General features: G+C 37.4%; 3 protein-coding genes across 3 annotated transcripts; all 3 read right to left on the bottom strand.

Moving 5' to 3' along the window:
- Positions 1 to 6,195: 6,195 nt before the first annotated feature.
- On the bottom strand, positions 6,196 to 19,240 carry LOC145776129 (broad substrate specificity ATP-binding cassette transporter ABCG2-like). The gene is made up of 15 exons (XM_082587532.1): positions 19,071 to 19,240; positions 18,094 to 18,153; positions 17,692 to 17,809; positions 16,746 to 16,901; positions 15,791 to 15,948; positions 14,869 to 15,020; positions 14,513 to 14,614; positions 12,695 to 12,828; positions 12,183 to 12,281; positions 11,090 to 11,241; positions 10,590 to 10,679; positions 9,416 to 9,540; positions 7,761 to 8,005; positions 7,036 to 7,154; positions 6,196 to 6,720 (listed from the first exon to the last, which is right to left on the bottom strand). Exons 1-15 carry the CDS (start codon positions 19,238 to 19,240, stop codon positions 6,573 to 6,575), a joined length of 2,028 nt encoding a protein of 675 aa, XP_082443658.1. The 3' UTR covers positions 6,196 to 6,572.
- A 19,649-nt stretch (positions 19,241 to 38,889) lies between these two features.
- On the bottom strand, positions 38,890 to 54,706 carry LOC145775743 (heme-binding protein 2-like). The gene is made up of 4 exons (XM_082587104.1): positions 54,567 to 54,706; positions 53,387 to 53,519; positions 52,687 to 52,867; positions 38,890 to 39,340 (listed from the first exon to the last, which is right to left on the bottom strand). Exons 1-4 carry the CDS (start codon positions 54,675 to 54,677, stop codon positions 39,115 to 39,117), a joined length of 651 nt encoding a protein of 216 aa, XP_082443230.1. The 5' UTR covers positions 54,678 to 54,706; the 3' UTR covers positions 38,890 to 39,114.
- Positions 54,707 to 59,574: 4,868 nt separating this feature from the next.
- Positions 59,575 to 66,624, bottom strand: LOC145775155 (phosphoribosyl pyrophosphate synthase-associated protein 2-like). The gene is made up of 10 exons (XM_082586388.1): positions 66,495 to 66,624; positions 65,460 to 65,579; positions 63,941 to 64,113; positions 63,365 to 63,480; positions 62,316 to 62,541; positions 61,993 to 62,070; positions 61,496 to 61,566; positions 61,341 to 61,412; positions 61,015 to 61,089; positions 59,575 to 60,780 (listed from the first exon to the last, which is right to left on the bottom strand). The coding sequence occupies exons 1-10, from the start codon at positions 66,575 to 66,577 to the stop codon at positions 60,622 to 60,624; spliced, it is 1,173 nt and encodes a 390-aa protein (XP_082442514.1). The 5' UTR covers positions 66,578 to 66,624; the 3' UTR covers positions 59,575 to 60,621.
- Between the last annotated feature and the right edge of the window lie 5,465 nt (positions 66,625 to 72,089).

Below are 72,089 nucleotides of genomic sequence, written 5' to 3'. Positions count from 1 at the left end.
TTGCAAAAACCTTGGTGACGTGCTCCACTGCTTGTAATTAGATCCAGGCTTAGTTGTTCACTCTGGTTGTCATAAAACGCACCAAGGTTAGTAAAAAAGCAATCTAGATGTAAGTGCAGAAATTGCAACTGTGAAGATATGGGACATCTCATCTCATAAGAACATGCAAGTACGTTTGCAATTCTTTTCTTAAATAAAAGTGACATTTTATTGCCCAAAACGTGTGGACGCAACCAATCAAAGCTTCCAAACACGCTGTTTGAGTGCAATTAGCGCACGCTCAATATTTTAACCCTTAACCTATTAGCACAGGAATTTTAGGTAAATCAATCGGCACACCTGTTGACAAATTGTCAACATGGAATTGCCTTGTATTTTTCGATACAAATACGTTGCTCACAAAGTGAAGCTGTCCTTTAGATGATTTGATGTTGATGAGAGTTTATCAAAACAATCATAAACCCCTATCTGGAGGTCTGATTCCTTTAACTTACTAGCTCTCAGACGAAGCATAAAAAAGTATAACAAGCTCAAAAACGCAGAAACATATGGAACAACAAGAAAAAAATTGTTCAGCATTCCAAGCAATACAGGTATTGGTTCTTTTGAAGTTTTCTGTGGCTTAGGCAAACCGTCTGCTGCAAGTGGTACATACAGATCGAGTTTGCTTTCCACATCTGTAGCCTCCTTCCTTTTCTGATATCTTGAACTGTGTAATTCAAAGTAGCTTCGATAAACTCTAACTTTTCGGCAAGTAGGCTAGTTTAGTTTCTCCTGTCAATTTTCTTTTGTTGACATACGGTTGAGCAAGCTGAAAGATAAGCTTTTTGATAAAATTTGTTTTTTGTTACTTTTCCTATTGCGTTTCGTTGTGATAAATAAATGCATTGTTGCTAGCAACATTTATCAAATTGTAATTGATAATATCGTTGGCCAATGATTTGTTTTCCTCAAGCATTTAAATATCTCACAATTTTTATCAAGAGTGTCAACTCCGCCTTTATGTTTGTTGAAATTCATGTTAACTGAAGGTTTCTTATGACAATCAGCTATCGAAACAGGAGTGTGAAGAAAACATCATAAGGACATTCCTGTTTCATTTTGGTACATCAGAATGTTGTTCAAACGGTCATACAATGCTTCAATACTTTCTACCTCTCTTCCCCTTGCAGATTTGAGCTACGATGGTATAGCCTACTTCACTGTCGATTAGCCATTAGCCTACTGTTCATACCAATTTAAGGTTTTGAACTAAAAGATTGCAATCAATGTCAAATAAATGATTGAAATTGAAAGGGAATCCATAAAAGTATTCTTCTTCTGAGGTAGAGTACAAGAACTGGCTATATAACTCCCTTCAAAAGAAAGGCTATTCACTGAATGCACGTGCAACTTTCCTACAAGCTGCCGGCTGTGAATATGGGATAGCTATTACGTAGTGATTTCAAATTCCAAACTGCCTATTTTCAAGACTATCTCCAATTATTTTTGATTTTGTCAACAAATGTGTCGATTAAGGTAAAACGCAAATAACTGATTGTGGAAACAATTCAACGCTTTGAAGTCGCTACAGCAACAAGGGACTCAGAAGCCCCCTTTCCTCACCTAATGTTGCTAAGGTTGTTCAGAACACGGGGCGAGAGCATTTTCACCCACAAAATCAACGTCGACAAAATGTCAATGCATGTACTGATAAGGGTTTTAATGCTTTAAACGTTTTGGATTAAAGAGTTGATTGGTGGGACAAAACTTTAAAATTGCTAGTAGAATGTTGCTCATGGAGCTTGAAGCTGCACGTTTTGTCTGACTTTTCAGGAGCTATGATCAGAATAAAATAAGTGTAAAAGTGATGGCAAAATTTACGTACTTTTAGGCTTATTATATTCTGACGATAGCTCCTAAAGAGAGGCAGACGAAAACCTGCTGCTTCGAGCTACCATGAGCAATATTCTACACGCAAGTTTCGGATTAAGGAAAATGTAAACATATTGTATTTTTTCTAAAGCGTTGTAGCCTTCCCTGCGATAAAATCAAAGGCATCATCTTATCCCTGAACACTAAGCTGTTGACTTGTATTCTAATCACGCAAATTAATAAAATTAACCCGTAAATTAATCGCAAAATTAACCGTTGCATAGCTCACCAAGTTGTGCATGGAAAAGATTGTGTTAAACTATCAAATCTTAAATTACACCGTCTCAAAAACCTGCTGTACTACAACGTTTATAGATGCTACTGCCTGAAGATTTAATCCATGTACTCGTGACAAGAATTCAGAATAAAAGAATGAAAGAACCTTAAAAAAATTCAGAATACAGTAGCCTACTGCTGTTCAACTACCTGCTGCCACTGATAACCATCACCATTTTATTTTTATACTAAAATAGCTTTATTAGCTTCCTGTATTGAATGTCATCCTTTTAAAAGGCTATCCTTGTGTGCTAAATTAGCTTGGTTTAGGCCTACTACCTATTACGCTGCTTACCCTTTTTTTAGAGTGACAGCACTTTGAAATCTCAACAAACAGAAGTCTAAATTGTCATCATGGAAAACTCAATATACTAATCGCAGCAGCTTCCCAGCTGTTGCTGCTAGCTGTAAAATTTTGCCATGTTTGTTCGAATATAAAGGAAATAGAAAATTCAAAAGAACTCAAAAGTCGCTTGAAAACATCTGCTTCATTGATCATTTGTCTAATTGTCTAATGCACGACAATTCGAAAGGAAAGCTTATAATCATACATGTAGCCTACTGTAAGGCATACTTCGATGAAATGCATCCTGAACAAGTGTAGGCTACATTGCATATGGAATATCTTGGTAAAATATCTGCACTTGAAACCTTTAAAGAATTTTGAATCTTTTTCTTGTGCGAATACTTTATCAATGTGTTTGAGGGTCAGGAAAAAATTATATAGCTTTATCGAATTATTATTTTTCCAAATTTGCAAGGGTAAAATTTTTAGTTTAATTTTTATTTTTGTAATTGTATTTTTCACTTCAACCTATTAACAACTTTTATATCTTTAATCTTGTCAAATGAGGTCTGTCAGTGGAAAAGCGGTAATTTTGCATGATGATCATAATAAATTATTGTGACCATTTAGCTTTATTAAACTTAAAACTCGAATTTGCAAAATAAACGACCGCACTATAATAATATTCAAAGTTAACACCAAACCAGCTACACCAACATCTTCACTACCGTACATCACAATGTAAATGCTAACGACCTATTTTAGCCTGGTGCTGCGAGTTTGCTGTGGTGGTAGCGGTTGCACTTAGCTTTCGGAACACAGTTCCCGGCCTAGACGACGACGTCATATAGCCTAGCACACGACTAGGAACTGTGTTCCTAAAGCTAGTGCAAACCGCTACCACCACAGCGAACTCGCAGCATCTAGCATCAGGCTAAAATAGGTCGTTATAGCATCTACATTATGAAGTAAATAACGATCATGCTGTTAAAAGCGAAACTCAATCTATTGCATGTTTACTACACAACCTGCATAAACTGAAGCTGCGAACAGAAACGTAATTTCACCAACATTGAACAATGAAATCGACACGTCGGCTTCAGGCCATGGGGTTAAAAGCATCAAAGCACTTGCTCAATTGCACCTCATTCTCCTCCCACACAAGTTGAACAATACAATAAAGTTGAACAACAAAGAGAACGGTTGGAAATTAAAATTACAATTGAACGTAGACCGTTATTACAACATCTAGTATTGCAAGTGCCGTAAAATGAAGTTGAACAACACAAAATTACCATCAAACGTAAGGTACAGCAGCACCGTAGTATTCGAAAGGTTTGCGTCTCTGTTCAGAGCAGCGCTGCTTTAACGCTGTTGTCATGTTTCGCTTATTCCAGTGGTTCTCAATCTTTTAGTGATTGCGTACCACTTAGCAACTTTTACTAGCGCTGCGTACCACCTAGTAGCGTAGCCAGTAATTTGAAAGAGGGGGGGGGGGATTGACGGCCGGCGGGCGAAACCCGACGGCGTTTTTGCTGGGGGCAACACACAACGGCGGGGGGTCTGGGGGGCCTCCCCCAAAAAATTTTGAAAAAGTTACTTTGAATTTGGTGCCTTCTGAGAGCATTTTCAACAAAAATGTGGCATAGCAAAGTACCACTAGGAAAGCTCCCGCGTACCACTAGTGGTACGCGTACCACAGATTGAGAACCACTGGCTTATTCCATCATCAGGCTGCGTCGTTTCTGAAAACAAAGCTCTGAGGTAGTAACTTAGTTTCTCGAGGTACAATGGTCAATGCTGGATATAGATTCTGTAGTAGTCGCATCAGGTTCAGTAAAAAATTCGTTTTCAGAATTACACGTACGATTCATAACAGCTTCGTCAGCGTTTCTCAAACTTTTTTTTCTTGGAACGCTTTTAAGAAAGTTCGTTGGACTTGCAACGCACCCAGCGATGAAATTTCTGTCATTTTTATTTATTGTTTGTGTCTCCAGCCTTCATTTGTCTCGTGGCGAAATGAATTAAAATTGCGCCATGTCAATGGTGGGCAAACTGCGGCTTCCCGACATATTTTGTGGCCGAACAGTAATATTCCAAATTGGTGTTTGCAATACTGTTGTTTTTGCTGTCAATGTGCGGTAAGTTATTTGTAAACTTGCTGATGAAAGATAATTGACGTGCTCGGCGTCAGAGATTGATGCTGGGAATGAAAACGTGCAATAAGTATTGGTTGAAAATGGCATAAAAATGAATGTTTTGTTTTTGAACCGTGCATTTTTAGGAATATAGACTTCATCTGTCGAAGTTGCAGTTAAAACTTTGAAGCCGGTCACTGATGTCAGCAGTTAGCAAGCGCCTGCAATACTGCAGAAATTTGACTATGAGAGCAACATATCTAAAACATTATATCTGGATGTGTATGCCTATCTTAATTTTGATATTACCTCATTGGCATAGATATTATACAATGGAGAATTAATTAAAGCACTTGAATGCATACTCAATGAGGTGTTTTAACACAAATGATTTGCATTATTATTCTTTATAGTAAAGTGGTAAATTTCAGTGCATATTTCTTTTGATCAATGTTTACTAATTTCATGGCCACACCTTATGTTTTTGCACTGCTGTCTGAGGTCCATCACACTAGTTGGAGGATTATTTATGTGTGTACTGAGTAGCGGTCTATAAAATATATTCAAAAATTGTACAATTAATCATCAGCAAGATAGTCAGTCTCTTTGTGTCTCAAGGCCGTTGCCTTTAGCATCACGCAAGGGTTGCTCTGTTGTTGAACTTGGCCAAGTCTCAAGCCGAGCACTCTGCTTTCAGACTGTGGTTTCATTCAAAAAGATGCTTAGTTAGGGTAAGACATCCTAGAATCTAAAGTATAATGTGCAACCTTGGGTTTTATTATATTATTATGAGTGCATTTATATCGTCCAATTACAAATATACTCAATTTCAAAATTTCATTTCATAGAATGCTGGGTGTAACTGTAATATTAGAAAATTAGGTGGGTATATTTTCTTGCCTGTAATTCTCATTAAAGGATGCTTGTATGTAGGCTATTCCTGCAGTAAATTGGCTACAAACAACAATACAGTACATTTTGGTAAATACTAATATATTTCCTGTTGCTGATTTTCCTGATATGATTTGTGCAATCATGTAACTGCAGACAGGCTCCATTGTTTCAACTTCAAGGTGTATCAATCAGTGCACTTGGTCTATATAGGTCTAATTTTAACCAGTAGCCTACCTTATACTTTTTATACAGAACATTTAAGTGGGGTTGTTTTTTATTTGTGGTGTGTAAAACAATATTTGTTACTCCTATACCTACCATGCCAAAGTGCAGAAGCATCGAGCAATGCACAAACAAGGTATATTCAAAGATGAATTCAGTTGTTCTATCTTGATCACTTTGATAAGAAATTCTAGCTAGCTGGTGATCTTGTTATGTTAGTTAGTTTTTCACTGTTATCATGCACCGCATACATTATATTTGGGCAATTTCTATAAAAGCGTGCAGATTTGGGCAAATTTATGTTCTGCTCCCCCAAAATGGTTTGGTCTCATACGGCTATGCGGCAAGATATATCTGTTTTGAATTGGACGACAACACAATACAATGGCTACAACGATGCTTGCATTGGCATCAAGTGCAAGTAAGTATACTCAGCAAAATGTCCACAGAGTTTGTTGTATTTAATTGATCTCAACTCGACTAAATTGAGCATAGGCAGTAAATGTTTATAACAGCAAACAAAAAGTGGGGTCAAAGCATTTTCATTATCTTTCCATAATTGTTTCAAAATTGGAGACGTACGAAAACAATGTTTTATTTTGTTTACAACAACCCAGACAGTCACTTAAGATAAAGTGGTTGTCTGGGAAGTAAATATATGGAAATCTTTGGCTACGCTTTATGTTAGCCAACCAAATCAAAAACGTTACCAAAAAAAAAATATATATATATATATAGGCTACTTGAAAAAAGAGTATTTTTGCTCATAATTGCATATTGTTCACCTTTAATTTCAAATAAAAACATATTTTTATGCTGTCCGAGACAGACTAGAGCAACAACTATTTGAATTTGTTCATTCTTCTCAACTGAATGTATGCAAGTCCAAGAAAACTAAACGATATTCCACACAATGCAACAACATTCTGCCACAGGCCCCATACGCCGTACTCTATATCTTGCTTGTCCATGTACATTTCTCCTGTTACACTAGACACAAAAAACATATAGCAGTTGAAATATGGCAAGCCTATAAGATTATTTTATAAGTTACCTAAAAATGAACAAATCGATTTAGAATACAAAAATAACAACTTCATTTATATTATAAATAAGTTGCCAATATTTTCTCACACAAAAAAATTTAGCAAGGCTGCCAAAAAGACGTTTACGCGTAATTTTTGCATCACTACCGAATACTTCAAGAAATTTGAAGATTTTTTTCCCTCTCAACACCAGAATAGAATTTATTTGCCCAGCCGTGCATTTTAGTGTAACTTTGTGAAAACTGCAACTCAAGCTTACCAATCTGGTATCAATATAAACTTGTTGGTTAAGCAAGGCATAGCAGATGATCTATTGAACCCTGGATACGAAGGATCGTCAATGAATACCAAACCAGTTAGTTCATTCACCGAAAGTGCCTGAAACGCAGCATTGTAACATAATATCAACATATGCTTAGTAAGTGGTTAAAAACTTGCAAGGTAACCCGTAGCTGGCAGACCGATAGGCTATAAGCTACTTAGACAGCCACTTTATCTAGTCCAGACATTCACCAGATCAGACATTAAATTCAATATCAATCAAAAACTTCTGTCTTTTTGAAACAACCCAAAGAAATTTTGGCTAACATTATACAGATTGTTCACGTATCATCATCACTTTCTGCCACAAAAAAAAAAACTGTCATCTCGTGCCATATTACTGAAACCCCTAGCAGACTCCTAGCTGAGGTCTAGCCGACACACTTGTGAACATGAGTCAACTTTTGTTCATTCCAGAAACTGAAACAATAAAAATGACCAAAGAAAAGTAGTTTTACAACTATTAAAATACTATGTTTGCGGCTGTATACTATGTTTCGGTTGTAGCTGTTTATAGCTAGCTGTTTATAACTTAATACTTGATTAAATTTTGTTTATCCTCATTTTGTTGCACATGTGACGATGAAAGCAGCAATGCGACGCTCACCGCCTATGTTAAAATGAAAACGTTTGCGCCTCAACTGAAACACGCAACATACTCACATTCAAGCCATATCTGAAAATGCTAAAGTATTTGATCCATTCTAACCAACTGAGCAAGGATCCAACGTTTACCAGGAAGCCGCTGAATAACATCATGAGAATGTAAGGTAGAGCAACAAGTATGTGCGCCACAGCAAATATCCTGACAGATGCGCTGATAAAAAATGCAAGCGAGGAAGCGCTGACCGCCGCAAGTACAAGAATAAGAAAGAAAATAAAAAATTTCCCAACTTGAGGTTGAAAACCTGGAAAAAAAAATTCACATGTTAGTTTTTCAACGTTTTATTTTTGCATCCCAATATACAAAATAAGAAATATAATTAGATTGAGCACATTTTTTTTCTAACAAAAAATTCAATACAATAAACCTGCCCCCGCTCTGCGTGTAGGCTGCACATTTAGACAACCCACCTTGTTCTAAGAGTCAAAATCCCATCACTTCGCAAAAACACTCTCTTCCAAACGTAGTTCATTTAGCTATTGTAGCTAGCTAGTTAATCAATTTCATAATTTATTTACTTTTTTAAATTACTCAAACTAATTTCTGCCTCCAAGAAAATCATATTTCCAAACAACCATCGGGTGCTCCTACCCCAAAAATTAAAATTTGAGTGCCTTTTGTGGGGTGGCAAAAAGAAAGCAAAGAACTCATTTTTAAAGCGCTTCTGCTCAGTTGGCCTCAAGCTTATTGGAAGGCGATGCTCCCTTTAGAAAAGGAAAAACAGCGGAAGATGTTGTCTTTTTGTAGGCGAAAACGCTAGCGAATATAGCCTACTGATGTGATTAAAATAATGAAGTCGATATACTGTTTGTCCTATGACAAATAGGCAACCGCGTTGTTTCTTGTATTTATCTGCTTAGTATTGTATGTCTGTGGTGCAACAAAGTAAACTCTCCAGTAAAGCTCTACTTTGATTTTACTCAAAACGTAGAAATTCCATCAGGCTACACACATATCTGCAAATGCTGATAATTGGCTACTGTGCAGTGGTTAGCGGATATGTTCACATGTTCATTGAAAAATAGAAGGATCAGGACAGGATAGTTTAAATTTCCTAAACCATCGGATCAGGACAGGACCGGATCATGTACTTGTCGGATCATGACTGGATCAGGATCTTGGAAAAAGTAGATCCGAACATCTCAGGTGGTTAGTAGTTGAAAATGCACACTATTTCATTTAGTTAAGCATAGTATCGTTTAGAGTTAGTACTGTTTTAAACTGAGAGCAATTAAAAGTGAACCATTTACATTTTAAGCCAGTGTACGCGGAACAAACACATATACAAAATTAAAGTACCTTGCGTTCTTCTGGTGACTATTTACTAGGTTACCTTCTGATGTTAAAGATGATAACTAGCTTTTTGTATTTCCGACGTTTCGTCAGTCAGCACGACTGACTTTATCAAGGTGGCTAAAACAGGTTAACACAACCTAGCCATCGTTGCTGAACAGGTTGTGTTAACCTGTTTTAGCCACCTTGATAAAGTCAGTCGTGCTGACTGACGAAACGTCGGAAATATAAAAAGCTAGTTATCATCTTTAACATCAGAAGTTAACCTAGTAAATAGTCACCAGAAGAACGCAAGTTACTTGAATTATCAAATGCCTGGTGAACAGTCTCACTCTGTTTTTACATAATATACAAAACTTACCGCTCATGTAGTAAACAATGGTGCAGAAAATAAAATTGGGCACTACTCTGTTGGGAATGATGTCAGCGATCAACTGTGCGATGAAATAGACAGAGACTCGATAATATCCACTAGCAGCTTCATGTCTGAAATATGCGGTTCCTTTTACAAACTTATTGTTTTAATCAAGTTGGCATAGAGATGTGAGTCGTTTTTTGTATTTGTTTTTATTTAAAAAAAACATGTTTTCTTTAAAAAGAAAACAAAAATAAAAAAACTATCGTTTTTTTGCTCCAACAATCTGTCTAAATTTTAAATATTGAAACAAAATTTGTACTTTTTTCTTCTCTGAAACATTTGTTCTGAAATAATTAAGACATCTATAAGTCACCAAATACAACTTTGTCATTAAACTGTTCAATAAAATTTTCTTTTGACTTCACCAATGGTCCAAAAGAATGCGTGGTGTGATAAAATATTTAAAAAAAGTATAGAGAATCACACTAAAATTGGCAAATGTAAGTTTATTAGAAATTGAAACAACTTGAATTTATCAATTTAGTGTGGTACTGCCTACTTTTTTTTATCGATAAATTAACCTGTATCAGTCGACCAGACTGCAAATTCACCAATTAGACTTTAAAAAACATCATAATACTCCATACAATACTCATTCATTATATAATAGGCTATGCGAACGATGCAATGAAAGAAATGACAGGAATGAAAGAAATAAACAAACTAATAAAAGAAATCAGCAGCTATAATTCAACACCTGCTTTTGCAGTCAAGAAAATGAAGTATCTTCTGACAGGTGTCAAACCCAGAACAATGCTTGATATGAACAACTCGGTTAGGCTACATGTTTTGTAATGCAAAGATATTTATTTTCACACGAGTCAGTTCAATCATATATAGCTAAAAATCGATTTTGATCAGTTAGAAGCTAGATCATCTTCAGCTAAGCTTAGTTTTTCCATCAATTCTTTGACGTAGCTAGAGTAAAACGTTTTTTCATTCCTTTGCACTTTCATCATTTGATTTTTGTGCTGTTTGCTTTTCAGTCCGAGGATAAAGATTCACCCTACCAACTTGAACATTTGCGGTTCATAATCACTTAGCACCTTTTTTGCAGCATATGTCAATCTTGAAGTAGTGTGAAATAGCCCAACTTTTGTTGTTGGAATATACTTACATAAAATGGCGTCGGTTTCTGATAAATAGATCCAGTGCGGACATGTTTGACATTATTTGAGTTGTCATAAGAAAGAAAAAGCAACCAACCCTGAAATACGAAAATACACTTCAGATGCACTCTAATGCTTTGTTATTCATGTTCTAAATTTGCTAACCGAAAATGTTGAAAAACCTGAGATTTTTGGATTGTACGGTGATTATATTTTCATTGCTTCGCTTGTGGAGTATCCTACGAAGATACTTGACCAGGGCACCATTACTTGATTAATACACCCATAAACCTTTTTGACAACAGCTTGTTTTGTGTGAAAAATACACTTTTCCACTTTCGGAAAAATATAGCCTACAGGCCTACAGCTGTTTGATGTTTTTCCAAAATATTAGATTCGTTCATTCTTCGCACTTTAAAAAAAATCCAGCATGCCTCAATTTTCTTTTGATGCAGTTACAAAAAAACAACTCTTTTTATTGTTAGGCTACAGCACTGTACCAACATACCTGTTTTGTATTCCACTCTTGTACGAAGTATCGCTTTGGAAGTAGATTAGCCCAATAAGGACACCAAACAAGAGCATGACGATAGACTGAAGAGCTGCAGTTACTGGGTTGCGGACGACATTCAGCGAAGTGCGCCTCAAGACCGTAACGAGCTAACATTTAAAATATGATTACATGCCTGGGGACCAACCATTAATTGATGTTGTTGATCCAATGATTGTCAGTTCAAAAATAAAATAAACAACATAAATTTTACTAGTCACGCACTATTGATGCAACATTAACTATGATAAAAATTACGCAACGGTAATGTTAATGGAAACAACAAACGTTATTGCATTTGAAACATTTATGGGTCATTGTCGTTTGAGTCTATGGAGCTGAAAAGATCTATCCTTTTAACACCCTAAGTAGCAATGTTTTTCCGATAACAGTTTTGGATACCGGGTCGAATGTAGCCTACATGAATGTCTTGGTGGGAAGTCAATCAAACTGGTTTTTGTATAGCGCAAATATTGCTCAAATTTTGTTGGTTTTGCCAATAACTTTCATTGCAATTAAACCTTTATAAAATCGGCCGCAGGTGGCATTGTGGTACCAAATTCTGCGGTAGGCACTTTAACATAGGGCAGTTTTCTTTGCGAATCAACTGGTTTCAGTCATGTGACTCAGCACGTGATATTCTGAGAGTTCTTTTAGAAAGATTTCTGATACAAATTAAATTAAATGAATGTGTCTCCACTAGCAGCGTGGACTAATGGGTTAGGGTAAGGGCAAGGAAATAGTCATTTCAATGGGGGGTTAATTTTCAACCTTTGTCAAAATCTTTTTTTCTTCTGTAACTGAATTAAGTGCAAAATGGATTGCAATGACTGCAATCAGTTGAGGTAATAAACTCTCACTTTTCTTAAACAATTGCGCCGCGGCGCAATGGTGACAGTTGGTTCGTGCGAAAAACTGTCCTACTGTTATAGGCCTACGTTAAAGTGTCTACCAAATTCTGCATCTGCAGCCTTAAACACTGCTATAGCTTTCCCATATACCAATACAAAAACAAAATTAAACTTTCAAAACGTTTTTGCAGAACAATTACCTGAGTCCAAAACCCGTTGGCATATTGAGTTTCTGGAATCGCAGATATCAGGTCGTCATCATCATCAGTTTTCTCACTCTCATAGCGGCTTTGTATTGACTACAGAACCATCACAACTCAAAAACGGTAATATTCAGCCATTTAATTACAAAATTTACTAATTTAAGCCTAAACTTAAAAACAAAAAATAAATTTAAACTATGCTTTGCAGTGTTTGTTGAAGTGGTGCAAAAAATAAAATGGTTCAAGTTGAGCGTCTCACTCAAAGAACCACAAAACAGAAAAGCAATGCAAATATTACCGGTAGATTGAAAGCACACTAAAATATCTGAAAAAAAAAAGAGAAACAAAAGAGATGTGAGTTGAAAACAGAAAAAATAGCCTATGCATATGTCCTTTAAAGAAACATTTTTAAAACAAAGTAAATTTTCATAGAGTAGCCTAAACCAAACGTTTCAAGCAAAAAAGTCTGAAATTAAAGCACCAAAAATGAACGAAATCAGGGGATCTACCTTCAATTCCTTAGATTCTGCAAAAACAGAAGAAGATGCTGCAAAAGCCTCCAGCAAATGCTCAGTATTGTCTACAGCTTCATCGTCTTTTAACGCCACAGTTATTCGATCTTGAGTGTCTGTTGCTTCCCCTCCTTAAGAATTTTTTTGTGGTGTTATAGAAATTCAAGAAACGATATAACGAATTTCTGACAGCTGTCCAATCCACAACAGTGCTTGATATAGGCTTAGTTACTATGTATTAAAACATGAATAAATTTTTACAAAGTAGCCTACTTTAATGCTATTCGTAGCCTATGCAGTTAGAAATCGATTTTAATCTAGCAGAGTAGGCCTACTTTCAGTTAAGCTTTGTTAAAACTAGATTATTCAGATTCTATTTGAATCAGCTATCTAAAGATCTAATAAGTCGAAATCGACTTTTAAGCTATTGTAAACCTACATAGAATTAAATTAACTCAAGTGAAAGTAAATTTATTTGTATTCATGAACTTCTACAGTATTAACTTGAACTATGTACAGCGTATGTACAGTACATGTAGCAACAATAACAATATTAAAAACCCGGCAAGGTTTGAACAATGCATAAACTTTTGTTCGGATACCGAAGACATGTTTAAAGCAAGCAGGACCCTTTGAAAAAAGGTATTGTTTACCTTTCAACAAAAAATCTTCAAACATAGCCTACTAAAATCTAAATTCTACCTTAATTGAAATCGAAACAACTGTTAAGTGAAAGGTCGAGTTGCAATCTCATGGATTTTACATCAAAATAAGACTAATTCGTAATTATGCATTTTTTGTTTATTTGCAAGCGTTATCCATACAAATACACAAAAGAAGCTTGGGACTACGTGAAATCATGAAAATAATGTGCACTGCAAAAATTCAACCTTTACGCTCCAAAATACTGTAAATGATGACACGGCAACAGATACTGTAACATACTGTTTTGCAAAAACAGATATTTAGGACAAACTAACTTTTGCAAAGCGGTTAACGATTGTGCAATTTTTCGGAACCGATTATTTCCTATTGGTGAAGACAACGGCTGTTTGGATGAAGAAGTTTGACCAATCACCAAACGAAACAGCCTGTGGTGCAAATTGAAAAACTCAAACCAGACTCGTGATTCGCTGCAGGAGGGAATTTTTAAGATACAAACAAAATAAAAAATTGTAAGCGAAACTGAACAATAATGCTACAAGTTGAGCTCCGAAGCAAATAACTCGGTGATAGGGAGGCTGGGGGACAAACTCTCATTATCGTTGTTTTGTGAATGTTGCGTTCCTCATCAAGTTTTATTTCGTTTTTTCTTCTTTTTGTTTCTCCACATTTATGCTATTTAACATTATCCTACTTTTCTTTCAGTTTTACAAATGTCAGCAAGATACAATATTATTGATTTGTCATGTGAACGTATATCTGCTTTTCACAAATAAGCGAATTGAAAGTTGCAGTCCGTGTTGATTAGATGCGTAAAAGTGTGCGAACTGTGTGAAAACAAACTGTGAAGAATCGCAAAGCGTGAAGTTACCATCCGATGTCGAATTAATGAGCCGAGTGGGCAAAAAAATAAAAGCGTTTTGCCGAGAACATAGAAAAAAAGTGTCGAGTTAAGCAAATCGTCGATTTAGGTGGATTCTACATAAATCAAACTGAGGCTGGGCCTGATGACAATGTTTCGATGTCCTGTCGTTACACTCAATATTCAGAAAGTCAGCAAAGATGCACTGAGTTCAAGATAGGTGCTAGAGCGAACTCTATTTCACGATGGCTTTGGAATTTGCATTTTTTTAATACAATCCTAGATACAACCTGACATATTCATCCGCCCAATCAGCTCCGCTGTGTTGACGTCACCACCAACAATATCGAGAAAGAAATCAGCCGGATTGTGAAATTTAGGACAGCGGTAACCTATAAAAATAGAAAGTCGTACGTAATTAAATCGTAGTCTACCCAATTTCCAATCATAGTTGGCATTTATTGATTAGAGTGGTAGACTATACAATGCATCCAGTACCGTACAAGAAGCTATCATTACAGCCTGCAAGCCCACAAAAAACTGAATAGACTGGACAGATTGAACAGAATCAAGAGAAATAACCGGCCACTCTCATATTAGCTGCCATGCCCATATACAGTATTATGAAGCTACTAGGCCTACTCACCTATATTGCTAAAGTAATCTACCGCTTTGTTGGCCAAACCCCGATACACCATAAAGCCTTCGTGCAGAATGATGAGTCGATCAAACAAGGAAAATATCGAATATCGTGGCTGGTGGATCGATATAGTGATATTCCGTCCATCCTTTGCTAGTCTGAAAAAAAATCGTTCATTTTTTTTGTATCTACTATAGTTATTGCTGTATATGCCCGGTGATTAAAGATTTAAATTGAGTGGAAGAGAAGTCGAGGAAGGCAACGTTCGCATCCACATTCTAACATGTTATTAAACATTTTGTCAAGGTTTGATTTACTCGTCTGGTATAAATATTTTTTTGCAAAACTCTGTCAATTATGCTGCTATAGCAGGCTACACATAAAACCGCTGTTGACTAAACATACGCGCGGCCTATATATTGCCAGCTATAGAGTTATAAGCGAAGCGTACAATTTTTGTTGTTGTTGCATAATCGGAAAAATATAAATTGCAGTTTTTCTTTCTAAGTTTTGAGAGGGGCTGCGCGACCAAGTTCCTTCCTGGACCCGCACTTGATTTAAGACAAGGTAACAGTGTTCAGAAACAAGCGGAAATAAGCGGTTCAACAAGAAGCAAGCTGAATCTACACTGATCACTTAATTTTGCCATATGTGAGTTTAAGTAGTGTTATGTGATTGAGTGGGCTGTTTATACAAAAAAAAAATTTAAGTATAAAGTGATGTCGGCTTACATTGTTGCAAAATCATCAACACTGAAATGAAAAGGAACATTATCTAACGCCCATAGGCCGATAGCCTACTCTCCTACTTGAACAAAAGCTTTTCAATACAAAAAGTTAAAATTGTGAAATCTGATGATATTTTTTCTTAATGAATACAAGTGCAAACATCACTTTAATCGCACACGATGTATTGAATAAATACTGACTTGTACAAAAGAAGAATTATTGAATTAGCAGTGTTAGCATCCAATCCTGTTGTAGGCTCGTCCAAGAAGAGAATGGGAGGATCCAGAATCATTTCCATTCCGATATTCACCCTTTTTCTTTCGCCTCCAGAAATTCCCCGAACAAATTCTGTTCCAACCTGCAAATCACCCACAAGGCATCACAAATAAGTAAGTTAATCCAACCAAATAGCAAAGCGCTTTGTCCTGCGGCAGCAAAGTCGCAACTGCAAAAATGAAAAAGAGACTGTCCTGCATGTCCTGCTGGAGTTCTCAGTTATCCATCTGGCGACACACAGTCAGTAGACTGTCCCGGAGACGATTACAGATGAACCACGACTACGCTCAAGGTCTAAGAGAAATGGAAGAAGATGGCGGAGATGATCGTGACGACAACCCAACAACAATAAATGAACCGACTGGAAATAGCTTAACAAGAATAGCGGGAGCAAATGTTACCCAGCTAACAATGTGTTTCAGATGTAAATAAAAGCATGTCAGACAGAAGGACTTGCCAGTAGCCTATACACCATAAAAGTTAAATTCATTAGATACAACTCAAACAGTGCATTCTACATTGAATGTCTTTCTACATTTCGTTTTGGTGCAGCTCACATAACTTTTGTCATAAAAGCAACATTTTCTTTAGAAAAGACTGATTTGAAAATAACGTTACAAAGGTAATTTACTGTATATTACTGTCTGTATTGCATGAAGCTGACATGGCTATAATGAATGAACTGCGAAATGTAGAATGTTTTCTCGCTGCAATTATAAGATTAGGTTATAATGAGTATCAGCGTTTTTTTCACAGCATTTTTGAAAGAAGCAGCTTAGTGATGGAGTAGGGTTGTACAAATCAAAAGCGAGTGTTAAAATCAAATAAATTTTCAATATGCTTACTTTTATATTAGTATTTTTTTTACAGCACACTTACTTTAGTATCCGCACAAGCTTGAAGACCAAGTTGACTAATGACAAGGTCGACTTTTTTCTTCTTCGCTTGAGCATCGTAAAGTTTTTTAGGCAATCGGAGATTCGCTGAAAAGGCCAAGTTTTCGCGCACGCTGAGTGTTCCCATCACAATGTCATCCTAAAACATTGATAAAAACATTGCTGTCCAACACAAAAATTATTGGTGCTTGGAATGTTAGACATATTAGGAACGCTGATTCCAAGAATGCAATCCTTTTTTCTCCATCAGCTCTAGTTTTCGAGATATTGTATATCTCCGGTGATGCTGGATTTTGACTAGATTTTATACACCACAAAAAGTATCCAGATAAACAATGAATATAGCCAATGTGGGAAACTACGGCTAGTAACACCGAAAGCGGCTGAAGACCCGAGTTTAAAAATTACATTGAACGCTAATTAGAAATTTTGAGATAATGCTTAAAGTTGTGCAGTTTAATGGTAAAAGCATTGTTTCTTGTAAAGTTTAAGCTAGAAAAACGATTCATCATCATTTATCAACAAGATCACTTGTTGAGTTTATACTTTTCAGTTCGGGGTGTCGTTGCAGTTATAGTGCAAAGTCAGATTTATCGTATAATTTTCATTTTATGTGTATTGCAGATTTGTAATTCCTGATGAGGACATAAGTACGCGTCGAAGAGTTAATTTTATTTTAATTAGGCTACCGTATGTTATAGATTTTTTTGTTTTAAACATTATGTTAAACCCGTTAAAGTTACTTTGTTTTGTCTGTCTATTTTTCATACAATACTGCTCAATGCATAAGTTACTGCAGCTTTGCAAAACCTTAGTTCAGCTTTTATCAAAATTTCTCTTTTGTAACTTAAAGTAGTTCTTAAACTTTTGTCTTGATTAATGCTACTGAGTGATTAATGTTATTTCAACAATAAGCAACACGTTTGCACCTGTACAACGTATCCGCTTATAAATCGAAAATCATTTGGTGGCTTTTCTCCGTTCAGAAGCACAAGCCCTCCGGTCAAACCTTTCGGATCTTTTCTTTGCGATAAAATGTCAATCAATCTAAAGCAATAATGGTTATCAATAGATGTTTTATGAAACGAATATTAGCCAATATAGGTAGAGCAGGTTAAAGCTGATAATCTAGCCCGGCTCTCCATTTGTTTAAATCAAGATTAACGAATACAAATTAATATTCTTAAAAGTGAGTTGGCTGCGTTTTATCACAAATGCAAAGCTTGCCTTTTATACGAAGAACTTTGCATAAAAAGCAAAACAAGAAAGGCTAGTTACAGCTTTTTTTTATTCTACGGCAAATGTAACTTTGTAACCTCAGCAATACTCACGAGGTTTTCCCGCTCCCAGTCGGTCCCATGATTGCATTTAATCCAGGTGGGAGCATCCCACTGCAACAACCAATAAAAACATGTCATAAGCCATATAGTACATTATATTGTCATCTGGCACATAACGTTAATAAAGAAACAAAAATACTAATGATTGCAAAGTTGTTATGTGAAACTAAAATTAATAATTAACTTTAACAATTTTTTAAGTAAACAATTAGTGAATTGAATTTATATTTTATAACCGCGAGGCTACCAAATACAAATAGACATTGCACGTGTTTATACACAAGTTAAATTTGAACAATAGCCTATATATATAATATACATATATTTTTTTTTTAAGAAATGCCATAAGAGAGTACATGGGCTGTATCCAAGGGGGGGTGAGGGGGTGATCACCCCCCCACACACACACACACACTTATTGGAGTGGTTTGGAATGACTAAGACGATTTTAGCCCTCCGTCTCAAAATCCCCCCCCCCCGGAATTCTAAAAGTGGGTAGAGGCCCTGAGAGAGTACAACCTCAGCATACGTAGTAGAAAACAACTTTCGGCAAGCGTGTAGTTCCAAAGATAATATAAACGCCTGTATAATAATCTCACATGCCGTGGCTTGAGAAAAAAAATCAATTCAAGAAAAAATGTTGTAGGCTATGCTAATTTACAATCATTCAGACATGATAAAAAATAAAATAATGATTTTAACAGACACATGATAGCCTATTCAACATCATAAAATGGATCTAATGATTGTTTCATCTTTTGATCATCAAAGCCTGTTTGCAGTGTTTGGAATATTAGAGTTATTTAAGGTTTTCATATCCTGTTTACCGTATTATCCAACTCACACTGCTCTCGTTATCATACATCCACACTGGTTCATACAAAATAAACATAATTTTATTTTCGGAAAGCGTTTCCGATAAAAAAACAACATGTCTTTAGAACGTGCGTACTGCGTTCAATGCTCACCTTACGCCATGCAAGATTTCTTTAAGTTCAGTTTTTCCGCATGGGATGTCATTTACCTTCTTTTTAACTTCGTAACGAATGTCATGGAATGTCAGAGTAACATCGCTTCCGGCCTGCAAGTCAACTTTATATTCCTCTTGATTGCTTTTTTCATATTTAGTTTTTGTCATGTAAATTCTCCTGAAAAAAAGTAAAGTCACGCATTATATTCGATTATACAATACATAAGCCTATGTGATTTTCTTATTGCGCATTACTTGGGATGGAATGCTTATAAATGTAAAATTATATTTCACGCATACGCATGAATGTTCATAAACAGAATTCCCTTGTTTAGCCAATTCAACATATTTTCCTTACATCCACAACTGGTCTTCAATGGACGGAATCGTGTTTTTTTTATGACAGACATAACAAGCTACTTGGTCAGTTCTTTGAAAAAGCGTTGACGTGCATGATTTGCTGTTTTTTCCCTCCAGTAATGTTAATATTATTATCTTGAGTAAAGACAATGCATTGACAGCAACGCTAGTCATGTTGTACCAATACCATACGATCATGGGCCACCTTTTTGTTTTCCTTTCAATGGTGTGGCATACAATTATCTTGTTCGCTGTAGCCTATTACCACTCTTAAACGATTTTGTGGTGATGCAAATTAAGTTAGGTTTGTTTTATCTTGTATCCGAAACTTCACTCTGTCAATCTTGGTGACCGGGCCTGCGTCAGTGATTCCAAGCCTCTACAAGTATGCAAAACGGCCATGATTACTGATTAGGCTCTGCAAGAAGCTTTCTAAGTCCGAAGGTAAAAATTCAATCAACCAATCATGCTTCCAACCACTTTCCTCTTATTAAACTGTAGAGAACAATCGTTCATCATTGTCATGATCATGGAAGTCACATTCACGCCAGAAATAAAACCACTAATTTATAAACTAACTTACTATGAGATCAATCGTGCACAAAGGCATGTCATATAGACTTAATCAAGATTTTATTTTTTTAAAATATTTTCAATTTATCTCTCCACTATGAATTCCTTGTTATAGTAGGCTACTGTAGGCTACTTATGCCTAACAACTTGTGTAGGGAAGTGGCAAAAATCACGCTGTTACCATACACTCACATCATGCAACAACGTCTTTGTTCATAGCATCTCTTCACATATAAATTAGGTGGGCAATTGCCCACCTAGTCCCTTTGTTTGCCCTCCTCTCCCTTTCTTTGCCCCTCTAGTTTGAAACTAGATGGGCAATTTTTAAAACTTAATTTTTGTTTAAGTTAGATCCAATTTAAAGAATGAACAGCTGAATGGAAAGCTTCAGCATACATTTAGAACTTATGAGCCTACCTTTGACCTTACTTATAATATCCTTAGTGTTCCATTCAAGCAGATTAATTATCAATTTGTGTTATCAGTAGGCCTACCTCAAATTTTGTGTGAAGTTCTAAATGTTTGAATTACAGAAGTTTGTTTTCTGATTTTCATCAAAATAAAATACCAGCTTTTTAGAATCATCTAATTCTGCAAAGATTCAACTCATCATGATATCTTAGTAGTTGTGTTTCATATAGGTTATTATCATAGTTGTTTATTTTTACTTAGAAACCTCTGCAACTCAATGTTGCTAGATTAAATTTTATTACATTATTATTTACAAAATAGGCCTATTGTGGGCGGGGATGAATATAGGAATCAATTATGGGTCTCAAAAGTTTAGTCTAGGTATAATATGCCTTTTTACCCACAATTTGCCTGAGAAATCTACATTTTTAAGCTTACGTGTTTTAGCCTACGCTCAGAAAAAAATGCCCTTTTTTTCATCATTTACGCGCTAAAAGTGCCCTTTTTAACATAACTCACGCACTAAAAGTGCCCTTTTTTGAAAATTTGCCCACCTAGTCCCAATTTGTGAAAAGATGCTATGTCTTTGTTGATAATTGTAATTTTCAGAACTTTGCTGTCAAAAACAAAAATTAAAAATAACAATAATTGGCAAAATGATAAATCAAACGAAATAAGACCTCGTTTCGTTTGTTTCAACTTCGAGTAAATTTTCTTGAGATCCATATCTTGAACAAGATGCGTTGGACTCTTGGGCGATCATTCAGCTCTAAAAAACATATCAGAAAACTGTTAAATCGTTTCTACATTAAAAAAGCATTAGTTTAAACCAGATTAAAGAAAAGAATATCAATCAGATCAAGAAATCGCGGATTTTAACTGCGCAGTGTGGTTGGACATGAATTGCATTTTCTTATAATTTTATGTAATTAGGATTTATTGAAAAATTAATGTTTTTAAAGATTTAGCTAAACGCATGTCTCCACAATGAATTTGTTTAAACTATTAAATCGTGGGATTGCTAATTAATCAGAAAAGTTTCTGGCCATGCTGCTCGCAAACAAACTCATATCGCCACAATGCCCTGCAGAAATGGGCTGCTTGTGCATTGAATGCTCAAACAGTCAGTGGCGTAGCTAGGGAATGTGCCGCCCGGGGCGGATTCCGATTTTTTCTGCCCCTTCAAGAAAAAGCATGTGAAAATGAAATGCGTGTTTTTATCAGATTATAACCAAAATCAAAAATCGTAGTCTGAAAGTGCCGCCCACAGACGTGCCGGCCGGGCGGTCCCCCCCTAGCTACGCCACTGCAAACAGTGGCCTATACCTAGACGTGCGTAGAGTATCTTTTGAGGCAAAAAGCTATTATTATTAGATCAAAAGTGAAAAAAGCAAGAAAGCAAGTCTTTATTTACGATACCTCTTTAAGTTAATCTCCTGTGTGACGTGTCAAGGCACGCCACGTGTTGTTGATGGGGATTGGAGGGACAACTTTTCGTGTGTTGGTCAGAGGTTCTCACCAAGGACCTTGTAAATAACGTAAATATGAAAGTACTTCATAATGTATCAGTGTAGTTCGTATTAGTCATAGCCTACCTGTTGTTTGATAACGACTTTGTTATTAATCACTTATCGATTCGATTGTTCCTGGCAGCAAAGATTGCAAAGTAAAACAAACACTTAATCATAAAAAGTTGCAATACTTTATATGTTTTGAAAGTTTACACGTTCTGAAAAAAAAAAGAATTTTATTAGCAACCTCGATTGAAGTAACAAATTTAGAAAACAATTTGAATGTATGTTGTGCATTACTACACTGTCAAAGCAAAGAGTATGAAAAAGAATAAATAGACAATTTTAAATTTCTAGCTCAAAGCATGTTATATGCACTGTTTTTCTGCAAAATAACTGCAAAAATTTTTTTGGCAACACATCATACCGCGGTCTTTGTTGCAATTTTAGGAAAACTTCAACATTCTATGTAGCCCAGAAGTAATCCACAAAAGTTAACTTAAGTTTTTACACCCTTTCGTGCCAGCTACATTTTAGGTGTTACTTTAACGCAAATCTTGTTTTACTGTCTCGGAACACTAAATAAAAAATGCCTCTGACAACTGACTTTAAGGTTTCATACAACATTCTAGAAGACTGGACCTGTCACAATCCATCTGGTTTGCTCAACTGACTGTAGTTCATGTCATCATCACTTATCCGTTTCCACTCCAGCACGCAGAAAATACTGTTTCGCTTTCCGATCGGCCTGTGAATGCACATCACGATAAACTGCTGACCAGGTTATATTAGGCTAGTTGAGAAAAAGTCAATTTTGATGCCCCGTTTACAAAAACTTAAATGGGATGCCGAACATAACAGTATTGTAGAAACAGATGTGATTTTACTTTTCGCAATAAAAAATTAGGCAACATTATAGAGAGCAGTGGCAAAGGTAGTTTGCGCTGCTCGGCTGTGGGAGCCTGGGAGCTCTGGGAGCTCTGGGTCTGGGAGTCTCTGTTAAGCATAGGCTAACTGATTCAACGTTTTTGTTTCACTTTTTCCCGTTCATTGTTGGCATATCGCTTATTGTAGCTGATCCTTGTTTCCAAATTTAAATTTTAATAAGTGGTTTGCAGGTGAGGTTTGATGTGAGACTTTTTAGCCTAATTGCCTGATCTTGTGTGTGGTTTTTACTAGGTAATGTTTTGTGAAAATGCATGGTAAAAAGTCTAAACGAAGTAGACTGGAAAGGTATTGTGAAGTCATCTGATGGAACTCTGTAAGCTGGAAGCTAGAACTAAAAGCTTAGCAAGAGGTTTCCATGTGACTTTTAGGAAGGTATGCTCAAGTCATGTTTTACCATAGCTAGCCGTTCTACATCAGATAATTAAATAAGAGTTACAAAAGAAAAGCTTTTATGTGAGGTTATGTAGGCTACAGTGAAAGACTCCAATAACATTTTCCATCAGGTTCTCAGATAAACGTTTTTATGATTTCTTCACGCAGCCTAAAGCTGGAGCAAAAAGGTCTGCATAGCATAGTTATCAGATAAAGTTTTGTGAGAGGTCCTCAAATGAGTTACGGTGAGTAGTAAATGACATTCTTAAAATAATCAGGCTAGCTGACTAACTGGCTTAGCTGGAGTTTTCAGACAAGTTTTGCATAATTTTTTTTTGTGGTTTAAAATGATTCAGAAATGCATAACAAGTTTTTAATTTAATGTAAAACTACTATTTGTGTAGTTTATTCTACTGTGTTTTTAATGATCATAAAGTAACCATATATGTTCTGAGGTTGTTAAAACACATTTTGAATTTGTGCAATTATAACAAAATACAGTAAAAAGATTCATTGCTTTGTGTAGGTTTTGTAGAGAACCTTAACTTAACCTTACTTTAAGTCAGGGATGTGCAACCTTTATTACAGGAGGGCCATATATAAATATCTGGGTGAAACCGCGAGCCGCACGTTTATTTAACATACGCTTTCTAGTAGTTGCAAGCACAAAAAAGCAGTTTTTTGTTATTCATATGGCATTATTAGAGGTTATCTCCTTGCAGAAATAATAAGTTAAGACGCATGAATTTCTGAAGAAAACTGCTATTCAAATTTATTGTCACGCCGACTACGAGTTCAGTGAGAAATTTGCAGCTGGTTTCTTTTCCCGACGACTTTTTCCAATTTTACTTTAATGGAAGTGTTCGCAATTCAAGTCCATTTTCCAAGTGTTTGTCTGTCAGAACCGATCGATAGGGAGATTTTATGATGCTCATTTTAGAAAAAAATTGTTTGCACAAATACGTTGAGCCAAAAAGAGCCATTTTTGAAGCCATAAATTTTTTCAAATGTGGAAAGTCATCTTGGTTGAGACGTTTTCGGTAAAAATCAAAAAATTTACTTCTTTCCGCAGTTCGTAAAATCGTTACAACATACAGCCCTAGCTTAACCAACGCACCTCGGAAAAGTAAAGTAGATTTTTATGCGTCGTGTTGAGATCATCCAGAAACTTTTGAAACTGACGATGGTTGAGCCCTCGTGCTCGAATGAAATTACTGCTTTAATAACCTGGCTCAAGACATGTTTGAACTTCAAGGATTTTGCGCAAAAGTTTTGCTGGTGAATGAATTAATCCTTCTGGTTCGTACTTTCATCGATCGCAAAACTCCATGAAACAAATTTCTTCACCTTATCCCTGAGAGTGTCACTAATATCACAAGCAAGATCATCGATAACCTACGCCTCGCTATCGTCCACCGTGACAGACTTATTTTCTCGAACTCACTCTTCATTTTAGGGCACATTTCTTCTGCGACATCGATAAGACACTGCTTCACAAAATTACCGTCAGAATACGGTTTCATAGTTTGAGCTATTCTCTGTGCAATTCTGTGCCTCTGATCTACTGACGTTCCAAATAATTAAATGCAATCGGATAAGCGGTGGCCGGTGGGAGATTTTGTAAAATGGTTAACAGAAGGTGCGAAATGTACAATAATCCACTCTATAATGAATCGTTGGCACGTACCAGACTAAAATAAATTGTAAACACGTTTCGCGGGCCGCACACAATTCAAAATTGGCACATCTTCACGGGCCGCACAATTTTTCTTCGCGGGCCGCACGTTGTACACCCCTGCTTTAAGTAAACAAGAAATAACAGAAATTTGATTTGTTTGGTCCACTTTGATAGGCCTAGCCTACTTGTCATCACATTTTGCCTTTTTTGTTTTGCCTTACATTCATAATACAACTTCTATAATTTATCACATTGGTAGTACATTATTAAATTGATTTTTTTCAGCCAACGTTGAGGTATTGAAGTTATATTTAACTTTGACTTAAAGATTAATAATAAGTTTTATAGTTTCATATTTTTTACTTTACTTAAATTACACTGGTTAACAAAAAAAATTTTTTTTTCTTTCATGGACTTTGAGAATTGATTTAGGGTAATTATAGGGTGCTGAATCCGAATCTGAGCTCAGATTTCCTCTATCACTTCACGTTCTTTTGCAATATGCATGTTCCATATTGATGAATTACGTAAAAGCTGCTCATTCACTCACGAGTTTGACACCACACAATCACGCACAAAAGCAGCTAAGGCTTCCAGGCTACAGGAGAAACATTTTCTCAAAACCGGTACAAGCGCTTCATTCTATCGGGACAGAGAGGCCAAATTGAGAAAGTACTTCCACTTGGAAAGCCAAATTGTTTACTGCACAGATGTTGAAGTTTTTTTCTATTTCTTTTACATTGTTTAGGCTCTTATTATTTTGGTGTAGACTAAGTTATCTGCATATCATTCAAGTGACTGGAGACTTTTTATTGGTAGCTCGAAAAGAAGCCTAAAATGTGTCTTGCTTCATAAGGGAACAATGATAGATGTCGCTTATGCAGTTTATAAGAGATCAGCTACAAAAACAAAATTTTTGATATCTACCAAGATATGCTTTGCATTTTTACAGCACTATACAAATCGTTTTAAGGTGACATTATTGCTTTTTCCTGCATATGTTTAGTTTAAATCTGCAAATTCAATTCTGTCAGAAAGACACATTACAAATAAAAATAAGCTTGTCAATAGTGCCTTACCAATGGTGAGCACAATGCTCCAAAATCCAAATTGTAATTTTTCAAATATATTTCATTTATTTAGTGTTTGTAGGCCTACACTGCAGTCACTAATGACCAAAAAAATGCAATCACAAAAATAGTTTTAAAAAAACATTCTTAAGGGAATAACTGCCTCTCATCCCAAACATCACTCCATATATGGAAGCTTAAACACAACATAAATTTTATAACTTGAAAAAATATCAATCAAAAAAAGTTTTCATATCTTAAAAACTTGATTTGATGAGCAAAAACTAACACCAGATTTGGTTTCAGCGCCTCCAAATACCCTAAATTCATTAAAAAAACTCCATGCAAGAAAAATTGTGTTGACCAGTGAATCATTCACGAAAAACAACAATGCTAAATTTATCTCTACATATTTATATCCGCTCTCTTTCAAAATTTTGATTCACCGCGAGTTATGTTTCATTTCCATATAGGCGTAACGTGAGGTCACTTCTGCAAAGACTTTTGTTACCTCTGATGGTGCAATTAGCCTACCATTAAACTTTTACAATTTCTGCTAAAAGTAATTCCATTTTTATTTTACTGTCTAACTACAGTCTAGTTAGACAGAATCATAATCTTAATTAAGCTTATAATCTTAATTATAGGCTACTATACCGGCCCTCGAACAAATTCAGATTCTGAATGCGGCCCTCGAGATAAAAAGTTTGCTCACCCCTGAATTAGACTCTGTCTAACACAAGCGTGCATTCTGTATACTAAGCGAATTTTATGGAAACTTACTAAGGTGTGCTATAGGTTATTAATTTTACCTCCTATGTTAGAATTGGCTACTTCTTGCAGAGAGTGCTACTTTGCACCTTCAAACACGGCTTCAATTTAATTTATTTTTTTATTATTTCTAAGTTAAACGAAGTCTATGTATAACTTTCGTAACCCTTCTGTCAAATGATAACGGATATAACGTATAGGCTACTGTCTTGAAGGACTAACAATTATTATTTTTTAGCATTCTTATCCCAAGCCTCAATTTGTTCAAACTCGACCAGCGTCAGCATATGGTAAATCATAAAAAAATCTTGCCTAAGGGTCTGCAGGAAACACTTGGAAGCCATCGCATGGTTTGTCATGTTCTAAGACAAATTAATACAGTGTCTTAAAACCTATTACAACTTATAACTTTCACTTCCCCTACAGTTGACAGCGATTGCTGTTTTTATACGAAAAAGCTACGTACAATGTGATAAACCAACGAATAATGTTTTTGTTTTTTAATTATAACGGGTTGATTTTTATAACAAATTTTACACTTAACAATAGTTTTAAGAAAATTTAATTCTCATGTGTATTTGATTGTTAGAAACTTTTCACACTTTTTCAACAAAGCACATGTCTTAACGAATACGGAACAAGTGGAGTCTGCGCAAAAACTTATTTCTGAGCGTGCGACAAGAGGTTGTAATTTGGCGCACCTAAAACAGCACAATCGGCATGAAAGCAGGGCCTCCGAGAGAAATCATGACTGGTCGGGAAACAATACCAAAAGTGGGCCCCAAAAAAACATTTTTCAGCAAAATACAAGTAACGAATTTGCATTATGCGTTGCATCATGTGTCTTAACTCTTAAGCCGAACTGGCCTACTTTCCTCATCGTAAAATTGAATTCCTTTAAAGTTTCGATTGTAAACAACGTATAACTTATATCTATATGAAAAAACTTATTTTAATAATTATGAAAATCAACAAAAATCACTCGACTGCACTTGCAACAAAATTGCCATTGTTGCTCAATATTTTCTCTTGAAAGAATTGCAGTAAAGTTATATGATGTGCGCATGCACACCTCATACATGGTGCCTTTGGCCGCGGCCGTTGATAGGAGAATTTAGGTCCCGTACACAGGGCCTCCGAGAGAAGTTAGCACTGGTCGGGAAACAACACGAAAAATGGGCCCCATAATATTTTTTAGCAAATATTGCATTGCATGTTCGTGTTAAGCTGAAATTAATCTACTTTCCTAAGCATAAAAAGAACTTCGTTCAATGTAAAAATCATCAATATACAGGATAATCACTGATGGATTACACTTGCAGCAAAAATGCCATTGAGGCAAACTATTTTGTCTAGAAAGCTTTGTAAACACACAATAGGCCGACAGGCAACGAAAATAGTTCAACCAAGCATTTAATTCAGGAGTGTCCAAACTTTTTCCCCCGCGAGCCAGATTTGATAATAAGTGTTCGCGGGCCAACAGCCACAATAATTTTTCTGAAAACTGCAAGTTGAATTCATATGACTTTTGTGTGTCTGCAGGCCAAAAATAACACATTGTACAACAACAGGCGCAGGCCATACAAAAACGTCTCGTGGGCCGGAGTTGGCCCGCGGGCCGGACTTTGGACATCCCTGATTTAATTCAACCTTTTCTGGACTTTTTGCAATGCAAAGTTACGGATCACAGCATCAAATGATAAAATTTTGCGACGTCTGAATTGATGCACAACATGTACAAGTATAGTTAGGCTTTTATAGTTGGGCTCGTATAGTTGGGCTTTTCAATCGGTTTTAAGTCATAGGCCTACTGGAGCGCAAACAATTCTTTACAAATTTCAGTAATTGCTAAAACCACGTTCTCAAAGCACAACCGTTGGAGGTAGCTACCAGAACACAAAAAAAAAATCATAACAAAACTATTTGGAAAACCTTTCGAAAGTTGCAATCAATGATTCCTTGTGTAGAGATTATGGGGTGGTCCGTTCTAGTTTGCAGCTGAAGTTTGCTGTGTGGCTTTCTGTCAAAAGTACTAACTCATCCAAAATGTCTTGAAAAATGTCATTGTTGTAGCCTACAAATGGTTTAAATTTGTCCCACATGCCGCAACTGCACAACAGACATACGATGAAATTTTCATGGAACTTCAAACTCATCGACAATATGTTTAAGTTTGTTGATACATTTGTCAATTTCAACAACTATCGAATCCTTTACAATGTAGCCTACGGTAGAATACATTTCCTTCGAATGATTCAGCTAGTTATGTGGAGTTATAAAAGCGTTTTGTCCTCAGGAAAAAAAAGTCATTTTCTTGTTTATAATTGCCACTGCAACTTTAGCTTGCGATTAGTAGCCTACTCTTCTCAGCTTTCTCTTACTTAGATTACATCTTCCTTTAATTTCATTAAATTCATCAGTGAATCTTGTTTAGGACCGTAACCCACATAATGCAAAGCAGTCACAAATTTAAAACTGCTAGTTGTAGGCTACTTTAGCATTGACTCAGCTTCCGATCAAGCTCTTGTTGGTTCCAACTTGATGCATTTAAAAAACGTCTTTAAAGCTCCGATATCAAAAGGGTAATGTAAAGCATTGGGTTTGACTGCACCACGCTTGATTACCCTCTCGAAGTCAATTTTCTTTGCAAGATGATAGGACAGCTTTTTTTAGATTTTTCAGAAATTTTCCTCTGACTGGGCTATAACTTTAAAGATGCCACAAGCTTACAGATCAATCAATTACTCCAAAAATGATAAGACATTTGAACAACGCTGTCTGTAGGCAACATTATGAATTCCAATTAGATTTAAGCAACAACATCCATAAACAAAAAACTCAAATAAAGAAAAAACTCACTACCTTCCAAAATCACATCATGAGAAGCATGACCAACAAAAGGCTACTTGACCACACGAAAACAGAAGATCTTTTAACTATGACAAAATTACATCCAATTGCAGCAATAAGTTAATAAAATCAAAAGTTTTAAAACTGTTCGGCCACACTAAAAGATCACAATTCGGAATCAGCAAAATTGGCGCAGAAGGAAAAGTAGAAGGAAAAAGAAAACGTGGCACACAGCCAAAACGATGGCAAGACAACATCCAATCATGGACCGGACTCAACTTGGCGACACTGGGCGAGCTGGCTCAAAATCGCCACTCTTGGAAGCAAATAACTCATGTTGATGCGCAATCTGCTGCAGGCGGAGATAATGACTGATGATGATGATGATCCATAAACAAAAAAATATACAGGATCTACTTTCTTTAGTCGTACTTGGACTGATACCTTTAACTTTCCCAGATCTTATGTTGGATACAACATCCTATGCCTGGCCAACGCAGATTTTGAAGTTAAGGTTCAGTTGTCAAGCAAAAATAGTTCCCGCTTAGCTAAAACAGCGCCAGTTTTCAAGTTGAAACTATCAATACAATTGAAACCGTTCAGTGATACAGAAATCATTTCAGCTTCAGATTTTACGTCTTGAGCTGTTCAACATCGCCTACCTTAACACGAAAATGATTTGTTCTTCATGAGAAGCATCGAGAGTGACATTTACAATGATTGAGAAATACTTGGAACTACGCACTTCATTTAAGAATTTGTTGATTATTTAGTTGGTAGGCTACATTTTTTCTTTAGTAGCCTACTAAAAATGGGCCCCCGTCAAAAGTGCAAAAACAAAAAACTACTCGTTTTTCCTTTACAATGTTTTGCTAGGGGGGAAACTGGCCCGACTTCCCCCCCTCTCGGAGCCACTGCCCGTACCTAAACGATTTTCCGGCCCCAAATAAAGACACTTCCAAGAAAAATGCACCATATCCAAAGAATGCAGTATAGTTTGTTCAAACTCTCTAGTGCTAAGGTAGTGCGGGCGTGTTCGCTGATGAATTCTTGTCTGTTCGTTGTATGCAATCCTGTAAAAGCCGCTTTTGGGTCGGTGATAAGGTCTCCTCCCTTGAAAAGTCTGTGTCACTGCGTCTGCGTTGGCTCCAGTCGTGCTGTGAATCGAAATTGCTATAGGTGGTAATTTTAGTATAACCTAGGCTACAGTAAAGGAAAAATTGTAGCCTAAACACACAATGCGGGCAATGAAAATAGCTCAACAACGCATTCAATCCATTCCGAATCTTTTGCCATGCAAAGTTACGGATCACAGCATCAAATAATAAAGATTTTGCAAGGTCTAATTTGATGCACAACATGCATAAACTGTTCACTCGGTTTTGAGTCGTGGTGGTGCGTAAACAAATCTTACAAATTTCTGTGTGCTAAAACCACGTTTTCAACTCGCCACCGTTGGAGGTACTGGTTTAGGTAACAAATTTTCAAAGCAACAAACATATTTGAAAAAGTGTTTCGAAAGTTTGCAATCAATGATTTTCTTGAGTAGATATCATGGGGTGATGCGTTCCGTTGCGTTTGCAGCTCAAGGGGTGATGCGTTTGCAGCTCAAGTTTGCTGGGTAGCTTTCTTTCAAAAGTAACCTACCAACTTATCCAAAATGTCAGTGTTGTACTACTTGTTTAAATTTATTCCACATGCCTACAACTACACATCTGGTCACAGCGGTAAACCATAATCTCTTCGTGGGAAAATTGTAACATAAAGTTCCCGGATCCGTTTGTCTGCATGTAGTGACCGAAAAAGAAACACTCCTTGAAACGTCTATTCAATAAGTGTATTCCTGTAAAATTAGCCCGCGGCTATCGAAATCGAGATGCAACGCCTTACACCTCTAAAAACTGTCACTACGATACAGATTACTTGGATAAAAGACGGAGAATTTGTCCAGCTAGCAAGCACCAAATAAACCAGTTAAATGTGCGACCGACTTCCAACAAACAACTTCGAGAATGAATCAGAAAAATTTGTGATAACTCAAAGGCTGGTCAGCAGTTAGCGCGACGCAACATTTCATGTTTAAACAGGTTTCAACTGAAACAGGTTTAAACAGGTTTGACACAAGTCTTACGAACGATGGTGCAACTTTGGCACATGTTTTAGGAATTTCCATGACGCAATATTCAGTAGACTTGAACGGTTTTTATATGACGTTTGATTAGGTGAACAATTGTCTGGAACATAGCGGCCCCTAGTTATGACAGTCTGACACGGCATAACTAAAAAAGAATTGACGACAATTGTGAGCCAATGAATAAAAACACATGATACACAAATTGTTTGAATCACTCACGTTCAAGTTAATACGCAAATACAAAGGGCATGCAAAGAATGAACAGCAATAAGAATAAACACGACGATACATGAAATTGGTACCATAGGTAGTAGGTACACGCAAAAAATGACGCTATATACAATGGTTGCGATAATAACCGACTGTTCTGGGCTCAGACAAGTGTCGGCCACCGCAGACAAAACCAGGCTCAAACCCTAACACTTAGGTGTTCTTTACGGGGGCGAGGCACGAAATATCCCTCAACACATAGTCTACTTTCACTTTCCCCGTACTCTCATCATAGTTGCAGACGGCAACTTTAGCTCTACGAACCACAGGCTTCCCTTTCCTAATTTGTGGAACTACCTCATGCACCCTCCCAAGTTGATACTTCCCACGTTTACCAATGTCCTGGAGAGAACCTACCACTACAAGTTGACCAGGCTCCAAATTCTCGGCCATTTTTAGCCATTTTTTCCGGCTCTGAAGACCTGGCAAGTAAAAATCGATCCATTTACTCCAAAACTGCTGAGAAAGTGACAAATTGAACCGATAATCCCTTCTTAATTGGTCACGATCATGTGGTTGCCCAACAGCACAGTATGGGTCTAAGCATGGGGTCAAAAGTGAGGCAAGGGTGATGACAGTAAAATCCCTAGGGTCGTCACTCAAAGGTACCAAAGGGCGTTCGTTCACGATCCGAACGGCACTGCCTGTGTACGTAAGCAATTCAATAAAATTGGGCTTACGAATTGAAGAGTCCAAAATGTGAAAAAATGCAATTTTAAATTGTTTAACCATTGCCTCCCAGGCGCCACCTTGCGCCGGAGCATACGGAGGTATAAATTCCCAGTTTATCTCTCTCTGTCTCAGGGCGTTGTGAAATTCAGCTGATTCTATCAACTCGGGTAACTTTATTTGAAAGAAGCATTTAGTCACATCAGCCATGAGACCAGATCTACCAAGCCGAAATCTAGCCAAAATATCTACCAGAGGGTTTAACAAGTCAGGACCCGAAAACATTACATCATTAACACAAGTTCCTCGAAATTCAGACTTGCCATCGTAAACAATGCGCTTTTTTAATTGTGACGTAACAAAGTATGGTAAATACCATTCAAATCCCTTGACATTTCCTGCTTCACCAGTACGTTCAATATAGCCATTTGATTTAAGATCTTTCATGGTGTCAGTAAGGAAATCACGAAGTTCAGGTTGTTTTAAAGCCTTCTTCCTTAAAGCAGCAACTCTATCTGACGCCAACACAAAATTGTTAGGTAGATCAATATCTTCCTTCAACGGAACAGGTATCTCAAATCGACCATCTTTCAACTCAATATTCGGTTCAACAAGTTCTCTAGCCAAAATGTCATTGCGAGACAATTCACAGGTTTCATTTTGCAAGGTCAAATCCTGAATGACTTTATTCAGGTCTGCTATTTCCATATCGCGAGACTCAATTTTACGCTGAAAGCCAGAGATGACATCCGACTCTGAAGACGTCTGCACTCTGCACACGTTAGCAACGCTTTCATCTAAGGGTGACTTACCACCACAAGCCAACCAACCGAGAGGAGTGAGTAAAGCATGTGGTTCACTACGATTTTCACCAACACGCTCTTCTTTTGCACACATCAAATAAGCGTTGTCGTTGCCAATCAGTACATCTACAGTACTACAATCATTCAAATGAAACATATTCACGTCATGAAAATGACGGAAACCATTTAAATCTTGTTTATGCGGTAAAGTTTTAACATCATCAGCCCAAGCTGGGTTAACCACCGAAGTTATATCACAAAACAGTTCATCTGTCTCTAACGACTGGATGTTGAGTTTAACAAGGTCAGCACAAGTAGCTTTCTGACCAGCCAGAGTATCCATTTTAAACGACGCTTTATCGTACGGTTTAAGATCAAGTTCACACACCAAATCACTCGAAACAAACGTCAACTGCGAACCAGGATCATGCTGACAATACACCAACTTCGATTTGCCAGTCATTGGATTCAAAACACGAGCAGCAGTCACGCGGTTAAAAGCTGCTTTAACATTTCCAATCTTAACATTACGCACAGGAACTCTGGCACGAGCCTCATCTTTCCCAACCGAATCCAGAGAATCACGTGACGTCACATAAAAATCATGCAGAAGAAAATAGTGTTTCCTATCGTTGTTAGGCCCACACTTACGACAGTTATTTGCATGAACGCAATCCCTAACCATATGCTGGCGCAAACAATTCAAGCATTTGCCAGCTTTCACAATGACATCTCTCCGATCTTTAGGTGTCAAGCGCAAAAATTCTTTACAATTAGACAAAAAATGATATTCAACTTGACCACGTGACGAACAATAAAAACATGCCGGTATGTCACTACGTCTGGCCACACCACCGCGCGGTGCGCCAACAACAGTCGAGTACTGCGAACTCCCTGACATCACATCATCGTGGGGTTTTACGGACGTCTGCCTAACCGGACATGAAGGCAATTTTCCTTTGCCAAACTTTTTAAATTGCTGCGACTCACCAGAATCGCCCATTAGCATAATGCTAAAATCAGTCGACTTACGCGTTTCCTCCCGTACTACAAATTCAAACGAACTCTGAAAAGTAGGCCCATCAGTGCCACCATACTGATCACCTAAAAAGTCAAGATAACGCTGCTTAGCGTCAAACGGGAGTCGCTTAGCCAAATCCAAAACAAAACGTCCTTCCAATTTGTCACGCTGACCATAAGCTTGCGCGTAAAGCAAACACTGCGATAATTCATCTTTAAACTCTTTCAGATCACTGGAAGAGGTCGAAGTCAATTTGCTACCATAGCGATACTTTCTAATTTCTGGTTCTGCGAAAAGACCTCCACGAACCCCAAAACGCTGGGACAAGCGAGCTAACGACATTTCTATCCTGTCTTCCTCTGACAAGCCAGGGGTGTCAGAAACCAAATTAGCAATCGTTTGCGCAGCTGTTCTAACACAAGCTGCTTGTAACAAAGTCAAACAAGTCCCCTTAAAGGGCGAAGCTGCCATTAAGGCCGTAACACGATTTTTAAAGAAGATAAATGGCATATTATTACCATCGTAACCAATCAAGGCCGCCTTATCGAAAAACGTCCTACTATTTTGGTATTCAAAAAAGCAATCCTGCTGTTGAGAACTCGATTTAGCGGGAGAAGACAAGCTATATCCCTTAAGGGGCTGAGTGGGCTCAGTCACATGCACAGCCCGACCACGGGAGACGATCAGAAAATCAGGAGACGCAATACGCCTCTCACAACCACCCAAATTACGTGTAGCTGGGCGATCAAAACCTAGCGGCGCAGAAAACTGTGAAGGGGGCAAAGCATTACTACTAATGGCGGCCCCGTGACCTGTACGCTCTGGGGGAGGAGTTCGGTTGTAATTCGCAGACCTTGGCTCTACAGCATTCGGAAGACCCTTAGCCGCGGCCCCGAGACCTCCTGAAACAGCTGGAAAACGTGTGGATTGCCCTGGTCCACTCACAGGTTGAACGGGCGTTTGGAAAAGGTTATGTAAATTAAACTGCGATTGATGTTCATTTCTGGAATGCCTAGAAGAGCCCTTCTTAGAGCTACGCCGAGAGCCCACCTCTGATCGATATTCAGCTAAAACTACCTCTTTACGTTGTTCAGCCCTCAACTGAGCGTCTTTGAGTGCGAACTCAGCAGCTCTCGCGGCGGCCTCAGCTGCTCTCGCTTCGGCCTCAGCTCTCGCGGCAGCCTCAGCTCGAATGGCCTCAGCTCTCGCGGCAGCCTCAGCAGCTCTCGCTTCGGCCTCAGCTCTCGCGGCAGCCTCAGTTCGTATGGCCTCAGCTCTCGCGGCAGCCTCAGCAGCTCTCGCTTCGGCCTCGGCTTGTATCTGGAGCTCCTCTCGTCTTAGCTGCAGGTTAATTTGTGCCACTATCCGAGACGAAGTCCTAGACATCCTAGGGCTTAGATTTGAGGCGCTATCCTCAGGATGTATGTCAGCATCCAACATATCTGAGAACTCACTTTCTTTTTGTTCAAAGTTATTTTTTAACGAGTTAAATTCGGGATCTACCCTATCACGAAGTTCTGCCAAGATTGCAGAGTTAAAGATTTTAGTCAAAAGAGCATGGAAATGCCGTAATTCCTCTTCTAAAGTAGATAACTTAGATCTAACAATTAACAGTTCCTGCTTATCACTCAAAGAACCTAGGGCTACAGAAAGTTCCCCAATTTCAGTCAAAATATCCCTTCTAAGATGCCGGGCCTCTCGAACTGACTTAGCCTCATCGTTACTGGGTCCCTCCCCAGAATGGCCTGCCCGACCGCAAAGAACATCATCAGGCTTAAACTCAGTCGAGTCTACGGCGGTCGAGTCCCTGTCGCCTCCGAGTGTAGACATATTAAATGTTGGGGCTAAATTAACAATTAAAAAAAAAAATTAAGTTACACAAACACACAAAATTATTAGGCTACAGTAGTTATAAAAAACTTAACTGCAAAGACCGTAAAAATACAAAAAAGAATTTAAATGCACGATACCGTAGCTGTACGGGTATGAAGTCCTAAAGTCCACAAAACTTGCTTGGATTCTTCCACTTGAATCTACAAGCACAGATGGATTGTCTTTAATCTTCTTTCTTGCCAATGAATGTCAAAGTTATTTTTCTTCAGTACCAAACTGAGAAGAAATGTCTTTACTTTTCTTTGCTTCTGTAAGAGTGTAGACTACCAACCAACAAATCTTCTTTTATTATTTCTTGTACTTCTAAGTAGTTCTTCTGCACTAGCTGACAACAAACACGTCGTTTATTTTTATGCCTTCAAGTGCTTCTTGGCCTACCAGCTAACAAAAATCGTCTTTTATTTTTTGTGTGCTTCTAGTGCTTCTTGGCCTACCAGCTAACAAGAACTCGTCTTTTATTTTTATGTGCTTCTAGTGCTTCTTGGCCTACCAGCTAACAAGAACTCGTCTTTTATTTTTTATGGTCACAGCGGTAAACCATAATCTCTTCGTGGGAAAATTGTAACATAAAGTTCCCGGATCCGTTTGTCTGCATGTAGTGACCGAAAAAGAAACACTCCTTGAAACGTCTATTCAATAAGTGTATTCCTGTAAAATTAGCCCGCGGCTATCGAAATCGAGATGCAACGCCTTACACCTCTAAAAACTGTCACTACGATACAGATTACTTGGATAAAAGACGGAGATTTTGTCCAGCTAGCAAGCACCAAATAAACCAGTTAAATGTGCGACCGACTTCCAACAAACAACTTCGAGAATGAATCAGAAAAATTTGTGATAACTCAAAGGCTGGTCAGCAGTTAGCGCGACGCAACATTTCATGTTTAAACAGGTTTCAACTGAAACAGGTTTAAACAGGTTTGACACAAGTCTTACGAACGATGGTGCAACTTTGGCACATGTTTTAGGAATTTCCATGACGTAATATTCAGTAGACTTGAACGGTTTTTATATGACGTTTGATTAGGTGAACAATTGTCTGGAACAACATCAGACATACAATGATATTTCCATAGGACTTCAAACTTATCGATATCTTTGAGTTTGTTGATACATTTGTGAATAAACTACCAACAGCTAGCGAATCCTTTGCAACATAGCGTACAGTAGAATAAATTTCGTTTGTAAGATTGCGCTGGTGAAGCAAAAATTTTTTTTTTTGGTTCTTAGTTCCTATAACAACTTAAGCTTGCGAGTAGCCTACTTTCCAGCTTTCTGTTACTTTGATTACATATTCCTTTAACTTCATTAAATTCATCAGCTTATTGTCCAATGTCCACCTCTCGTCGTGAGCCTCCTCTGGGGCCGAAAAACATTGCACAGTTCTTTATCGCTGCATAAATAGGTTAGTAGAGTGAATCTCGCTTAGGACTGTGATTTACATAATGCAGAGAAGCGCAGGTTTGAAACTGCTCAAGTAGGCTGCTTGGAAATGCCTGTATAAGTATAGCTTTCTTTAGAATTTCCTATCTGGCTTGGCTGCAATTGAAAATGACATAAGCTTAATCGATCAATTACACTACTCAAAAATGATATAAGTTAATATTTGGACAACACTGCACACCATAAACCCTAACTCCAGTGCATTTAAGCAATGACATCCATAAGCAGAAAATAGGCAAGAAGGGTTTACTTTCTTCAATCTTGCTTGGACACTTTTCCAAATATGTTGGATCTATTATCATATGACTGGCAAACGCAGTTTTTCATGTCAAGTTGGTCAAGCAAACATAATACACGCTTAGCCAAAGCAGCACTAGTTTTTAAGTTAGAACAACATAACGATGATCGAAAAATACTTGTAAAGTTGTAACTACGCATTTCATTCAAAATTTGTTTACTTTTAGGTTGATAAATTTTTATTTTAGTAGTAAAAATGGGCCCCCCTCAAAAGTGACAAAACGAAAAACTACTCGTTTTTCCTTTACAATGTTATGCTAGGGGGGAAAGTAGCCCGACTTCCTCCCCTCTCGGAGCCTCTGCATGAAGGAGTCAGGTTTATGGTTGAAACAAAGTGTCTATAGTGTTCATGCTACAGTGCGCTAAACACTCGATTGCCGAAGACATCTTTGCTTTGTAAGCCACAATCCAACATTCAATTACCAAAAGCGTCCCACAACAAAAGTTATAAATTAGCAACGTAGAGTGTCGTTTAGTTCCCGCAATAGCAGTTGGAAATTTTTTTTAAATATATTGCTTAATAACATAGCAATTCTGCGTTCTTATTTGTACTGCAAGCAATGTTGTCTTGATCGATATCATTCAATAATGGTTTCTCAGTTCGAGTATGCAACCCACCATAGATACCGTAGCCTATTGCTGGTTGTCACTCACCAGAAAAAAATCAAAAACTCAGAATGAACTTCATCTCGTCGCAGTCACTAACTTTGCATCCAATAAACATTTTGAAATACAGACAAAACCCCCACCACAGATGTCCATTTATTTGCCAATTGAAAACGCTTAAGGAGCCAAGTTTAATAAAGTAATAAACGCAATAAAGTCACAAATGCAATCTCAAAAGGGGGTGCTTCTGCAAAAAAATGTTTAAGCTTGTCAACTGTGACATGAACACACTCAAGTTTCGAAGTTTCCTTAATTGATGATTTTATTGTACTGGGATAAAACTGGTAAATTTTTGATTGAAATTACTCGGTGGGGTAAAAGGAAAGCAAGTCATGTGGACTCTTCTTCGCCCCAATCACCCAAACTTCATTGTGACGTTTGAAGATGTGCATCGGGCTGTCATAAGTGGCTCCATAAAAGATATTCTTCATTACCATGCTATCGATGATCCCGTTTCGGAGAAGATCTTCATGGAGTGCCATCGCATTCTTCCTGTAAGTTTTCTCACAAGCAAATCCAGGAAAAGTTCTGCATGAAAGATGAATCAAATAAAGTTACAAGGGGTTAACTGTTACATCAAACAGCTTGATGGTAGAAAAACCAAGAACTTATGCAATGAACTGACTACTGTGGCAGGCTTACTAAATAGTGTACAGCATTAAGGTAACGACGTATTGCACAGCAACAATATGTATCATGTGCGTCCGTATTGAAAGTGCATCTAACATTACATTTCACGATCTTATTTACATTGTTCTTAGCGGACTAAACGCGGAAAACACTATTACAATAACCTACATATTGCACTCATGCCGTAACCGTAACGTTAGAATTAGACTGACTAAACTAAAACCGAAATGGATGAACAAATTATGGCGATTCATTTATATCGACATTTCACCATGGACACATTTATGTGCAAAATGTCAAAACAATGTTTCCATTAAGCAATTTGAAATCAAGTCCAGGGGCAGGTCTGACTACTGAGTATCAAACTAAGATTTTAGAAGCCTTGCAAATAAAACGCAATAATCCACTTTTAAACAGACAATTGTATGCTTGCGGCTCGTTTTTTTTCGCTCTGTGTATTTTAATTTAGTTTTTCGCACCTTGCCTTTTTGTACATACCACATCATGTCATATGTGTATCGCCGTTTAATGCAGTGTTCATTGAGATTCTCGTGTTTATCCTTGTGTGTTGAGCTAGTCAGAAGCATGCACTATGCAGTTTTCTGTTTTTTTCTCTTGATAAATTTAATGTTTAACCATTGTATTTTGTTTAAATACTCATAAAATTACAGTATATTATTCCTGAAGACGACATCATGTGATGTCGAAAACGTTTGAAAGTTGTTTCAATGTGTTTTTTTTTGTTTTCTGTAAATGTTGTAATAAACTTAAATATGTTAAATCTGATTAAGTTACTTGGCTTCGTATGCCTATGGTTCAACAAAACAAACTCTCTGTTACGGCTGCGTGATCTTCCGCTCCTTGTGTATTTTTTAATGTTTGTGTTTTATCCGGCAACCCTGTTTTTTCTTATCTTTCTAAAATGTGGCCGGTTTGAAAACACTTAAAAGAAAGCTTGGTACTAAGTTTAAGTCGTCATTAGTGAAAATGAATAGTTGCATGTTGTCCTTATTAAGTCGATCGGAACTGCCACAAGAAAATCTGTACTTGAATTGGTATGTAATTTCTCATTTATCTGTTGTATACTATCTGCAGGGCTGGATTTCAGCCGGAGCGGTCCGGAGCGCTGCTCCGGAAGCTCGATCAAAAAATTGACTTCTCCGGAACGGCGTTCCGGAAGCTCAAATATTTTATACTCTTATTATGCTTTGCCCTGTTCAATAAAAGTATATCCATAATTCTTGATGAGTCGAACACGTTAAATCGGGTATTCACTCTGATAATATATCTTCGTACCAGTCTTGACGGAAGCGAACCTGTGAATTTATTTGTCTTGTTGAGCTCGCTATTCTTACGGCGAATGGCATCTATGATTCCCTGAAGAGCTGCCTAAAATCATATGGCATGTCTACAACATTTTCATCTTCTTGTTTGATTGGTGTTGTATGTGGTCGGGCGGCTGTGATGATAGGTCGCAAAAATGGTGTAGCAAAATGGCTTCGTGATTAATTTCCAGACATTGTGGTGTGGTATTGTGCAACCATAGATTGGAACTATCGGTTCGTCATGCTGTAAAATCAGTCAGTAATTTGAATCGATTTCGATCTTTTATGGACAAACGCTATAGCCTTTACCACGCTTCTCCTAACAATAGCAGGGAATTGGGTGAATGTGCAGCGGCTGTTGAAGTGCAGTTGTTGAAAATCGGAAGGGTACTGGACAGTGGACACACGTTGGGTAGCCTCGAGTTTCCGCACAGTTAGTGCCGTCTGGAATGATTTCCCAGCACTTGTCAAATTTTTCAAAAAGGGGGCTATTAGCGACACAAGAGATTCTCGGGAACGTGCGAAATATCAAGGACTCTTGTCGAAGATAACATCCACGGATTTCTTGTTGGACTTCGCTTTGATGTACGAATACTCGCAAGAATTATCCGAAATAGCCTAAGCCTTGAACTGTAAAACAGAGCATGTAGGCTACTATTTGAGATGCAGATAACAAAAATAATAATCTTGCAAAATTATTTGAAACACGAAGGAACGAACCCGGACGACATTATGGCATTGCTAAGGATGCTGAAGAAAACTTAGAGTTCAAAGGTGTAGAATTACATGTAAACAATTGCAGAAATAGCCCGCTAATCAATCCCTGCACCTTCTACACTGTAAATCAAAAAGTGTAGTTTTAACCACTTCTAGGGGTGGTCTAAAAATTCCACTTCTACTTTTTCATTCCCACCCCATAGCCTATTGGGAAAGATGGTCATTTCCACCCTACCAAAGGGTGGTAATGTCCACCCAACAGAGAAGGGTGTACAATCACTTAGGAAATTCCATCCAAGATCGCTTGTTGAATTCAACAGACTTGTCATTTATTAACAGCTGAAAAATACTTGATTCAACTATTTGGCCAGAGGACTGTCGTATAAAGTAGACTCAAGATTAACCTAACATAAGGTTTTATTCACTTAAAACGAAACATCTGAAAACATAAAGTAGGCTACAATACAATAAGATACTCTTACGTATAGCTTACACCAAACCACAACCATCTTCACAGCTGACAACACTAACTGAAAGAGCGTCTACAGCAAAAGAGAAACTAAATTAGGACGTTTGCTTTTAGCAGAAGTCGTGAACAGCAAACGGCAAGGAAAGGAGTTGATGCTCAAGGCAGAAACTGTAACAAGAGTTGTCCCTCTCATCACAAGGACACAGTAATGATACACGGAGAAAACGAAATCATTGAAGTGGCAAAGAGATTGCGCTTAGATGAACGCGAAGCTGCTGTGAGAGGACTTTGTGAATATATAACTACGAAAAGAAGATCCCAGAGTCTTCAAAATTTGATAACGTAACTATAATCCCTTCCAATTTCATCGAGCGAGTGTGAGCGCGGATTTTTACAAATGAAGCTCATACTGACATCTGACCGTGCTTCTCTACACACTGTAACTGTTTCAAGTTTATTCTTTATACGAATGATCCGTCTTCCACTGAGAAATTTTGAACCAGCGAAGTATGCTGGATCCTGATTACGCCATGGACGTAACCCGGCAATTGAGACCCGAAGTCGCCAGAGGTTTTATGATTTTGCATACGATAAGTGTCTTAAAAATTGTAGGCTATAACTTGAAAAATCAAAAATCAAAAGTGGAAAAAACTAAAACCAAATTTTTTTTTTTCTAGGCTATAACTTGTATTTTTTTGTATTATTGTTTCACTAAAATATGAATATTTGCATTGAACAACGCTATACCATCTATAGACCAAGATACTTACTTTAGCAACGTTTTAGGTACATCAAGTGTGTTGTTTCAAAGTCCTATAAAGACATATTTCTGAATTTCTTCTACGGCACCTAGCGCATTTGGAAAGTAAAAAACTAGCGCTCCGGAAGCTAATCTTCTGGAAATCCACCACTGACTATCTGCATTGCTGTGTTACATGTCCTGGTATCTAGTTGGTCACAGCGGTAAACCATAATCTCTTCGTGGGAAAATTGTAACGTAAGATTCCCAAATCCGTTCGTCTGCATGCAATGACCCAAAAATAAACACACTTTCGAAACGTCTATTCAAACAGTGTATTCCAGTAAAATTAGCCCGAGGCTATCGAAAATAGGTGTAACGCCTACACCTCTAAAAAAACTGTCACTACAATACAGATTAATTGGATAAAAGACGGAACTTTTGTCCAGCTAGCAAGCACTAAGCCAACAGTTAAATGTGCGGCCAACTTTCAAACAATCATTTTACGAATGACCAGAATAGATATCAATATCTCAAATTCACGTAGAAAGTAACTGTGACGCAATAAATGAAAGACAATTATGAAGTCATTCAACAGGTGTTCGAGCTAGTGAACCAATGCATTCATGTTTAAACAGGCCCAAACAGGTCCAAACAGATTTAAACAGGTCTGACACAAGTCTTATTAACGCTGGTGCAATTTTGGCTCATGTTTTAGGAATTTCCATGACGTAATATTCAGTAGACTTGAACGGTTTTTATATGACGTTTGATTTGTACAGAGATTGGCCGTAACATAGCGGCCCCTAGTTATGACAGTCTAACATGGCATAACTAAAAAAGAATTGAAGGACAATCGTGAGCCAATGAATAAAACACACGATACACAAATTTTTTGAATCACTCACGTTTAAGTTAATACGCAAATACAAAGGGCATGCAAAGAATGAACAGCAATAAGAATAAACACGACGATACATGAAATTGGTACCATAGGTACACGCTAAATGACGCTATATACAATAGTTGCGATAATAACCGACTGTTCCGGGCTCAGACAAGTATCGGCCACCGCAGACAAAACCAGGCTCAAACCCTAACACTTAGGTGTTCTTTACGGGGGCGAGGCACGAAATATCCCTCAACACGTAGTCTACTTTCACTTTCCCCGTACTCTCATCATAGTTGCAGACGGCAACTTTGGCTCTACGAACCACAGGCTTCCCTTTCCTAATTTGTGGAACTACCTCATGCACCCTCCCAAGTTGATACTTCCCACGTTTACCAATGTCTTGGAGAGAACCTACCACTACAAGTTGACCAGGCTCCAAATTCTCGGCCATTTTTAGCCATTTTTTCCGGCCCTGAAGACCTGGCAAGTAAAAATCGATCCATTTATTCCAAAACTGCTGAGAAAGTGACAAATTGAACCGATAATCCCTTCTTAATTGGTCACGATCATGTGGTTGCCCAACAGCACAGTATGGGTCTAAGTATGGGGTCAAAAGTGAGGCAGGGGTGATGACAGTAAAATCCCTAGGGTCGTCACTCAAAGGTACCAAAGGGCGTTCGTTCACGATCCGAACGGCACTGCCTGTGTACGTAAGCAGTTCAATAAAATTGGGCTTACGAATTGAAGAGTCCAAAATGTGAAAAAAGTATTTGGTCACATCAGCCATGAAACCAAATCTTTCAAGCCGAAATCTAGCCAAGACATCTGCCAGAGGGTTTAACAAGTCAGACAATTCAGGACAAGAAGACATTACATCATTTACACAAGTTCCTCGGAATTCAGATTGTTTTAAAGCCTTCTTCTTTAAATCAGCAGCTCTATCTGACGCCAACACAAAATTGTTAGGTAAATCAATAACTTCCTTCAACGGAACAGGTATCTCAAATCGACCATCTTTCAACTCAATATTCGGTTCGACAAGTTCTCTAGCCAAAATATCATTGCGAGACAATTCACAGGTTTCATTTTGCAAAGTCAAATCCTGAATGACTTTATTCAGGTCTGCTATTTCCATATCACGAGACTCAATTTTACGCTGAAAGCCAGAGATGACATCCGACTCTGAAGACGTCTGCACTCTGCACACTTTAGCAACGCTTTCAACTAAGGGTGACTTACCACCACAAGCCAACCAACCGAGAGGAGTGAGTAAAGCATGCGGTTCACTGCGATTTTCACCAACACGTTCTTCTTTTGCCCACATCAAATAAGCGTTGTCATTGCCAATCAGTACATCTACAGTACTACAATCATTCAAATGAAACATATTCACGTCATGAAAATGACGGAAACCACTTAAATCTTGTTTATGAGGTAAAGTTTTAACATCGTCAGCCCAAGCTGGGTTAACCACCGAGGTTATATCACAAAACAGTTCATCAGTCTCTAACGACTGGATGTTGAGTTTAACAAGGTCAGCACAAGTAGGTTTCTGACCAGCCAGAGTATCTATTTTAAACGACGCTTTATCATACGGTTTAAGACCAAGTTCGCACACCAAGTCACTCGAAACAAAGGTCAACTGCGAACCAGGATCATGCTGACAATACACCAACTTCGATTTGCCAGTCATTGGATTCAAAACACGAGCAGCAGTAACGCGGTTAAAGGCTGCTTTAACATTTCCAATCTTAACATTACGCACAGGAACTCTGGCACCAGCATCATCTTTACCGACAGAATCCAGAGAATCACGTGACGTCACATAAAAATCATGCAGAAGAAAATAGTGTTTCCTATCGTTGTTAGGCCCACACTGACGACAGTTGTTTGCATGATTACAGTCCTTAACCATATGCTGGCGCAAACAGTTCAAGCATTTTCCAGCTTTCACAATGACATCTCTCCGACCTTTAGGTGTCAAGCGCAAAAATTCTTTACAATTAGACAAAAAATGATATTCAACTTGACCACGTGACGAACAACAAAAACATGCCGGTAGGTTTTTACGTCTGGCTTCACCACCGCGCGGTGCGCCAACAACAGTCGAGTACTGCGAACTCCCTGACATCACATCATCATGGGGTTTTACGGACGTCTGCCTAACCGGACATGAAGGCAATTTTCCTTTGCCAAACTTTTTAAATTGCTGCGACTCACCAGAATCGCCCATTAGCATAATGCTAAAATCAGTCGACTTACGCGTTTCCTCCCGTACTACAAATTCAAACAAACTCTGAAAAGTAGGCTCATCAGTGCCACCATACTGATCACCTAAAAAGTCAAGATAACGCTGCTTAGCGTCAAACGGGAGTCGCTTAGCCAAATCCAAAACAAAACGTCCTTCCAATTTGTCACGCTGACCATAAGCTTGCGCGTAAAGCAAACATTGCGATAATTCATCTTTAAACTCTTTCAGATCACTGGAAGAGGTCGAAGTCAATTTGCTACCATAGCGATACTTTCTAATTTCTGGTTCTGCAAAAAGACCTCCACGAACCCCAAAACGCTGGGACAAGCGAGCTAACGACATTTCTATCCTGTCTTCCTCTGACAAGCCAGGGGTGTCAGAAACCAAATTAGCAATCGTTTGTGCAGCTGTTCTAACACAAGCTGCTTGCAACAAAGTCAAACGAGTTCCCTTAAAGGGCGAAGCTGCCATCAAGGCCATAACACGATTTTTAAAGAAGACAAATGGCATATTATTACCATCGTAACCAATCAAGGCCGCCTTATCGAAGAACGTCCTACTATTTTGGTATTCAAAAAAGCAATCCTGTTGTTGAGAACTCGATTTAGCGGGAGAAGACAAGCTATATCCCTTAAGGGGCTGAGTGGGCTGAGTCACATGCACAGCCCGATCACGATCCTCAAACACGTTAAAATCAGGAGACACGATACGCCTCTCACAACCACCCAAATTACGTGTAGCTGGGCGATCAGTAACTAGCGGCGCAGAAAACTTTGAAGGGGGCCAAGCATTACTGCTAATGGCGGCCCCGTGACCTGTACGCTCTGGGGGAGGAGATCGGTTATAATTCACAGACCTTGGCTCTACAGCCTTCGGAAGACCCTTAGCCGCGGCCCCGAGACCTCCTGAAACATCTTGAAAAGATGTGGATTGTACTGGTCCACTTACAGATTGAACAGACGTCTGGAAAAGGTTAGGTAAATTAAACTGCGATTGATGTTCACTTCTGGAATGCCTAGAAGAGCCCTTCCTAGAGCTACGCCGGGAGCCCAACTCAGAACGATATTCAGCTAAAACTACCTCTTTACGTTGTTCAGCCCTCAACTGAGCGTCTTTGAGTGCGAACTCAGCAGCTCTGGCTTCGGCCTGAGCTCTCGCGGCAGCCTCAGCTCGTACGGCCTCAGCTCTCGCGGCGGCCTCAACTCGTATGGCTTCAGTTCTCGCGGCGGCCTCAGCAGCTCTCGCTTCGGCCTCAGCTCTCACGGCGGCCTCAGCAGCTCTTGCTTCGGCCTCGGCTTGTATCTGGAGCTCCTCTCGTCTTAGCTGTAGGTTAATTTGTGCAACTATCCGTGACGAGCTCTCAGACATCCTAGTGCTTACATTTGAGGCGCTATCCTCAGGATGTATGTCAGCATCCAACCTATCTGAGAACTCACTTTCTTTTTGTTCGAAGTTATTTTTTAACGAGTTAAATTCGGGATCTACCCTATCATGAAGTTCTGCTAAGATTGCAGAGTTAAAAATTTTACTCAAGAGAGCATGGAAATGCCGTAATTCCTCTTCTAAAGTAGATAACTTAGATCTAAAAATTAACAGTTCCTGCTTATCACTCAAAGAACCTAGGGCTACAGAAAGTTTCCCAATTTGAGTCAAAATATCCCGTCTAAGATGCCGGGCTTCTCGAACTGATTTAGCCTCATCGTTAATGGGCCCCTCCCCAGAATGTCCTGCCCGACCGCAAAGAACATCATCAGGCTTAAACTCAGTCGAGTCTACGGCGGTCGAGTCCTTGTCACCACCGAGTGTAGACATATTAAATGTTAGGGCTAAATTTAACAATTAAAAAATTAAGTTACACAAACACACAAAATTACAGTAGTTATAAAAAACTTAACTGCAAAGACCGTAAAAATACAAAAAGAATTTAAATGCACGATACCGTAGCTGTACGAGTATGTGAAGTCCAAACGTCCACAAAACTTGCTTGGATTCTTCCACTTGAATCTTCAAGCACAGATGGATTGCCTTTAATCTTCTTTCTTGCCAATGAATGTCAAAGTTATTTTTTCTTCTGTACCAAACTGAGAAGAAATGTCTTTACTTTTTAGCTTAAAGTTCTTCAGTTGCCTACCGAGAAGAAATGTTTTTAATTTTCTTTGCTTCTTTAGACTACCAACCAATAAGATCTTCTTTTATTATTTCTTTGCTTCTAAGTGCTTCTTGGCCTACCAACTAACTAACTTCGTCTTTTATTTTTTATGGTCACAGCGGTAAACCATAATCTCTTCGTGGGAAAATTGTAACGTAAGATTCCCAAATCCGTTCGTCTGCATGCAATGACCCAAAAATAAACACACTTTCGAAACGTCTATTCAAACAGTGTATTCCAGTAAAATTAGCCCGAGGCTATCGAAAATAGGTGTAACGCCTACACCTCTAAAAAAACTGTCACTACAATACAGATTAATTGGATAAAAGACGGAACTTTTGTCCAGCTAGCAAGCACTAAGCCAACAGTTAAATGTGCGGCCAACTTTCAAACAATCATTTTACGAATGACCAGAATAGATATCAATATCTCAAATTCACGTAGAAAGTAACTGTGACGCAATAAATGAAAGACAATTATGAAGTCATTCAACAGGTGTTCGAGCTAGTGAACCAATGCATTCATGTTTAAACAGGCCCAAACAGGTCCAAACAGATTTAAACAGGTCTGACACAAGTCTTATTAACGCTGGTGCAATTTTGGCTCATGTTTTAGGAATTTCCATGACGTAATATTCAGTAGACTTGAACGGTTTTTATATGACGTTTGATTTGTACAGAGATTGGCCGTAACACTAGTGTGTTGTGCTCAATCTGTGCCGTGCAAGTGTAATCCTACAAATTTAATAGTAAACCTGGTCTAATGAAATACCATGCTGTTGGGCTCATATCCGGCATACCTTCTTTATGTTGTAATTGGTGTGTGATGTTATTTGATGTTTGATGCATAGGGTAGCCTATCATTATTAACATGCCCTGATATAATTTGTCGTCTGCCCTATGATTACTTAGATTTGTTGAAGCCTGAGTTCATTGGTAAATGTTGTTGTAGATTGTTCGTTTGGAAGAAATTGAGTTTTCTCTTTGGGTCTTGGTTTCGCCAACGTCAGGTACATACTTTGTGCGATTTGGTTTACTGTATTTAGATGCAAATGATGCCGTAAGAATAAGACAATTAAGAATAGCAGCATACATTGTATGAACACTTTGGTTGATTATGTGCGAGTGTAAATATGTGTGTAGGTTAGGCACCTGTCTTAGTCTCGTTTGTTTATTGCAGTTATCGTCAGTCTTCACCTTGACATCAATCAATATCAGTGGCGTATATTCAGGGTGTTCAAGGTGTGCACTGCACACCCCAAGAAATCCAGAAAAAAAGAAAATTTCCATCGGTTGTCGATGTTCTTTACTTTCATGATATTCTAACATCTTGCTGCATGCTGATTGCTTTCTTTTCAATTGCAAAACTCGTCCCCTTCTAATTTTAATATTCCAACGTTTGAGGTCATTGCCTTTAATTTTTTTCGGTCATTACCTTTAAGCTGGGTGTGCACTGACAGCTTGGCGAGTGCTATTTAAAATAAACAAGTAAGAAAAATGACGTCACAAGGCAGCGAAAACAGCAATGGTTTTAGGTCAGCCAGGCTGTGCACTCGCTGATCTGCACACCTTGGCGCGTCATTGGGGGAATCCCAGGCAATAGCAAGTTTTAGCTTGTTGGATTAGAGTTTGAGGTGATCAGCGTTGGAAACAACTTTTGCTAGAACTGAAGCAAAAGCAAGCTTTCTACGACGATGTAATTCAAAAATTTATTGCACAAACAAGAAGAATCGAATTATGCTATAGATGAATTTTCCTTCTGCAGTCGAGGTGTTAAACATTTTCGTTTTTACTAAGTAGTACGGCGGATAAAAGTACAGCGGACCAACATAGCAATCGACTTTCTTTTCTTGTTTATTATCGAGTTGCTTTGCTATTGTTTTAACTTTCACCTGTTTGTTTTTAATTCGCTTATACATTTCTCAAGGTCATAGCCGTACGAGCCAGGGGGGCAGGGGGGGCAGCCGCCCCCTCTGTTGTTTCAAAACGTTGCGAATTCGGGCAAAATCTTGCAATTATTAGGGCAAAAATTGCTATATGAAAAGCAACAAAATTGCATGAATTAAGAAAAACTATAAATTAATATCTTTTACCTATCAAACTAAGTACAGCCTCTTATTTGCACAAGAAATGTGAGTGCCGCAAAATTTTCATTTGGCACACCCGTATTGATGTATTGTATGGTGATCAAGCTAGTACGAAATGCATTTAACCAACTGCATCATTCCAATTTGGGCAGCCACCAAAATATGTCTCTAATACTTTTGTGAAACTGCCCAAATCAAAACACAAAATTTGCTATATAGCTAATTTTATAAATTTTCACAAATGCATCGTGTTGATTTGGGCTGCTGAAAACATGAAATTATCTGATGAAACTGATTAGGCTAGTCTGTTTATGCAACTGCCCAAATTAGCGTGAGGCAGTTTCCCCAAAATGAACAAATTCATTAATTTTTCCCATTTACACAACTGTATCGTTTAGATTTGGGCAACAAAAAATATGAAATTATCTGATCATAGTCTATTTATAAAACTGCCCAAATTGGCATGATGCAGTTGCCTCGGCATCAAAATTTACAAAGTCTTTAATTTTTTTCATGATGTCCATAAATGCATCACCTCGATTTGGGCAACTACAAAATATGAATTTATATAAATCTGGTGAATACCGGTACTTTTATAAAACAATTCGGGTGGAGAGGTTACAGTACTTTTTCAACCATAAACAGACATAGCTAAGCAACACCACAACATTTAACAAAAAATGTTATACCTGTTAAAAGTAATGTTAAGGTGTTGCTTAGCTTTGTTTGGTTACTTTTATAAAAGGTTCTGCTACTATTCGGCGAGAGCCTTTTTCGGCGAGTTCCCTATTCGGCGATTTTTTGAAAATCCAACGACGCCTTCTGCAAATCCGACGATTGAACATTATTCAATATTCAGACATTGAATCAATGTAAATACAAACTGTTAGGCTAATTGGGTTCTTTGAATCCTATGTCACCGTCTGTCTGTATGCAAACTTAGAATATATTAGTTATTTTTGTCATCAAATTACATAGCCTATATTTTTAGAAGTAGTGCTGCCAGACCTTTTTATTTTTTGCACTAAAATTTTGTATCATCAAAACTACTTTATTTGATTGAACAAAGTTTATTTGAACAGAAGTAGTATGTCTGTGTTTTATTACATTTAGTTATAATTTCTCTATTGTTATGTACTTTTTCTGAATCCGCATGGTCACCCTGAGCCGGTTTCCTGCAATGTTTATTTTTCTGAGTCTTTTATGACATCACAACTGAATATTTAAGTGGGGTTGTTTTTTATTTGTGGTGTGTAAAACAATATTTGTTACTCCTACCTACCTACCATGCCAAAGTGCAAAAGCATCGCAATGCACAAGCAAAGTATCTTCAAAGATAAATTCAGTTGTTCTATCTTGATTACTTGGTAAGAAATTCTAGCAAGCTGGTGATCAGTGGCGTAGCCCAAGGGGTGCTTTTGGGGGTTGCAACCCCCCCTTTGGCACACGTGTGACGTCACAAAATTGAGAATGATGCTTTCAGTCTATGCCTCTAAAACAAAGTTTGCCTAATTTTAAATAAAACATGAAAAGAGCAAGTTTTGCCATTACCAAACATTCAAATATCTCAGCTAGGAATTAGCAACAAGAAAACATAGAGACTTGTAGCTTTATTTCCGAAAAATGCCTAAGAAAACATGATCTTATTCTTTTGCTATGCCACCGGACAGCACCATTTTACAGGAATATTCATACCCACATTTTTGTTGAAAATACTCTCAGAATGCACCAAATTCAAAGTAAGTTTTCAAATTTTCTGGGGAGGCCCCCCTGAGCCCCCGCCGCTGGGTGTCGCCATAAGCGTCAAAAAACTCTCCCCCAGTTCAAAATTCCGGGCTACGCCACTGCTGGGGATCTTGTTATGTTAGTTTTTTACTGTTATCATGCACCGCATACATTACATTTGGGCAATTTCTATAAAAGCGTGCAGATTTGGGCAAATTTACGTTTTGCCCCCCCAAAATGGTTTGGTCTCGTACGGCTATGCTCAAGGCATTGCAACCGTGCCTAATCCTTGCATGAAGTAAATCATTTCCATCTCGAGCACGCTTTAACTTTAGCGTTTTTTCAGACTCCTGCTGTGTTATGGCAAGTAATATTGTTCGTTTTGATGGTCAGAAATAAAAAGTGAACTGAAGTATGTGACTTTAGAAATGCAACTTAATGTTTGATATTATTAAGTCTTTCATTCAATGCGCTGTCAAATAAATATCTATTTTGTATTCTTCTCCATTCCGACAACATTATTTTTGTCAGTTCTGTTCATGTTCAGAATTTGTGCTGAAAATGCTCTCTGAACGCACCAAATTCAATGTTAATTTTAAAAATTTTCTGGGGGAGGCCCCCCAGACCCCCCGCTGTTGCTTTGCCGTCACTGAACACCCTGTCAAAGTGGTCACGGTACGCCACTGATCAATATACACAACAAATCAATTGGCGTGGTTGTGCATTGGAGTCCAGAAAAGGCTGTCGCATTAAAAACCTACACTGACAGGCTGGTAGACTGCTGACGCTGTCATAGCATCTGACGTCAGCCACACTCTCTACCAAAGCTTTAAAAATTATTAAATCAAAATTTCTTTTACGGCAACTTCGCAAACCAGTGACGTAGTCTACCTGACGTAAGCAACAAATTCAGGACGATTCTCGACGACCACTTTTTTGTCCGTTGGGGTTGGAGGAGAGTACTGAAAGTCTTTAGCAACGTAGAAAGACATCGTGTAGGTCCGATTGCACATGATACATGGCGGAGACTCGAACCTGATGGTCACTGGGATGGTCATTGCCATTTTTACTTCTGCAATAGAAAGTTTAGTTAATTTCAACGTTTCCTCAATTTGACAGAACGTTCTTTAACTAATGACAAAGAAATGGTTCTGCACATATTATAACTTAATATTGAGAAAGAGCACTTCTATTAATTATTTGAAGCGCATGAAAACTGTGATAACACGTGATGTTGGGCGTTGGCAAGCTAAAGCTTCATCCGCTCCTTGAAGATCTTGTGAGTGGTAGGCTATTACTGATCTAGAAGAGTGCATGACCAGACAATCATTCATGAGAAATGGTGTAATTGTTCCAAAGCTTTCAACCTATTTTCAATTCTTGCTGGATACAATTGTAAATTCGGAAGATAAATTTAAGGTTAAAATACACCGGATGGGAGAGCAAATAGTGCTTTGGAGGTTAACCACGTGAAAATTATGCATTGTAGACGTAGATGCTACCAGCATTGCACCAACTGGGCTACTGAAACTAACATGTAGTCAGCTACATGAAATTTTATTAAAACTTTATGACAAAACTTAAACTTTACTTTGAACGTTGGATCCGCTGATGTATTTAAAAAGCTTGATAAACTCTCGGGCTTCGTCGCTAATTTCTGACCCTTGCATGGAGGTACTCGTCCAGTTGGCGGCAGCGTAACGACGAACTTCAAACGAACCATCCTGTAGTGCAATTTTTTCGCTAAACCAGCAGGTTATATGGTATAAAGATTAGCCTATCATACTCAGTTTGCATTGACGATATTTTGTTAGTTTGCAACAGCTAGGTTACTCATTTGGATGGATTTTGTATTTAAAATAAACAATATGATACAACACACTTGACGGCTCGCATGTAATGTTTTACGTAGACGACGTAGTTGGCTTACTCAACCCAGTGAACCACACGGCCGTGTAAAAACTACAATATAACAAACCAAATTACTAAGATTTCGAAATGAAAGACAAAGACTTTTCCGTCGAAATAAAACGAGATTTTGTGTTAAAAATTTTTTAACATGGTCTGCATATAAAAAAGAAGAAAACTCTAATGATATTAAACTGATTGACAACTACAGCTATCCGGATGGCGAGTGGCGACGGAAACCAGCTGATCATCGTTATTCCAGTAGTTTTTAGAACTTTTGAAAGGGAATATTAATAAAATTTTCTTTAAAATTGCTAAAAACAACAATTCCCTTTTTAAGACAAAATTTCCTTGTAAAATTGTTAAAAATCCTTCCGATCTTTTCCTTTTTTCTTCTTCAAAGCATTGAATAATCCCTATTTCGAGATAAAATCCTAGTGGAAGCATTGCTAACAACTAAAAAGACGAAAAAGGATCAAAACTATGTGATCGAATTTTCGAAAGACCATAATAATGTCATAAATGGGTTTGTAAATACTTGGTTGGTCACAATGTTCACAATACTTCATTAATGACAAGCTATTGGGTTGTCACTGCTATTTCTAGTTTGGGTTGTCACTGCTATTTCTAGTCTTGCATTCGAGTTTTCAAAACAGAAAAGTTGCAAGTGCGAGAATTGCACAATTTAAGTGACTGGTGACCCACATAGCCTACCCCTGATATTCAGTAATTCACAACATTTCCAAGCCAACCTTATGGAAAAAAACATTTTAATAAAAGTTTTTTATTGTAATGTCAAAATGATTGGGGGCACGTGCCCCTCCCCCGTGCCTCTTACACGCTACGCTACTGTCGAAACCTACCTTAGGTTGCTTTTTTTCAAGTTTGTAGTCTGGTTGATCATAATGCTTGAAAATTGGTGAACTATTTACTAGCACCATCATGGTTGCTATGATAATAACTAGCAGCTGCATTCTCAATTGCTGTTAACGAAACCTACAAATATGCTACACAAAATACAAGAAAGGATATTTAAACATATTGAATAATTCTGTGTCAGTGGCCTAATTTATGTTAGGCATAAGTTATAGATTTTGAAATTACATATGATGCAAATTTGATTAAATTACAGCACTAGCAAGGTCATTGAACCCTGAACAACTGTTTTTCAATAATTAATGTATTCTTTGCAATTATAGGCTTGACAGCAGAGTCTATGGATGAAATAGGCCTGCGCAAATAAGCCTACTACTTCGCTCAATCTACCTAACATTGGCGTTACTAAAAAATGCACAATCAAAAACATCCTTGCGCTAACTTAACATCCTTTTTTTCTGTTGGAAAAAGTCTCGTCTGCTGTGTTTTAACTGTCAAGACTAGAGATGTAAAAAAACGGTTTTTTTTGTTTTTAAAAAAAACGAGCTCGTTTTTTTTGTTTTTTATCGTTTTTTTTGTTTTTTATTCGTTTTTTTTGTTTTTTTTGTTTTTTTTACCTATTTTTTTATTAAATGTCACAATATGCAGCAATTAGGGTAAACTCATTGCAATAGCGTCTCTTTCAACAAAAAAATAGTCTCATAACTCGTATAACATCTTTCAAATGAGACAATATGTCTCTCAAGTCTCAACACACGAGCCATAAAGGTTTCTCATCGTCTCAAATAGTAACACAGTGTCCTATGGTTGGCACATCTCAAGTATTGTCTGTAATTTGGTTCAGCCAGTTGTTAAATGCAGTACCACACTCGTGTACAGTTTCGAAGCCACCTGGGATTTTGGTTAATGGGCATGTTACGTTAGGACCAGGTGGTCAGGGTCCTGTTTCTCTACTTCACAAAGGCACTTTTCACCAGCACACCACACCATTACCAGTACAACGTCAAGAGATTGTTCCAGTTGATGTGCATTTGGTGCAAACGTGATGAAAATCACACAAGCGGTTCTCGAGTTATAAGTGAAATAACCTTAGCCACTAAGTGGCTTTATAGATAAGGAGCAATAGAAAAACGGCCATATCTCAAGAACCGCTCAACATATTTACATAAGTTTTAGCTCTACCCCCATGTTTTATGGGGTGGGCTATCTGTTTATGAATATTAAAACAAGTTTTGGCTACTACTTTTTGAGCTAAAAAGAAATTAACCTCTTGTCGATACGCACCAATAAAACCATGGTGCGTAAATTAAAAAAAAAAATAATTGGGTAGAAGAAATATTGATGACAAGTTTGGCAAAAGCAGTGTAGTGCTAAAGTCCCAACTTTTAGCCCAAATCACATTTAAATGTAGTGAAAGATGGAAACGTTTTGATGTTTTTTTATTTTCCCTGAAGAGATTCAATAATCCTTTGTGACGTCATAGTCATGTTTGTTTTCCCTTAATCACACCATTGTGCTGTCATAGACATGTTTAAAAGAAGTATGGTTATTGGTTGCACTTAATCCATCCAATTTGAACTAGTTTGCAGAACTTTGAGACTTTAGCACTTTTTTTGTTTTTGCCTAACTTTTCGTCAATCTTTCCTCTGCCCAATAAAAAAAATTAAAGTTTGCATCATGGTTTTATTGGTACGTAACGACAAGAGGTCAATTTCTTTTTATCTCAAAAAACAGTAGGCCTAGTTCTCAAATAAAATAAGTTTTCATCTTTGATGTTTGTTTTGTATCTTTATCCTGCATTGTGGGAATATGGGTAAAACTTTATTCTTGTCAGGAAAAGCATTATAAAGCATTTATTCACTATGTGAACACTGAGCACTGAGCAGTGCTGAAAAACTCCACTTTAAAGGAAAAATTTCTTCATTCAAGGTTGGTAGAATGGTAGTTACTAGCAATAGTCAACATGGGTGGTGGGCATTTGAAAGGAACATTAACCTAAACCTTTTCTGACAAATGCACTAACTTTTGACAGCTAAAAATATCAGTGATAAGGTCTCTTGCATTATATGTCCCAAATAATCTGCAAGAAGCATCAATGACGAAGTGTCCAATCCAAGATCTTACAACACACGAAAAGAATACTTCTGTTTCAACATTTATAAAGCATATACATCGTTGGCAAGCTATCAGTTACAAAACATGTTTAAACAAGCTATTGGCAATAGCTTGCATTAGTAAATTACCACGTCCACAAACAAGGTAAATGTGTGTACTGAATACTGCCACCTTGTTTTGTCAAAATTTCGTCAACCCATTGTGTGTGTACAAGAATAACCAGTACCACAGTATACTAACATCATAGGCTAACTTCCATAAAAGGAAAAAGAAATTAACTCATCTACATTATGTCATGTATCAAATTTCATTAATTCAATGTTTGTCAGGTCTACTGCCACAAACATGCCAGAGAATGAAGAAGAAAGCGAAACAACATAGGTCCTCATAGGACTATGCAAGAACATATGCTGCCAAACACAAACACTTAGGAATTTCAGCACACCAATAAAACTATTTTTAGTAATTTAATGTTTTTCAAGAGCACTATAATGAAACTAAGCTGTAAATTGCAAAAAAATTGCAACTTTTTCAGAAAAATATGAAAAAAAACAAAAAAAACAAAAAAACGAGTGTTTTTTTTGGCTCAAGTTTTTTTTGAAAAAAAACACGTTTTTTTTAAAAAAAAACGGTTCGTTTTTTTTGCATTTACATCTCTAGTCAAGACACCCGAGAGGAATATTGAAGGCGGTAGTCTCAGTTACATTTTCCGCATGACTGGTTTGTCTGAACTGAACGTGATCAACAGGTAAAACGAGTTCACTTGACTGCCGAGCCGAAGTAATAATAACACTGGTGACCGGTCTACAAGAAATGATCACTGCAATAAGCAGTAACCACGTGATATTGGAGTGTCTTTCTCGAAACTTTCTGACTTGTAGGCACAGATTGGCATGCTGATTGTTAATGTTTTTTTGTTTCTTTTATTTAATTACTAAACAAAGTTCAAAGCAAGAATTGAGATTGTTGTCATGCTAAGCTATAGTTATTCGTAGCCAGTGTAATATTTGTTAAAATTAGCATTGTTTTTGGAAGCTTGAGTTGTGCAAGGTAGCTTTCAAGTTGGAGTGTTTTTGTTATGAGCATAGCTAGCCCCGTTAGCTCAGTGGTTACGCGCCTGGCTCAAAATCACGCGGCGCTGGTTCGACTCTCGGGTTTGCGCTTGAGCAACCCATTTCTGCCTTTTCAGGACTGCTTTCCATTCAGCGGCACCTACTGAATGGAATTATTTCCTGGCAATAAAACTTCAACGATCGGAAAACTTCACTCTGCCAATCTCGGTAACCGGCCCTGCGTCAAGAGCCTCTACAAGTAGCCTGTGCAAAACTACCAGGAATAACCAATCAAGGCTTTGTCAAGTCCGAGGATAAAGATTCAAAACCAACCAGTCAGCGACTACAACAAGTATGTGTACCATACCCAGTAGCAGGGGCTCCGAGGAGGGCCTAGCATAACATTGTAAAGGAAAAATGAATAGTACGTACCCCTGGTTAAGAACCCCTAGATTCTAGCCTATGCTAAAAATACCAGTTACAACAATGTCGATTCGCATCATGATTGGAATCAATAGGCTACTAGCCTGGCACGCAGACTTGTCAAGAAGAGGAGACATTAGCCTATCTCTTACCAAGCAACGGCTCTTTGAGATAAGGAGCTCTTACTGATTGATGAACCGACGAGATTCTTCAAATAGATTGATTGAGTCTTTATCCTCGGACTGGGAAAGCTTCTTGCAGAGCTTAATCCTGGCAGTTTCGCATGGGCTACTTGTAGCCTAGAGGCGTAATGAAGTTTCCGATGGTTGAAGTATTCTTGCCGGGGAACTATTCCATCCATTAGATGCCGCTGAATGGAGAGCAGTCCTGAACGTGCGTTGCTCAAGCGCAGACCCTGAGAGTCGAACCAGCGCCGCTTGATTTTGAAGCTTCTTCGTTCCAGAAGTCACGCGCTAACCAACTGAGCTATCGGGGCGGACATATGATAGAAAAGTGATATAATGATAAATAAATGATATAAAAGTGTGGCCACCAAAGGAAAATCCTACAAGCGGGAGGAAGCGCCGAAGCGTTTTCAAAAATGAAAAATTCAACAAATTCAAAGCATTGTGTGTCTTAAAACTAAACGTGATAGAGAAAAACTTTCAGCGGCTGAAATTCTGCTAAGATCACCTATTGTCATGATCTGTGATCTTTATAAAAAACAACAAACTTTGGTAGACCAGTGTAGGCTACAACAGCTAAGTTTTTTTTAGCGACAGGGCTCATTTTTAATTTTATATCAGGTTTACGATGTCATCACATTATTAGGCTACCAGAAATTGTCAAAACCAACCTGACCCCGACGTGCTCGCGCAGCTCAACCACCAGCCTCTACTGGTAAAAGTCAGAAGGCACTCGTACGTTTGGATACGAGACAAACCACTGTCATAAACTGATTTTAGATGCTCTAAAAACATACCGGTACTACCGTGCTGTACCGGTACAATTTTCTTCACCTCCTACAAGATAAGCCGCCAAATTCAAAATTTCACCAAAATAAATAAATGTCGAAGAATTTGAGAACAGCTCCCCTATAGGACGATATGGTATTGTCATAAGTCTGCTGATGAACCACTACATTTAGCCTACTTGCTGGTCATTAGTAACGTTGACAGGGGGGTAATTATTTTTAGACCTTGAATCATTTTAGGGTCACGGAATGCTTCAAGAACGGACAAGAACAAAAAAAACACCACACATTCTTTGGAGTATTGTTTTTGAAGGTGCCTTGTTTGGGGGACCGGGCTTCCAATCGGCACAGAGCCCAAAATATTCTTTCAACGGCCATACCGGTGGTGTTTGTGAAAAACTTGTCAGAGTAACACACAGGCATGTACTGTACACTGTCACAAGACATTTATTACTTTTCACAGTAAATTGCCAAAAGGGTATGTATAAAATGCTACACCAGAAAACGTTAAAAGGCAGGTCGTACAGAATGTAGGAGACAATTATAAACATCATCGTGTAATATCAGTAAAACCTTTGCTTTACCTTAATATCTTAAACGTCGGCTCAGATATTCTTAATTTTTGGGCTACCGAAGTCAACAAAAGTTTAATATGAACTTCACTTGAACATTTGAATTAATAAATACTTAACAGCAACAAGTAACATATAGTCAGAGGTGGGCAGTAGCACGCTACTTTTTTGGTAGATGTAGCGCCGCTACATTTATGTTGGAGTAACGACGCTACTTTTTTCCAATGTACAGGCTAATACCGGTAGCGGAGAGGCGCTACATTTCTTTCAATCGCACTTCCTACTACTACTGCGGAAAGCTCACTGCTTGCAGTTTGAGCACTTTGGCAAGGTTGGCAGTAGTAGGCTACCATTTTTGGAGCTTAGGTTCCACAAGAAACGGTGTGCACTGTCTGCACTAATTTGGACATTAGATGAATTGCAGTTAAGCAGTAATTGCACTAAGTGATTATTTCCACATCAGATGTAACTAATTTGCTTCCAGATATTCTGAGAAACAGCCAGCAATAAAATCAGCGCAGTTCAAAGGCAGTTGGTACAATACAAAATTAAAAATACAATCGACAAAGAAAGCCATTGCAATTACGAATTTTCGTTGTGGAATGGAATACCTACAGTACGCATTGTTTCCACATTGATCAATGTTATGATTGTAAAATAAGCGACCACTGTGACAAAAACATAAAGCACCGGCACTGATCGTCAAAACAAAACTGGAAATAGTTCAGAACAGTTGTTCAACAATTTGTACACCATATCTCAGTAGCGATATGGTTGGAATACTTGTAAGCAAGGCACCCCTATCCCAAACAGCAAATCAACCATTTTTAACGTCTGCAGGGGTAGAATCAATGTAAAAAACGGTTGATTTGCTGTCTGAAATGTGTAACAAAAATGCTCCATGCTCTCAATCATCAATAGAGATGTCTCTGAAAAGGTAACTCATACTCTCCCCGTGATGAATTCTTCGGATAGCTTCGGAAAGGATAAACGAAATGTCAACAGTTTTTATCTTGTGGCATTGCAACTTTTGGAGCTCATGAGGCACAGAGTTTGTTACCACAACCTGAAAAATGATACAGAAATAAAATAACAGATGATCCATAAAGCGAAAAAAAAAAATTGAATATTTCAAGAAAAACTAGGCTACTAAAATTAATCCAAAATTTTTAGCCAAATCAGTACCGGTGCAAAAATTGTTGTTTGGCATTAGCTTATCAGGTTAGGGTTAATGCCACTCATGAAATGCATGCTTTTAACTAAGCGAATCACCACCAACAGCTTAACTAAGAACCGATACCTCATCAATGTTGGAATCTTCCAAAATGCTTGGCGCGTCTGATGACAGGAGGCCGTGTGTTGCCATTACGTAAACCTGAAAATTTTTAGAAACTAAGTTAGTATTCAGTGGACACATGCTATCAATTTACATTGCCTTCATCAGAAAAATACACATATATATACAAAACTTTCTTTCAGCTTTGAAGCTTTTTCACTGCGACTTATTAAAAAATGTGAATGGATATTAAATTATTTTATGTGAACAACAAAACAGCACCTGGTATTACAAACAATGTCTCATGCAAGCTACATAAACGTATAAAACTAGGCAATGAAAGTATGTACCTTGTATGCCCCCCTCTCTTTTAGAATATCCGCTGCAGCAACAAACGAATCAACGTCGTCTATGATGTCATCCTACGAATATAAAAATTTATACAACTTTCATTTTGAAAACAACACTGACTCATTTTTTTATGCGAATGTGCGTCAGCACTTACAACAATAATGGCGATTTTTCCACCGACATCCCCAACGACGTTAATGGGAGGTTTTTCTTTGGCAGTCAAAACTGAAACGCAGGAAAATGACATGAAACGCGTCGTCGATGTTTATAATTCTTCATAATAATAATAAGTTTAGTCTACAGTCTACAGCATTGATCTTAGCAGTTATTTTCTTAATATTTAACATGGAAATAGAAACTAATTTCCAATAAAATACAAACAACAATATACATAAAATTCAATTAAACAGCTTCCGTTTTTTTTTATGTCATCTTAGATAAGATTGTCATGCATTTTGTTAAAGTAAAACTTTTTCAAAAGGACAGACGGAAGCTTATGAATTCTGTTGTGTATCTGAAAATCAACATCCACAATAAAGTAAACCAAGAGAGAAAAGAAACTACTGTAGTAACAAAGCAAATTTATAGCGGTGTCGCTCTGCAAAGTAGCTTGAGAAAATGTACACAAGTGAAATAAAAATCATTGCGTACGTGGTATCTCAAGCGTCTCAAAGTGGCCTGTGGAAACGGTTCTGATCCGAGATAATGACAACGTGCTTCGGGAAGATTCTAAAAAAATAATTCATTTCTGTTTTCAACTTATCAACAACGGAAGAAAAGTGACAACTGCGGTATACGCGTAAACGACGGCTTTATAACATACAAAAATAAATAGCTGCTGTTGGAGTTAAAACAGAATCATTTCCGCAGTTACGAAGGCCACAAGCATAAGGATACTACGTTTACTTGAGAATATGCTGCAAAATGTAAATGGTTGGAATTTAGTTTAAAAAAGTTAATAACAAACAACACACCTCCACCCGGTGGTGAAAGTGTTTGAGGTCTTCGTGGACCATCACCGGATGCTCCATCTGTAGATGGTGGAGGAGAGTATCGACCATCTTCTTGGTCAGATTCAAAATCTTGAGGTTCACCATGGATCACAGCAATTCCTAACCTCAAACGTTCGGCATAAGATTGGGCTTTTTTAGCAGAAGCAGGTGTTTTTGCAACAATAACTGCATTTCTGTAATCTGGTATCTGAATGACAAGAATAACATGGTGAAAGTTCACCAAAAAGTTGAAATGTGCTTGTGATCATTTTCATTTACGGACTTCAACAGTGAGTTCATGCAGCTACAACCTAACAAAAATTGTTTCTTCCCAGAAAAAGAAGTGACAGCAAGTTTAACTGTTGGACAGTTTGTGCTGTACAGGTAAGTAGATATTTTATATTTTAAATCTTTGATTATCCAGCCAGGAATGTTGAGTGACGACACGTTGAAAATGAAACTGTCTATCTATTGTAATAACTCAAGGTAGATAAATCAACAGTCATCAGAAAACCACATAGACGTTTCAGACTAAGTATTTGTAAATAAATATGAACCCAAGTTACAACCACAATTGGATACGTGTATTCCAGAAGAGTCCAATTCCCATATTATGTGTTTTGGAGATAAATGGGTTTTAATTATTTAGATTATTTGCTTTTGTGATGGAATTTCGATAATAATCATTAATGCCTATTGCCTAGGTATACTGGTAAGAAGATAATGCCTGAAAATTTCACTCGTTGAAGATTCTGTGGAGAAACTACGGAAAAGTTGAAACCCAATTGCTGGAGTTAGGCCTTTCTTAAAATCAACGGAAACATTGACGAGATATTTTTCATGTTTAGGCTTAAAATAAAAAACTGGTCGTTTTTTCAGGTGTCGTTTAGAAGAGATTCAAAGGAATCGAAAAAGCACAAGAAGTGAAACTTCAAAAATATGGAGTTAAGCCCTTTTCGAATTCACGTAGCCTACTCAATTACAACTTGACAATATTCATTGCAAGTAGTAATTAATTCAAAGTCAAAAACCTGGTCTTTAATGTATTGGATTAAAAAAGGAGAGCCCCTTAAATTGTCAACCGGACATTGGAAGAATCCCTGAACCTCTTTTTGATGCAAATCCATGGTGATGATGTGATGGAAACCTATAAATTGAAGCATAAGCTGTAATTGAAAAGGTTTCACTGACAATCTTATGAACAATTGAACATCATATCTGTTTAAGTTTAAAATATTTTCAAGACCTCACTAGAGAAACTGATTAGATAGCCTAGCCTATATTGCTTGGTATGTTATGTGTGAGTGTGTCACAACTAAAAGATAAGTGCACATAAATAGTAAATATAATATGTCATGACAATAAACATGTTGCAAATTAATGCAAAATGATATGGTTAGCAAGCAAACATACAATATTTAAAAACTTGGATTAGTAATAATGTTAAAATTGTTCAGTTCAGTTTGTTTTTATTTCTGACCATCACAACGAAAAAAACAATACATGACAGACATAGCAGAGGTCCTATAACTTCTTACTTTAATAACACAATAAAACGTTCAAGCTGACAAAAAGTAAACATATTGCAATGTAATATTACATTGAACCTGCTTTGCACAACATTGAAGCCACCAGCTTGGATACAACAGAACCTCTTTTTCTCATTTTACATTGCTTGGAATATGGAAGATAAGGAATAACTCCAACCATACGTTTAGCCGAAGATGTTTTGCAAGCATAGGCCATAATTAAAAGTTCCATCACAGCATCATTGACATCTCTGAAATTTTAAGTATAATACGGTAGCTTTTAATAGATATTTTTCTTGTCATGTAAATAGCCTATGAGAAAGCCAAAGTTAAGTTGACCAATGCCTACTTAAGAAAGAGGTTGAGTATAGCATAAGACAAGATGTATTAGGATTTAGGAGTACAAAGTGAGGGTGCAATCTCTCTTTCATAGTTATGGGACCACATAGCTGCTTTGAGTCAAGTTTACTTGACGGTAATATTTAAACCTTGGTTACATTGCATGCTCACTTGAACACAGTAGCCTACTTCTTGTTCTGAACAGTAAAAAGAGTTGTAAAACTTTGCAGATTCCACATTTTAGGCCTGCGCACAACACTTAGGTACATGCCAACTAAGCACCCTCACCGTAACGTTTGGCAATTTAGGTACCGACACTAGGTTATTCTAAGAGTGTGTTTTCTAATTGCGGCTGTGACAGCATAGTAGCCTAGCGTATATGCAATATGCATGCATCATCAGCATTCCAATAATCAGTAGATTGTTATTTAACTATTATTCTAAAATTACTGTTGAAGACTTTCCTTTTGTAAGTTGGCAGGGTACAGAATGCTTTGTACTTGTAGACAAAAAGATAATAGTGCCTTAAAATGCAGCAAAAACATGTCTAGCAAGCTCTTCTTGTTTGAACAGATACGGAAGGATGAAAAGTTTGTATAAAGCAAAAAATATACACAAAAATTGTATGTAAAAAACAAACAATTCTAAAAGTTGATGATAAGTTAAGGTTCTATGTGGAAGTTGAATTTTAGGCTCCTCCTCAAAGAAACTCCTTTGTTTAACGGGAACAAGTGATTTGCCTAAGTTAGTCGCCTTTTGTCAGATGTTTCCAGGGTGCATTAATATCAACTTTTAAGTGAAAAGCATCAACCTGCCAAGCTGAAAAAGATAAAATAATTTATAGCTGTAGTTTTGAAAACAATCGTTGATACCGGTATAGGTTTGAAACATATCCTGCTGTCACAATCACCAAACAGCCAATAAAACAAACCATACGGTAATGCGTAACACCTAAATTTCCAGCACCACAATGAGGTAGAACTTAAACAGTAAAACTGCTTGGCACCTAAATGGAATACACTTACTGTATGTGCCCAAACTTCATGCTCAAAAATCGGTTATAAATATAAGTCATAGTACAGTATTAATTCAATGTTGTTTTAACCTACACAAGAATATCACAAATGTACCACACTAAGCAGTCAGTTGCATGGCCTTTTTATCAAATTGGATAATTAGCCTAAGAACAATTAAAATGAAATAGGTATATCATAGGTATGCCAATACATGAAAGTGTAAACGTACTGTCAATACCAACCTGCATCCAGTCTGCAAAATGTAAACATCTTTTCCTCTCACTGATTCACCAATTTCAACTTGAGTTTCTTTGTTTGGATTTTGGTAAACAGCACATGTCCCAATATTGATGCATAGTCGACTGTCAACAACAGTAAATTAAAAAGAGATGTTTTGTATTCAAGTCTACTGCATAGATACAAAGTAGGCTAAGATCTTTCACATTATGAAGTTGTGAAGGGATTCATGGTTAAAAGCTCTAAATATTTCAAGCTCCACTTTAGACATTCCAAAATCCAACCAACTTCACACCTCTGCACAACAACTGTTCATTTCTGATTGCTATTTAGCATTTCGAATGTATCGTATATATTATATACGGTAGCGGTAGCCTACAATATTATGTCGTTTCTATATTAGTTGCCACTAGCCGGATGAATAGTGACAATGCATTCGTGATGCTTGAAAGAACGTCAGTTTGACACTGCTCCAAAGCTTGCGGCTGTGCCTTGGCAGAAACACTCAATGGCATGCCAAAATAAAATGAGCAACAACTTGAAGACTATATGTCCTTTCTCTGCTTCCTATTGACTATTACCAGGTATGTTGCATCTGTGATCACAGTTATTGTGACAATAAGCGAAAAATAAAAATATGATCCTTACTGCAATACCTTATTGAAAAACAATTTAATGGCAAGAGTTTATAGAAAATATTTCTTTCCACAATTACTGGAGTGAGGTTTGATAAACTAGTTGTTATGGTGGCCGACAACAAAGCCTAACTTGTTGGTGACACCCAAAATGGTATTTCAATCTACTTGTTGTTCCATAAATACAGTAGTCTTTTCTATCAGTAGTTGCAACATTCATCAGATCAATGTTGCAACTACTGCTCCAAAGTACAATAGCCTAACCTTGATGAACACCCAAAGTACGGTACTCAGTACGGTACCCTATCCATATGTGCTATAGTGTCATTTTCCATCAATAGGCTACCAAATACAACAAAAAGTTTCATACATTAACGGTTGTTGATAAAATATACGGTAACTTACTTTGCAACAAGCCTTGCAAGCTCAAGATGTGAATTTCCAGTAAACAAAATTATTTCTCTTCCGGATTGTGGAAAAGTATTCATTTTTATGAACTAATTTTGGCTACTTATAATTATATAGGCTATATACCTATCACAGATTTACACAGTTTAATGTAAATTTGAAACAAATAAGTTTACTTTTACAAAGTGGCTATTTTTACCCACTTGTTGCCATGGTTATAATCAGGTGTTGCCAGAGTTAGAATTAAAGTTAGGAAGGGTTAGAGTTAGGAATCTGGTTAGGGTTTTGATCTTTGCTCAGGACTAAAAAAAAATTTCAAAATGCAAGATTTTGTTTTCAACAGCTTTAAACTTTAGGGCAGAAGTCCTTATCTGGCAACGCTACTGATGCTACATTCACACCATATAGTTGTTCCAGACGGTTGTTCGCCTGGTCAAACGTCATGTAGAAACCGTTCGGGTCTACTGAATATTACGTCATGGAAATTCATAAAACATGAGCCAAAATTGCACCATCGTCCGTAAGACCTGGGTCAAACCTGTTGAAACCGGTTTAAACATGAAATGTTGCGTCGCCTTTGAGTTATCACAAATTTTTCTGATTCATTCTCGAAGTTGTTTGTTGGAAGTCGGTCGCACATTTAACTGGTTTATTTGGTGCTTGCTAGCTGGACAAATTCTCCGTCTTTTATCCAAGTAATCTGTATCGTAGTGACAGTTTTGAGGTGTAGGCATTGCATCTCCATTTCGATAGCCGCGGGCTAATTTTACAGGAATACACTTATTGAATAGACGTTTCAAGAAGTGTTTCTTTTTCGGTCACTATATGCAGACAAACGGATCCAGGAACTTTATGTTACAATTTTCCCACGAAGAGATTATGGTTTACCGCTGTGACCATAAAAAATAAAAGACGATTTTTGTCAGTTGGTAGGTCAAGAAGAAATTAAAGCAAAAAATAAAAATAAAAGACGAGTTCTTGTCAGTTGGTAGGTCAAGAAGAAATTAAAGCAAGAAAAATAAACGACGAATTTGTTAGCTGGTAGGCCAAGAAGCACTTGAAGGCATAAAAATAAACGACGTGTTTGTTGTCAGCTAGTGCAGAAGAACTACTTAGAAGTACAAGAAAGTTTCTGAAAGTTAGAAGTTAGAAGTTAGAAGTTACAAGAAAGTTTCTGTAGTTGAAACATGAGTTCAGCCTAATTCAAAAGGTCCTTACTTAAACCTACCGGGCTATACATTCATATCAAATGCTCGAATTAACAGTCGCGGTGGAGGAGTAGGAATATACTTAAAAAGTGATATTATGTATACCAAGCGTGATGACCTAACCATTATGAAAGAAAAAGTATTTGAGTCTATTTTTATTGATATTTTTGTTGGTGGTAAACAAGTGACCTGTGGTAGCATCTATCGAGCACCTGCATTGGATGCTAAGTCAAATTTGGAATTTCTTGATCTGCTTAGTGAGTGCATAAATAACATAGGTACATCAAAACAATGCTACATAATGGGAGATTTTAATTATAATTTATTGGATTATGAAAACATCAATGTAGGCAATTTTACAGACTTGATGTTCTCAAATTCTTTTTACCCACTAATTAATAAACCTACTAGAATAACTGACACCAGTGCAACAGTCTTAGATCAAATATGGTCCAATGTGCAAACAGGTAATGAAAGTCGGTGTGGAATTCTAATTAATGCCATCTCGGACCACTTTCCAGTTATGCATTGTACAAATATTGGAAAACCCTCAGTTACATGTCATCAATATACCAGATCATTTAATCTCTCAAACATACAAAATTTCTCAAATGCTCTGGAAAATATGGACATCACTTGTTGCTTAAATCAAACTGATGCTGATGAAGCTTATGAGTCATTCATAGGAGAATATACTAGTCAATTTAATAAGCATTTTCCTTTACAAAAAACACCTTTAAAAAAGAATAATTCTTGGTTTGATAGAGAACTACTACATCTATTACGAAGAAAAGAGCGTTTGTTTAAAAAGTACATAGCAAATAAAACTATTCACTCCAAAAAGAACTACACCTCTGCAAGAAACTTATACTTTCATACAGTTCAACAAAAAAAGAAGGAATTTTATAAATCTAAATTTGAAAAGCAAAAGTTTAATTTGAAAGCTACTTGGCAAACAATCAACAATCTATTAGGTAAATCCCAGTCTAAGACTAACCATGGCATAAAAATAAATGATAGTACAGTCATTGACAGATTAACTATTGCAAATCACTTCAATGATCACTTTTCCAGGGTTGCCAGATACTCAAGCTATAGTAAGGCCAAATCCATTATAAAATAAGGCCAAAAAAAGGCCAAATTTTTTATTTACTTCTAAGGCTAAATAAACGCTAACAACTTAATTGAAATAATTTTTTGAAAATGCCATTTTACGATTAAATATGACAGATAATAATTTAGCACTTTCAGAGCATAATGACCGGTTTGTTTGCATAATTTGATTAATGAAAAAATACTGTAGTAGCAGATAAACTAGAAACCACTATTACTTCAATTCATGAACAGTGCTATTCGGAACATCTAGCTAAGCAATAAGCATGAATTTGTCTTATTGAGTATATGTACCAGGGATGTCTACAACTACAGGATTGGAAACTATTTTCAGGGCTATATATGACTACAGAAGAATTATTAAAATAAAACACTGTTTGTATCAACTAAAGAATGTATAAAATTCAATAACAATATAAAATATAGCCTTCACTCACATCAAAACTTATTTGCTGGGTTTTTTTTGGTCATTTATCGGTCATTGACCGATTTTTTAGCAAAATGTCCGAAAAAAATGTAGTCAATTCGGTCAAAATGTCCGAAAAAATATATAGTCAATTGACTATTAATGACCAAAAATGACTAAAAATGATCGAAATAAATAAAAAATGACCGAATTTTTTCAAGTCATTTCGAACAAATGACCGAAAAGTCTCAGCAAAAAAAACCCAGCTTTATTTGATGTATAGAAGTTTAAAACCACGAATCTAAAAAATCAAAAATAAACGAATGCAAAGATTTCCTGTCGTTCTGTAGCATTTTGCGTATTGCAAACCGGATCAGAAGTAAACGTGGAGTGTTCAAAAATCAGTGAAATGTGTTGTCGTAGGCTTTTATAATAAACTTATTCACAGACCAACCCAGTACGAAATCAATACGTTTAAGATGTCATAAGAACTAAAACTAATACTCGGTTTTAAAATTATTTAGCAGCAAACAAAATACGACAAAATTGCACAAATGGAATGCAAACACATCACATTAACAAACAAGGCAAGTGTATACTTTACGGTTTACGGCAGGTGCAACTTAATAAAACCGCCCTGTCCACCGCTAACACATTCTCTACTCTTTACCAATGTCTCTACTCACTAATTAAAATTAAAACGAATATAAGTCAGGCTCTAAGTGATGATAAGTGATACTTTTATATTACAATTGAAATTGAATTTCCTTAAAATAATACTTTCTAAACCGGTCACAACTTGCAGCCATAAAAAGGGCCAAATAAGGCCAGATTTTCTGGCCTTATTTGCATCAATTTTTGTAGGCCAACTGCAATTTAAAAAGGCCAGTTTTCTGGAATTTGGCCTAAAAAAAGGCCATCTGGCAACCCTGCACTTTTCCTGTGCTGCCCATTCCCTTACAAAAAAAATTCCCAAATCAAATACAATATTTTCAACATATCTCGATTCTCCATGCTCTGAGACAATTTATGTTTATCAAACTACTTTGAATGAAATTAAAAATATTATTCATGCGATGCCAGCAAAAACTAGCAGTGGCATCGATGAAATACCATCCATAGTTGTAAAGTCAACCCCAAACAATATACTGCATGCTGTTACGGCCAATCTCTGTACAAATCAAACGTCATATAAAACCGTTCAAGTCTACTGAATATTACGTCATGGAAGTTGCTAGAAAATGTGCCAAAATTGCACCATCGTTCATAGACTTGTGTCAAACTTGTTTGGACTTGTTTGGGCCTGTTTAAACAGGAAATATTACATCAGCTTTAAACACCTGTTGGAATGACTTCATAATTGTCTTTCATTTATTGCGTCACAGTTACTTTCTACGTGAATTTGAGATATTGATATCTATTCTGGTCATTCGTAAAATGATTGTTTGAAAGTTGGCCGCACATTTAACTGTTGGCTTAGTGCTTGCTAGCTGGACAAAGGTTCCGTCTTTTAACCAAGTAATCTGTTCTGTAGTGACAGTTTTCAGTGGTGTACGCATTGCACCCCCTCGTTTTTGGTAGCCGTGGGCTAATTTTTACAGAAATACACTGTTTGAAAAGAAGTTCAAGTGTGTGTTTCTTCGGTCATTATATGCAGACGAAAGGATCCGGGAACTTTAAGTTACAATTTTCCCACGAAGAAATTATGGTTTACCGCTGTGACCATAAAAAATAAAAGACGATTCTCTGTCTAGTGTTTGGCACAGAAGCACTTAGAAGCAAAAAATAAAAGACGATTCTCTGTCTAGTGTTTGGCACAGAAGCACTTAGAAGCAAAGAAATAATAAAAGAAGATCTTATTGGTTGGTAGTCTAAAGAAGCAAAGAAAATTAAAGACATTTCTTCTCGGTAGGCAACTGAAGAACTTTAAGCTAAAAAGTAAAGACATTTCTTCTCAGTTTGGTACAGAAGAAAAAATAACTTTGACATTCATTGGCAAGAAAGAAGATTAAAGGCAATCCATCTGTGCTTGAAGATTCAAGTGGAAGAATCCAAGCAAGTTTTGTGGACGTTTGGACTTCACATACTCGTACAGCTACGGTATCGTGCATTTAAATTCTTTTTTGTATTTTTACGGTCTTTGCAGTTAAGTTTTTTATAAGTACTGTAATTTTGTGTGTTTGTGTAACTTAATTTTTTAATTGTTAAATTTAGCCCTAACATTTAATATGTCTACACTCGGTGGTGACAGGGACTCGACCGCCGTCGACTCGACTGAGTTTAAGCCTGATGATGTTCTTTGCGGTCGGGCAGGCCATTCTGGGGAGGGACCCATTAACGATGAGGCTAAGTCAGTTCGAGAGGCCCGGCATCTTAGACGGGATATTTTGACTCAAATTGGGAAACTTTCTGTAGCCCTAGGTTCTTTGAGTGATAAGCAGGAACTGTTAATTTTTAGATCTAAGTTATCTACTTTAGAAGAGGAATTACGGCATTTCCATGCTCTTTTGAGTAAAATTGTTAACTCTGCAATCTTGGCAGAACTTCGTGATAGGGTAGATCCCGAATTTAACTCGTTAAAAAATAACTTCGAACAAAAAGAAAGTGAGTTCTCAGATAGGTTGGATGCTGACATACATCCTGAGGATAGCGCCTCAAATGTAAGCACTAGGATGTCTGAGAGCTCGTCACGGATAGTTGCACAAATTAACCTACAGTTAAGACGAGAGGAGCTCCAGATCCAAGCTGAGGCCGAAGCAAGAGCTGCTGAGGCCATCGCAAGAGCTGAAGCCATACGAGCTGAGGCTGCCGCGAGAGCTGAGGCCGACGCGAGAGCTGCTGAAGCCATACGAGCTGAGGCTGCCG

Source organism: Aplidium turbinatum, chromosome 8 (assembly GCF_918807975.1).
Source record: "Aplidium turbinatum chromosome 8, kaAplTurb1.1, whole genome shotgun sequence".
NCBI classification, from domain to species: Eukaryota; Metazoa; Chordata; class Ascidiacea; order Aplousobranchia; family Polyclinidae; genus Aplidium; species Aplidium turbinatum.
This window is presented reverse-complemented; position numbering and strand designations above follow the sequence as displayed.

What these genes read in the sequence shown, in the direction of transcription:
- LOC145776129 (XM_082587532.1), bottom strand. Translation starts at nt 19,240, where the DNA reads ATGACAAAAACTAAATATGAAAAAAGCAATCAAGAGGAATATAAAGTT. An exon ending in TGGGCGGATGAATATGTCAG is followed by an intron (nt 12,829 to 14,512) that starts GTTGTATCTAGG and finishes AAAATTCTTAAG; the next exon opens with GAGGGGAAGCAACAGACACT. An exon ending in TTTTCAGATATGGCTTGAAT is followed by an intron (nt 7,155 to 7,760) that starts GTGAGTATGTTG and finishes GCTGCGTTTCAG; the next exon opens with GCACTTTCGGTGAATGAACT.
- LOC145775743 (XM_082587104.1), bottom strand. Translation starts at nt 54,677, where the DNA reads ATGCAGCTGCTAGTTATTATCATAGCAACCATGATGGTGCTAGTAAAT. An exon ending in TTGAAAAAAAGCAACCTAAG is followed by an intron (nt 53,520 to 54,566) that starts GTAGGTTTCGAC and finishes ATTGCACTACAG; the next exon opens with GATGGTTCGTTTGAAGTTCG. An exon ending in GAATTTGTTGCTTACGTCAG is followed by an intron (nt 39,341 to 52,686) that starts GTAGACTACGTC and finishes TCTTTCATGCAG; the next exon opens with AACTTTTCCTGGATTTGCTT.
- LOC145775155 (XM_082586388.1), bottom strand. Translation starts at nt 66,577, where the DNA reads ATGAATACTTTTCCACAATCCGGAAGAGAAATAATTTTGTTTACTGGA. An exon ending in TGAGACGCTTGAGATACCAC is followed by an intron (nt 61,567 to 61,992) that starts GTACGCAATGAT and finishes CCTGCGTTTCAG; the next exon opens with TTTTGACTGCCAAAGAAAAA. An exon ending in GAAAAATCGCCATTATTGTT is followed by an intron (nt 61,413 to 61,495) that starts GTAAGTGCTGAC and finishes TTATATTCGTAG; the next exon opens with GATGACATCATAGACGACGT.